A 72089-nucleotide genomic window follows, 5' to 3' on the forward strand; every position below is an offset into this window, starting at 1 on the left:
AGTGAGATACTGTGCAGTGTCTGACAATCCCAGTGAGTGAGATACTGTGCAGTGTGTGACAATCCCAGTGAGTGAGGTACTGTGCAGTGTCAGACAATCCCAGTGAGTGAGATACTGTGCAATGTCTGACAATCCCAGTGAGTGAGATACTGTGCAGTGTCTGACATTCCCAGTGAGTGAGATACTGTGCACTGTCTGACAATCCCAGTGAGTGTGATACTGTGCAGTGTCTGACAATCCCAGTGAGTGTGATACTGTGCAGTGTCTGACAATCCCTGTGTGTGAGATACTTTGCATTGTCAAATAATCCCATTGAGTGAGACACTGTGCAGTGACTGTAAATCTCACTGAGTGCGATACTGTGCAGTGTCTTACAATCCCAGTGAGTGTGATAGTGTGCAGTCATACATTCCCCGTGAGTGAGATACTGTGCAGTTTCAGACCATCTCAGTGAGAGATACTGAGCAGTGTCTGACAATCCCAGTGAGTGTGATACTCTGCAATGTCTGACAATCCCAGTGAGTGAGATACTGCGCAGTCAGACAATCCCAGTGAGTGAGATACTGTGCAGTGTCAGATGATCCCAGTGAGTGAGACACTGTGCAGTGCCTGACAATCCCAGTGAGAGATACTGTGCAGTGTCTGACCATCCCAATGAGTGAGATACTGTGCAGTGTGTCACAATCCCAGTGACTGTGAAACTGTGCAGTGTCAGATGATCCCAGTGACTGAGAAACTGCAGTGATAGACCATCTCAATGACTAAGATTCTGTACAGTATTAGGCAATCCCAGTCAGTGAGATACTGTGCAGTGTCAGATGATCCCAGTCAGTGAGAAGCTGCAGTGATTGACCATCCCAGTGACTGAGATTCAGTGCAGTGTCTGACCATTCCAGTGAGTGAGATTTTGTGCAGTCAGTGTAATCCCAATGAGTGAGATTCTGTGCATTGTCTGACAATCCCAGTGTGTATGATACTGTGCAGTGTCTGACAATCCCAATGAGTGCGATACTGCATAGTCAGACAATCCCAGTGAGTGAGATACTGTGCTTAGTTAGATGATCCCAGTGAATGAGAAGCTGCAGTGATAGACCATCCAAGTGACTGAGATTCAGTGCAGTGTTAGACAACCCCAGTGAGTGAGATACTGTGCAGTGTCTGACCATTCCAGTGAGTGAGATACTGCGTTGTCTGACGGTCACAATGAGTGAGATACTGTGCAGTGTCTGACAATCCCAGTGAGTGAGATACTGTGCAGTGTCTGACAATCCGAGTGAGTGAGATACTGTGCAGTGTCTGACAATCCCAGTGAGTGAGAAACTGCAGTGTCTGACAATCCCAGTGAGTGTGATACTGTGCAGTGTCTGACAATCCCAGTGAGTGTGATACTGTGCAGTGTCTGACAATCCCAGTGAGTGAGATACTGTGCAGTGTCTGAAAATCCCAGTGAGTGAGAAACTGTGCAGTGTCTGACAATCCCAGTGAGTGTGATACTGTGCAGTGTCAGACAATTCCCGTGAGTGAGACACTGTCCAGTGTCTGTCAATCCCAGTGAGTGAGATACTGCGCAGTGTCTGACCTTCCCAGTGAGTGAGACACTGTGCAGTGTCTGACAATCCCAGTGAGTGAGATACTGTGCAGTGTCTGGCCTTCCCAGTGAGTGAAATTCTGTGCAGTGTCAGACAATCCCAGTGAGTAAGATACTATGCAGTGTCTTACCATCCCAGTGAGTGAAATACTGCGTTGTCTGACGGTCACAATGAGTGAGATACTGTGCAGTGTCTGACAATCCGTGTGAGTGAGATACTGAGCAGTGTCTGACAATCACAGTGAGTGAGAAACTGTGCAGTGTCTGATAATCCCAGTGAGTGAGATACTGCGCAGTGTCTGACCTTCCCAGTGAGTGAGATACTGCGTTGTCTGACGTTCACAATAGTGAGATACTGTGCAGTGTCTGACAATCCCAGTGAGTGAGATACTGTGCAGTGTCTGACAATCCGAGTGAGTGAGATACTGTGCAGTGTCTGACAGTCCCAGGGAATGAGATACTGTGCACTGTCTGACAATCCCAGTGAGTGAGATACTGTGCACTGACTGACAATCCCAGTGAGTGAGATACTGTGCAGTGTCTGACAATCCCAGTGAGTGAGATACTGTGCAGTGTCAGACAATCCCAGTGAGTGAGATACTCTGCAATGTCTGACAATCCCAGTGAGTGAGATACTGTGCAGTGTCTGACATTCCCAGTGAGTGAGATACTGTGCACTGTCTGACAATCCCAGTGAGTGTGATACTGTGCAGTGTCTGACAATCCCAGTGAGTGTGATACTGTGCAGTGTCTGACAATCCATGTGTGTGAGATACTTTGCATTGTCAAATAATCCCATTGAGTGAGACACTGTGCAGTGACTGTAAATCTCACTGAGTGCGATACTGTGCAGTGTCTTACAATCCCAGTGAGTGTGATAGTGTGCAGTCATACATTCCCCGTGAGTGAGATACTGTGCAGTTTCAGACCATCTCAGTGAGAGATACTGTGCAGTGTCTGACAATCCCTGTGTGTGAGATACTTTGCATTGTCAAATAATCCCAGTGAGTGAGACACTGTGCAGTGACTGTAAATCTCACTGAGTGCGATACTGTGCAGTGTTTTACAATCCCAGTGAGTGAGATACTGTGCAGTTTCAGACAATCCCAGTGAGTGAGATACTGAGCAGTGTCTGACAATCCCAGTGAGTGAGATACTGTGCAGTGTGTGACAATCCCAGTGAGTGTGATACTCTGCAATGTCTGACAATCCCAGTGAGTGAGATACTGTGCAGTGTCTGACAATTCCAGTGAGTGAGATACTGTGCAGTGTCTGACATTCCCAGTGAGTGAGATACTGTGCAGTGTCTGACAATCCCAGTGAGTGAGATACTGTGCACTGTCTGACAATCCCAGTGAGTGTGATACTGTGCAGTGACTGACAATCTGAGTGAGTGAGATACCGTGCAGTGTCTGACAATCCCAGTGAGTGAGACACTGTGCAGTGACTGACAATCCCAGTGAGTGAGATTCTGTGCAGGGTCAGACAATCCCAGTGAGAGATACAGTGCAGTGTCAGGGAATCCAAGTGAGTGAGATACTGTGCAGTGTCAGACAATCCCCGTGTGTGAGACTGTCCAGTGTCAGATGATCTCAGTGGGTGAGATGCTGCGCAGTGTCTGACCTTCCCAGTGAGTGAGACACTGTGCAGTGTCTGACAATCCCAGTGAGTGAGATACTGTGCAGTGTCTGACCATCCCAGTGAGTGAGATACTGTGCAGTGACTGACAATCCCAGTGAGTGAGATACTTTGCAGTGTCTGACCATCCCAGTGAGTGTGATACTGTGCAGTGTCTGACAATCCCAGTGAGTGAGACACTGTGCAGTGACTGACAATCCCAGTGAGTGTGATACTGTGCAGTGTCTGACAATCCTAGTGAGTGAGACACTGTACAGTGTCTGACAATCCCAGTGAGTGAGATACTGTGCAGTGACTGACAATCTGAGTGAGTGAGATACCGTGCAGTGTCTGACAATCCCAGTGAGTGAGACACTGTGCAGTGACTGACAATCCCGTGAGTGAGATACTGTGCAGTGTCAGACAATCCCAGTGAGTGAGATACTGTGCAGTGTCCGGTAATCCCAGTGAGTGTGATACTGTGCAGTGTCTGACAATCCCAGTGAGTGAGATATTGTGCAGTGTCAGTCAAACCCAGTCAGTGAGATTCTGTGCAGTGTCTGACCATCCTCGTGATTGAGATAATGTGCAGTGTGTGACAATCCCAGTGAGTGAGCTACTTTGCAGTGTCAGACAATCCCAGTGAGTGAGATACTGTGCAGTATCTGACAATCCCAGTGAGTGGGACACTGTGCAGTGTCTTACCATCCCAGTGAGTGTGATACTGTGCGGTGTCTGACAATCCTAGTGAGTGAGATACTGTGCAGTGTCTTACCATCCCAGTGAGTGAGATACTGTGCAGTGTCAGACAATCCCAGTGAGTGAGATACTGTGCAGTGTCTGACCATCCTCGTGATTGAGATAATGTGCAGTGTGTGACAATCCCAGTGAGTGAGACAGTGTGCAGTGTCAAACAATCCCAGTGAGTGAGATACTGTGCATTGTCTGTCAATCCCAGTGAGTGAGACACTGTGCAGTGTCTGACAATCCCAGTGAGTGAGACACTGTGCAGTGTCTGAAAATCCCAGTGAGTGAGATACTGTGTAGTGTCAGACAATCCGAGTGAGTGAGATGCTGTGCAGTGTCAGACAATCCCAGTGAGTGAGACACTGTGCAGTGTCTGACAATCCCAGTGTGTGAGATACTGTGTAGTGTCAGACAATCCGAGTGAGTGAGACGCTGTGCAGTGTCTGACAATCCCAGTGAGTGAGATACTGTGCAGTGTCTGACAATCCCAGTGAGTGAGATACTGTGCAGTGTCTGTCAATCCCAATGAGTGAGACACAGTGTAGTGTCTGACAATCCCAGTGAGTGAGACACTGTGCAGTGACTGACAATCACAGTGAGTGAGATACTGTGCACTGTCTGCCAATCCCAGTGAGTGAGATACTGTGCAGTGTCTGACAATCCCAGTGAGTGAGACACTGTGCAGTGTCAGACAATCCCAGTTAGTGAGATACTGTGCAGTGTCTGACAATCCCAGTGAGTGAGATACTGTGCAGTGTCAGACAATCCCAGTGAGTGAGATACTGTGCAGTGTCAGACAATCCCAGTGAGTGAGATACTGTGCAGTGTCTGACAATCCCAGTGAGTGAGATACTGTGCAGTGTCAGACAATCTCTGTGAGTGAGATACTGTGCAGTGTCTGACAATCCCAATGAGTGCGATACTGTGCAGTGTCTGACAATCCCAGTGAGTGAGTTACTGTGCAGTGTCAGACAATCCCAGTGAGTGAGATACTGTGCATTGTCAGACAATCCCAGTGAGTGAGATACTGTGCAGTGTCTGACAATCCCAGTGAGTGAGATACTGTGCAGTGTCTGACAATCCCAGTGAGTGAGGTACAGTGCAGTGTCTGACCATCCTCGTGATTGAGATAGTGTGCTGTGTCTGACAATCCCAGTGAGTGAGATACTGTGCAGTGTCTGTCAATCCCAGTGAGTGAGACACTGTGCAGTGTCTGACAATCCCAGTGAGTCAGACACTGTGCAGTGTCTGACAATCCGAGTGAGTGAGATGCTGTGCAGTGTCAGACAATCCCAGTGAGTGAGACACTGTGCAGTGTCTGACAATCCCAGTGGGTGAGATACTGTGCAGTGTCTTACCATCCCAGTGAGTGAGATACTGTGCAGTGTCAGACAATCCCAGTGAGTGAGATACTGTGCAGTGTCTGACCATCCTCGTGATTGAGATAATGTGCAGTGTGTGACAATCCCAGTGAGTGAGACAGTGTGCAGTGTCAAACAATCCCAGTGAGTGAGATACTGTGCAGTGTCTGTCAATCCCAGTGAGTGAGACACTGTGCAGTGTCTGACAATCCCAGTGAGTGAGATACTGTGCAGTGTCTGACAATCCCAGTGAGTGAGATACTGTGCAGTGTCAGACAATCCCAGTGAGTGAGATACTGTGCAGTGTCTGACCATCCTCGTGATTGAGATAGTGTGCAGTGTCTGACAATCCCAGTGAGTGAGATACTGTGCAGTGTCTGACAATCCCAGTGAGTGAGATACTGTGCAGTGTCTGTCAATCCCAGTGAGTGAGACACTGTAGTGTCTGACAATCCCAGTGAGTGAGACACTGAGCAGTGACTGACAATCACAGTGAGTGTGATACTGTGCACTGTCTGCCAATCCCAGTGAGTGAGATACTGTGCAGTGTCTGACAATCCCAGTGAGTGAGACACTGTACAGTGTCTGACAATCCCAGTGAGTGAGATACTGTGCAGTGTCTGACAATCCCAGTGAGTGAGATACTGTGCAGTGTCAGACAATCCCAGTGAGTGAGATACTGTGCAGTGTCAGACAATCCCAGTGAGTGAGATACTGTGCAGTGTCTGACAATCCCAGTGAGTGAGATACTGTGCAGTGTCAGACAATCCCATGAGTGAGATACTGTGCAGTGTCAGACAATTCCAGTGAGTGAGATACTGTGCAGTGTCTGACAATCCCAATGAGTGCGATACTGTGCAGGGTCAGATTATCCCAGTGAGTGAGAAACTGTGCAGTGTCTGATCATCCTCGTGATTGAGATAATGTGCAGTGTGTGACAATCCCATTGAGTGAGACACTGTGCAGTGTCTGCAAATCCCAGTGAGTGAGATACTGTGCAGTGTCTGGAAATCACAGTGAGTGAGATACTGTGCAGTGTCAGACATTCCCAGTGACTGAGATACTGTGCAGTGACTGACAATCCCAGTGAGTGAGATACTGTGCAGTGTCTGACAATCCCAGTGTGTGTGATACTGTGCATTGCCTGACAATCCCAGTGAGAGATACTGTGCAATGTCAGGCAATCGCAGTGAGTGATATACTGCGCAGTCAGACAATCCCAGTGAGTGAGATTCTGTGCAGTGTCAGGTAATCCCAGTTAGTGAGATACTGTGCAGTGTCTGACAATCCCAGTGATTGAGATACTGTGCAGTGTCAGACAATCCCAGTGAGTGAGATACTGTGCAGTGTCAGACAATCCCAGTGAGTGAGATACTGTGCAGTGTCTGACAATCCCAATGAGTGCGATACTGTGCAGGGTCAGATGATCCCAGTGAGTGAGATACTGTGCAGTGTCTGATCATCCTCGTGATTGAGATAATGTGCAGTGTGTGACAATCTCAGTGAGTGAGACACTGTGCAGTGTCTGCAAATCCCAGTGAGTGAGATACTGTGCAGTGTCTGGAAATCCCAGTGAGTGAGATACTGTGCAGTGACAGACGGTCCCAGTGAGTGAGATACTGTGCAGTGTCAGACATTCCCAGTGAGTGAGATACTGTGCAGTGACAGACGGTCCCAGTGAGTGAGATACTGTTCAGTGTCTGACAATCCCTGAGAGTGAGATACTGCGCAGTGTCTGACCTTCCCAGTGAGTGAGACACTGTGCAGTGACTGACAATCCAAGTGAGTGAGTTACTGTGTAGTGTCTGACAATCCCAGTGAATGAGATACTGTGTAGTGTCTGACCATCCAAGTGAGTGAGATATTGTGCAGTCAGACAATCCCAGTGAGTGAGATACTGTGCAGTGTCAGGTAATCCCAGTGCGTGAGATTCTGTGCAGTGTCTGACAATCCCAGTGAGTGATATATTGTGCAGTCAGACAATCCCAGTGAGAGATACAGTGCAGTGTCAGGCAATCCAAGTGAGTGAGATACTGTGCAGTGTCAGACAATCCCCGTGTGTGTGACACTGTCCAGTGTCTGACAATCCCAGTGAGTGAGATACTGCGCAGTGTCTGACAATCCCAGTGAGTGAGATACTGTGCAGTGTCTGTCAATCCCAGTGAGTGAGACGCTGTGTAGTGTCTGACAATCCCAGTGAGTGAGATACTGTGCAGTGTCTGACAATCACAGTGAGTGAGATACTGTGCAGTGTCTGTCAATCCCAGTGAGTGAGACGCTGTGTAGTGTCTGACAATCCCAGTGAGTGAGACACTGTGCAGTGACTGACAATCACAGTGAGTGTGATACTGTGCACTGTCTGCCAATCCCAGTGAGTGAGATACTGTGCAGTGTCTGACAATCCCAGTGAGTGAGACACTGTGCAGTGTCTGTCAATCCCAGTGAGTGAGATACTGTGCAGTGTCTGACAATCCCAGTGAGTGAGATACTGTGCAGTGTCAGACAATCCCAGTGAGTGAGATACTGTGCAGTGTCAGACAATCCCAGTGAGTAAGATACTGTGCAGTGTCTGACAATCCCAGTGAGTGAGATACTGTGCAGTGTCAGACAATCCCAGTGAGTGAGATACTGTGCAGTGTCAGACAATCCCAGTGAGTGAGATACTGTGCAGTGTCTGACAATCCCAATGAGTGCGATACTGTGCAGTGTCTGACAATCCCTGAGAGTGAGATACTGTGCAGTGTCTGACAATCCCAGTGAGTGAGATACTGTGCAGTGTCTGACAATCCCAGTGTGTGTGATACTGTGCATTGCCTGACAATCCCAGTGAGAGATACTGTGCAATGTCAGGCAATCGCAGTGAGTGATATACTGCGCAGTCAGACAATCCCAGTGAGTGAGATTCTGTGCAGTGTCAGGTAATCCCAGTGAGTGAGATACTGTGCAGTGTCTGACAATCCCAGTGAGTGAGATACTGTGCAGTGTCAGACAATCCCAGTGAGTGAGATACTGTGCAGTGTCAGACAATCCCAGTGAGTGAGATACTGTGCAGTGTCTGACAATCCCAATGAGTGCGATACTGTGCAGGGTCAGATGATCCCAGTGAGTGAGATACTGTGCAGTGTCTGATCATCCTCGTGATTGAGATAATGTGCAGTGTGTGACAATCTCAGTGAGTGAGACACTGTGCAGTGTCTGCAAATCCCAGTGAGTGAGATACTGTGCAGTGTCAGACATTCCCAGTGAGTGAGATACTGTGCAGTGACAGACGGTCCCAGTGAGTGAGATACTGTTCAGTGTCTGACAATCCCTGAGAGTGAGATACTGCGCAGTGTCTGACCTTCCCAGTGAGTGAGACACTGTGCAGTGACTGACAATCCCAGTGAGTGAGTTACTGTGTAGTGTCTGACAATCCCAGTGAATGAGATACTGTGTAGTGTCTGACCATCCCAGTGAGTGAGATATTGTGCAGTCAGACAATCCCAGTGAGTGAGATACTGTGCAGTGTCAGGTAATCCCAGTGCGTGAGATTCTGTGCAGTGTCTGACAATCCCAGTGAGTGAGATATTGTGCAGTCAGACAATCCCAGTGAGAGATACAGTGCAGTGTCAGGCAATCCAAGTGAGTGAGATACTGTCCAGTGTCAGACAATCCCCGTGTGTGTGACACTGTCCAGTGTCTGACAATCCCAGTGAGTGAGATACTGCGCAGTGTCTCACCTTCCCACTGAGTGAGACACTGTGCAGTGTCTGACAATCCCAGTGAGTGAGATACTGCGCAGTGTCTGACAATCCCAGTGAGTGAGATACTGTGCAGTGTCTGTCAATCCCAGTGAGTGAGACGCTGTGTAGTGTCTGACAATCCCAGTGAGTGAGATACTGTGCAGTGTCTGACAATCCCAGTGAGTGAGATACTGTGCAGTGTCTGTCAATCCCAGTGAGTGAGACGCTGTGTAGTGTCTGACAATCCCAGTGAGTGAGACACTGTGCACTGACTGACAATCACAGTGAGTGTGATACTGTGCACTGTCTGCCAATCCCAGTGAGTGAAATACTGTGCAGTGTCTGACAATCCCAGTGAGTGAGACACTGTGCAGTGTCTGACAATCCCAGTGAGTGAGACACTGTACAGTGTCTGACAATCCCAATGAGTGAGATACTGTGCAGTGTCTGACAATCCCAGTGAGTGAGATACTGTGCAGTGTCAGACAATCCCAGTGAGTGAGATACTGTGCAGTTTCAGACAATCCCAGTGAGTGAGATACTGTGCAGTGTCTGACAATCCCAGTGAGTGAGATACTGTGCAGTGTCGGTCAATCCCATGAGTGAGATACTGTGCAGTGTCAGACAATTCCTGTGAGTGAGATACTGTGCAGTGTCTGACAATCCCAATGAGTGCGATACTGTGCAGGGTCTGACAATCCCTGAGAGTGAGATACTGTGCAGTGTCTGACAATCCCAGTGAGTGAGATACTGTGCAGTGTCAGATGATCCCAGTGAGTGAGACACTGTGCATTGCCTGACAATCCCAGTGAGAGATACTGTGCAATGTCAGGCAATCGCAGTGAGTGATATACTGCGCAGTCAGACAATCCCAGTGAGTGAGATTCTGTGCAGTGTCAGGTAATCCCAGTTAGTGAGATACTGTGCAGTGTCTGACAATCCCAGTGATTGAGATACTGTGCAGTGTCAGACAATCCCAGTGAGTGAGATACTGTGCAGTGTCAGACAATCCCAGTGAGTGAGATACTGTGCAGTGTCTGACAATCCCAATGAGTGCGATACTGTGCAGGGTCAGATGATCCCAGTGAGTGAGATACTGTGCAGTGTCTGATCATCCTCGTGATTGAGATAATGTGCAGTGTGTGACAATCTCAGTGAGTGAGACACTGTGCAGTGTCTGCAAATCCCAGTGAGTGAGATACTGTGCAGTGTCTGGAAATCACAGTGAGTGAGATACTGTGCCGTGTCAGACATTCCCAGTGAGTGAGATACTGTGCAGTGACAGACGGTCCCAGTGAGTGAGATACTGTTCAGTGTCTGACAATCCCTGAGAGTGAGATACTGCGCAGTGTCTGACCTTCCCAGTGAGTGAGACACTGTGCAGTGACTGACAATCCCAGTGAGTGAGTTACTGTGTAGTGTCTGACAATCCCAGTGAATGAGATACTGTGTAGTGTCTGACCATCCCAGTGAGTGAGATATTGTGCAGTCAGACAATCCCAGTGAGTGAGATACTGTGCAGTGTCAGGTAATCCCAGTGCGTGAGATTCTGTGCAGTGTCTGACAATCCCAGTGAGTGAGATATTGTGCAGTGAGACAATCCCAGTGAGAGATACAGTGCAGTGTCAGGCAATCCAAGTGAGTGAGATACTGTCCAGTGTCAGACAATCCCCGTGTGTGTGACACTGTCCAGTGTCTGACAATCCCAGTGAGTGAGATACTGCACAGTGTCTCACCTTCCCACTGAGTGAGACACTGTGCAGTGTCTGACAATCCCAGTGAGTGAGATACTGTGCAGTGTCTGACCTTCGCAGTGAGTGAGTTACTGTGCAGTGTCTGACAATCCCAGTGAGTGAGATTCTGAGCAGTGTCTGACAATCCCAGTGAGTGAGATACTGTGCAGTGTCTGTAATTCCCAGTGAGTGAGATACTGTGCAGTGTCTGACAATCCCAGTGAGTGAGACGCTGTGTAGTTTCTGACAATCCCAGTGAGTGAGACACTGTGCAGTGACTGACAATCACAGTGAGTGTGATACTGTGCACTGTCTGCCAATCCCAGTGAGTGAGATACTGTGCAGTGTCTGACAATCCCAGTGAGTGAGACACTGCGCAGTGTCTGACAATCCCAGTGAGTGAGATACTGTGCAGTGTCTGACAATCCCAGTGAGTGAGATACTGTGCAGTGTCTGACAATCCCAATGAGTGCGATACTGTGCAGTGTCAGACATTCCCAGTGAGTGAGATACTGTGCAGTGTCAGACAATCCCAGTGAGTGAGATACTGTGCAGTGTCTGACAATCCCAGTGAGTGAGATACTGTGCAGTGTCTGACAATCCCAGTGAGTGAGGTACAGTGCAGTGTCTGACCATCCTCGTGATTGAGATACTGTGCAGTGTCTGACAATCCCAGTGAGTGAGATACTGTGCAGTATCTGACAATCGCAGTGAGTGGGACACTGTGCAGTGTCTTACCATCCCAGTGAGTGTGATACTGTGCGGTGTCTGACAATGCCAGTGAGTGAGATACTGTGCAGTGTCTTAGCATCCCAGTGAGTGAGATACTGTGCAGTGTCAGACAATCCCAGTGAGTGAGACACTGTGCAGTGTCTGACAATCCGAGTGAGTGAGATGCTGTGCAGTGTCAGACAATCCCAGTGAGTGAGACACTGTGCAGTGTCTGACAATCCCAGTGAGTGAGATACTGTGTAGTGTCAGACAATCCGAGTGAGTGAGACGCTGTGCAGTGTCTGACAATCCCAGTGAGTGAGATACTGTGCAGTGTCTGACAATCCCAGTGAGTGAGATACTGTGCAGTGTCTGTCAATCCCAGTGAGTGAGACGCTGTGTAGTGTCTGACAATCCCAGTGAGTGTGACACTGTGCAGTGACTGACAATCACAGTGAGTGTGATACTGTGCACTGTCTGCCAATCCCAGTGAGTGAGATACTGTGCAGTGTCTGACAATCCCAGTGAGTGAGACACTGTGCAGTGTCAGACAATCCCAGTGAGTGAGATACTGTGCAGTGTCTGACCATCCTCGTGATTGAGATAATGTGCAGTGTGTGACAATCCCAGTGAGTGAGACAGTGTGCAGTGTCAAACAATCCCAGTGAGTGAGATACTGTGCAGTGTCTGTCAATCCCAGTGAGTGAGACACTGTGCAGTGTCTGACAATCCCAGTGAGTCAGACACTGTGCAGTGTCTGACAATCCGAGTGAGTGAGATGCTGTGCAGTGTCAGACAATCCCAGTGAGTGAGACACTGTGCAGTGTCTGACAATCCCAGTGAGTGAGATACTGTGTAGTGTCAGACAATCCGAGTGAGGGAGACGCTGTGCAGTGTCTGACAATCCCAGTGAGTGAGATACTGTGCAGTGTCTGACAATCCCAGTGAGTGAGATACTGTGCAGTGTCTGTCAATCCCAGTGAGTGAGACGCTGTGTAGTGTCTGACAATCCCAGTGAGTGAGACACTGTGCAGTGACTGACAATTACAGTGAGTGTGATACTGTGCACTGTCTGCCAATCCCAGTGAGTGCGATACTGTGCAGTGTCTGACAATCCCAGTGAGTGAGACACTGTACAGTGTCTGCCAATCCCAGTGAGTGAGATACTGTGCAGTGTCTGACAATCCCAGTGAGTGAGACACTGTGCAGTGTCTGACAATCCCAGTGAGTGAGACACTGTACAGTGTCTGACAATCCCAATGAGTGAGATACTGTGCAGTGTCAGACAATCCCAGTGAGTGAGATACTGTGCAGTGTCAGACAATCCCAGTGAGTGAGATACTGTGCAGTGTCAGACAATCCCAGTGAGTGAGATACTGTGCAGTGTCTGACAATCCCAGTGAGTGAGATACTGTGCAGTGTCGGTCAATCCCATGAGTGAGATACTGTGCAGTGTCAGACAATTCCTGTGAGTGAGATACTGTGCAGTGTCTGACAATCCCAATGAGTGCGATACTGTGCAGGGTCAGATGATCCCAGTGAGTGAGATACTGTGCAGTGTCTGATCATCCTCATGATTGAGATAATGTGCAGTGTGTGACAATCCCAGTGAGTGAGACACTGTGCAGTGTCTGCAAATCCCAGTGAGTGAGATACTGTGCAGTGTCTGGAAATCACAGTGAGTGAGATACTGTGCAGTGTCAGACATTCCCAGTGAGTGAGATACTGTGCAGTGACAGACGGTCCCAGTGAGTGAGATACTGTTCAGTGTCTGACAATCCCTGAGAGTGAGATACTGTGCAGTGTCTGACAATCCCAGTGAGTGAGATACTGTGCAGTGTCTGACAATCCCAGTGTGTGTGATACTGTGCATTGCCTGACAATCCCAGTGAGAGATACTGTGCAATGTCAGGCAATCGCAGTGAGTGATATACTGCGCAGTCAGACAATCCCAGTGAGTGAGATTCTGTGCAGTGTCAGGTAATCCCAGTTAGTGAGATACTGTGCAGTGTCTGACAATCCCAGTGAGTGAGATACTGTGCAGTGTCAGACAATCCCAGTGAGTGAGATACTGTGCAGTGTCAGACAATCCCAGTGAGTGAGATACTGTGCAGTGTCTGACAATCCCAATGAGTGCGATACTGTGCAGGGTCAGATGATCCCAGTGAGTGAGATACTGTGCAGTGTCTGATCATCCTCGTGATTGAGATAATGTGCAGTGTGTGACAATCTCAGTGAGTGAGACACTGTGCAGTGTCTGCAAATCCCAGTGAGTGAGATACTGTGCAGTGTCTGGAAATCACAGTGAGTGAGATACTGTGCCGTGTCAGACATTCCCAGTGAGTGAGATACTGTGCAGTGACAGACGGTCCCAGTGAGTGAGATACTGTTCAGTGTCTGACAATCCCTGAGAGTGAGATACTGCGCAGTGTCTGACCTTCCCAGTGAGTGAGACACTGTGCAGTGACTGACAATCCCAGTGAGTGAGTTACTGTGTAGTGTCTGACAATCCCAGTGAATGAGATACTGTGTAGTGTCTGACCATCCCAGTGAGTGAGATATTGTGCAGTCAGACAATCCCAGTGAGTGAGATACTGTGCAGTGTCAGGTAATCCCAGTGCGTGAGATTCTGTGCAGTGTCTGACAATCCCAGTGAGTGAGATATTGTGCAGTGAGACAATCCCAGTGAGAGATACAGTGCAGTGTCAGGCAATCCAAGTGAGTGAGATACTGTCCAGTGTCAGACAATCCCCGTGTGTGTGACACTGTCCAGTGTCTGACAATCCCAGTGAGTGAGATACTGCGCAGTGTCTCACCTTCCCACTGAGTGAGACACTGTGCAGTGTCTGACAATCCCAGTGAGTGAGATACTGTGCAGTGTCTGACCTTCCCAGTGAGTGAGTTACTGTGCAGTGTCTGACAATCCCAGTGAGTGAGATTCTGAGCAGTGTCTGACAATCCCAGTGAGTGAGATACTGTGCAGTGTCTGTAATTCCCAGTGAGTGAGATACTGTGCAGTGTCTGACAATCCCAGTGAGTGAGACGCTGTGTAGTGTCTGACAATCCCAGTGAGTGAGACACTGTGCAGTGACTGACAATCACAGTGAGTGTGATACTGTGCACTGTCTGCCAATCCCAGTGAGTGAGATACTGTGCAGTGTCTGACAATCCCAGTGAGTGAGACACTGTGCAGTGTCTGACAATCCCAGTGAGTGAGATACTGTGCAGTGTCTGACAATCCCAGTGAGTGAGATACTGTGCAGTGTCAAACAAACCCAGTGAGTGAGATACTGTGCAGTGTCAGACAATCCCAGTGAGTGAGATACTGTGCAGTGTCTGACAATCCCAGTGAGTGAGATACTGTGCAGTGTCAGACAATCTCTGTGAGTGAGATACTGTGCAGTGTCTGACAATCCCAATGAGTGCGATACTGTGCAGTGTCTGACAATCCCAATGAGTGAGATACTGTGCAGTGTCAGACAATCCCAGTGAGTGAGATACTGTGCAGTGTCTGACAATCCCAGTGAGTGAGATACTGTGCAGTGTCTGACAATCCCAGTGAGTGAGGTAGAGTGCAGTGTCTGACCATCCTCGTGATTGAGATACTGTGCAGTGTCTGACAATCCCAGTGAGTGAGATACTGTGCAGTATCTGACAATCGCAGTGAGTGGGACACTGTGCAGTGTCTTACCATCCCAGTGAGTGTGATACTGTGCGGTGTCTGACAATCCCAGTGAGTGAGATACTGTGCAGTGTCTTACCATCCCAGTGAGTGAGATACTGTGCAGTGTCAGACAATCCCAGTGAGTGAGACACTGTGCAGTGTCTGACAATCCGAGTGAGTGAGATGCTGTGCAGTGTCAGACAATCCCAGTGAGTGAGACACTGTGCAGTGTCTGACAATCCCAGTGAGTGAGATACTGTGTAGTGTCAGACAATCCGAGTGAGTGAGACGCTGTGCAGTGTCTGACAATCCCAGTGAGTGAGATACTGTGCAGTGTCTGACAATCCCAGTGAGTGAGATACTGTGCAGTGTCTGTCAATCCCAGTGAGTGAGACGCTGTGTAGTGTCTGACAATCCCAGTGAGTGTGACACTGTGCAGTGACTGACAATCACAGTGAGTGTGATACTGTGCACTGTCTGCCAATCCCAGTGAGTGAGATACTGTGCAGTGTCTGACAATCCCAGTGAGTGAGACACTGTGCAGTGTCAGACAATCCCAGTGAGTGAGATACTGTGCAGTGTCTGACCATCCTCGTGATTGAGATAATGTGCAGTGTGTGACAATCCCAGTGAGTGAGACAGTGTGCAGTGTCAAACAATCCCAGTGAGTGAGATACTGTGCAGTGTCTGTCAATCCCAGTGAGTGAGACACTGTGCAGTGTCTGACAATCCCAGTGAGTCAGACACTGTGCAGTGTCTGACAATCCGAGTGAGTGAGATGCTGTGCAGTGTCAGACAATCCCAGTGAGTGAGACACTGTGCAGTGTCTGACAATCCCAGTGAGTGAGATACTGTGTAGTGTCAGACAATCCGAGTGAGGGAGACGCTGTGCAGTGTCTGACAATCCCAGTGAGTGAGATACTGTGCAGTGTCTGACAATCCCAGTGAGTGAGATACTGTGCAGTGTCTGTCAATCCCAGTGAGTGAGACGCTGTGTAGTGTCTGACAATCCCAGTGAGTGAGACACTGTGCAGTGACTGACAATTACAGTGAGTGTGATACTGTGCACTGTCTGCCAATCCCAGTGAGTGCGATACTGTGCAGTGTTTGACAATCCCAGTGAGTGAGACACTGTACAGTGTCTGCCAATCCCAGTGAGTGAGATACTGTGCAGTGTCTGACAATCCCAGTGAGTGAGACACTGTGCAGTGTCTGACAATCCCAGTGAGTGAGATACTGTGCAGTGTCTGACAATCCCAGTGAGTGAGATACTGTGCAGTGTCAGACAATGCCAGTGAGTGAGATACTGTGCAGTGTCAGGTAATCCCAGTGCGTGAGATTCTGTGCAGTGTCTGACAATCCCAGTGAGTGAGATATTGTGCAGTGAGACAATCCCAGTGAGAGATACAGTGCAGTGTCAGGCAATCCAAGTGAGTGAGATACTGTCCAGTGTCAGACAATCCCCGTGTGTGTGACACTGTCCAGTGTCTGACAATCCCAGTGAGTGAGATACTGCGCAGTGTCTCACCTTCCCACTGAGTGAGACACTGTGCAGTGTCTGACAATCCCAGTGAGTGAGATACTGTGCAGTGTCTGACCTTCCCAGTGAGTGAGTTACTGTGCAGTGTCTGACAATCCCAGTGAGTGAGATTCTGAGCAGTGTCTGACAATCCCAGTGAGTGAGATACTGTGCAGTGTCTGTAATTCCCAGTGAGTGAGATACTGTGCAGTGTCTGACAATCCCAGTGAGTGAGACGCTGTGTAGTGTCTGACAATCCCAGTGAGTGAGACACTGTGCAGTGACTGACAATCACAGTGAGTGTGATACTGTGCACTGTCTGCCAATCCCAGTGAGTGAGATACTGTGCAGTGTCTGACAATCCCAGTGAGTGAGACACTGTGCAGTGTCTGACAATCCCAGTGAGTGAGATACTGTGCAGTGTCTGACAATCCCAGTGAGTGAGATACTGTGCAGTGTCAGACAATCCCAGTGAGTGAGATACTGTGCAGTGTCAGACAATCCCAGTGAGTGAGATACTGTGCAGTGTCTGACAATCCCAGTGAGTGAGATACTGTGCAGTGTCAGACAATCTCTGTGAGTGAGATACTGTGCAGTGTCTGACAATCCCAATGAGTGCGATACTGTGCAGTGTCTGACAATCCCAATGAGTGTGATACTGTGCACTGTCTGCCAATCCCAGTGAGTGAGATACTGTGCAGTGTCTGACAATCCCAGTGAGTGAGACACTGTGCAGTGTCAGACAATCCCAGTGAGTGAGATACTGTGCAGTGTCTGACCATCCTCGTGATTGAGATAATGTGCAGTGTGTGACAATCCCAGTGAGTGAGACAGTGTGCAGTGTCAAACAATCCCAGTGAGTGAGATACTGTGCAGTGTCTGTCAATCCCAGTGAGTGAGATACTGTGCAGTGTCTGACAATCCCAGTGAGTCAGACACTGTGCAGTGTCTGACAATCCGAGTGAGTGAGATACTGTGCAGTGTCAGACAATCCCAGTGAGTGAGACACTGTGCAGTGTCTGACAATCCCAGTGAGTGAGATGCTGTGCAGTGTCAGACAATCCCAGTGAGTGAGACGCTGTGCAGTGTCTGACAATCCCAGTGAGTGAGATACTGTGCAGTGTCTGACAATCCGAGTGAGTGAGACGCTGTGCAGTGTCTGACAATCCCAGTGAGTGAGATACTGTGCAGTGTCTGACAATCCCAGTGAGTGAGATACTGTGCAGTGTCTGTCAATCCCAGTGAGTGAGACGCTGTGTAGTGTCTGACAATCCCAGTGAGTGTGACACTGTGCAGTGACTGACAATCACAGTGAGTGAGACACTGTACAGTGTCTGCCAATCCCAGTGAGTGAGATACTGTGCAGTGTCTGACAATCCCAGTGAGTGAGACACTGTGCAGTGTCAGACAATCCCAGTGAGTGAGATACTGTGCAGTGTCTGACCATCCTCGTGATTGAGATAATGTGCAGTGTGTGACAATCCCAGTGAGTGAGACAGTGTGCAGTGTCAAACAATCCCAGTGAGTGAGATACTGTGCAGTGTCTGTCAATCCCAGTGAGTGAGACACTGTGCAGTGTCTGACAATCCCAGTGAGTCAGACACTGTGCAGTGTCTGACAATCCGAGTGAGTGAGATGCTGTGCAGTGTCAGACAATCCCAGTGAGTGAGACACTGTGCAGTGTCTGACAATCCCAGTGAGTGAGATACTGTGTAGTGTCAGACAATCCGAGTGAGGGAGACGCTGTGCAGTGTCTGACAATCCCAGTGAGTGAGATACTGTGCAGTGTCTGACAATCCCAGTGAGTGAGATACTGTGCAGTGTCTGTCAATCCCAGTGAGTGAGACGCTGTGTAGTGTCTGACAATCTCAGTGAGTGAGACACTGTGCAGTGACTGACAATTACAGTGAGTGTGATACTGTGCACTGTCTGCCAATCCCAGTGAGTGCGATACTGTGCAGTGTCTGACAATCCCAGTGAGTGAGACACTGTACAGTGTCTGCCAATCCCAGTGAGTGAGATACTGTGCAGTGTCTGACAATCCCAGTGAGTGAGACACTGTGCAGTGTCTGACAATCCCAGTGAGTGAGATACTGTGCAGTGTCTGACAATCCCAGTGAGTGAGATACTGTGCAGTGTCAGACAATGCCAGTGAGTGAGATACTGTGCAGTGTCTGACAATCCCTGAGAGTGAGATACTGCGCAGTGTCTGACCTTCCCAGTGAGTGAGACACTGTGCAGTGACTGACAATCCCAGTGAGTGAGTTACTGTGTAGTGTCTGACAATCCCAGTGAATGAGATACTGTGTAATGTCTGACCATCCCAGTGAGTGAGATATTGTGCAGTCAGACAATCCCAGTGAGTGAGATACTGTGCAGTGTCAGGTAATCCCAGTGCGTGAGATTCTGTGCAGTGTCTGACAATCCCAGTGAGTGAGATATTGTGCAGTCAGACAATCCCAGTGAGAGATACAGTACAGTGTCACGCAATCCAAGTGAGTGAGATACTGTGCAGTGTCAGACAATCCCCGTGTGTGTGACACTGTCCAGTGTCTGACAATCCCAGTGAGTGAGATACTGCGCAGTGTCTCACCTTCCTACTGAGTGAGACACTGTGCAGTGTCTGACAATCCCAGTGAGTGAGATACTGCGCAGTGTCTGACAATCCCAGTGAGTGAGATACTGTGCAGTGTCTGTCAATCCCAGTGAGTGAGACGCTGTGTAGTGTCTGACAATCCCAGTGAGTGAGATACTGTGCAGTGTCTGACAATCCCAGTGAGTGAGATACTGTGCAGTGTCTGTCAATCCCAGTGAGTGAGACGCTGTGTAGTGTCTGACAATCCCAGTGAGTGAGACACTGTGCAGTGACTGACAATCACAGTGAGTGTGATATTGTGCACTGTCTGCCAATCCCAGTGAGTGAGATACTGTGCAGTGTCTGACAATCCCAGTGAGTGAGACACTGTGCAGTGTCTGACAATCCCAGTGAGTGAGATACTGTGCAGTGTCTGACAATCCCAGTGTGTGAGATACTGTGCAGTGTCAGACAATCCCAGTGAGGGAGATACTGTGCAGTGTCTGACCATCCTCGTGATTGAAATAGTGTGCAGTGTCTGACAATCCCAGTGAGTGAGATACTGTGCAGTGTCTGTCAATCCCAGTGAGTGAGACACTGTAGTGTCTGACAATCCCAGTGAGTGAGACACTGAGCAGTGACTGACAATCACAGTGAGTGTGATACTGTGCACTGTCTGCCAATCCCAGTGAGTGAGATACTGTGCAGTGTCTGACAATCCCAGTGAGTGATACACTGTACAGTGTCTGACAATCCCAGTGAGTGAGATACTGTGCAGTGTCTGACAATCCCAGTGAGTGAGATACTGTGCAGTGTCTGACAATCCCAGTGAGTGAGATACTGTGCAGTGTCTGACAATCCCAGTGAGTGAGATACTGTGCAGTGTCAGACAATCCCATGAGTGAGATACTGTGCAGTGTCAGACAATTCCAGTGAGTGAGATACTGTGCAGTGTCTGACAATCCCAATGAGTGCGATACTGTGCAGGGTCAGATGATCCCAGTGAGTGAGATACTGTGCAGTGTCTGATCATCCTCGTGATTGAGATAATGTGCAGTGTGTGACAATCCCAGTGAGTGAGATTCTGTGCAGTGTCAGGTAATCCCAGTTAGTGAGATACTGTGCAGTGTCTGACAATCCCAGTGAGTGAGATACTGTGCAGTGTCAGACAATCCCATTGAGTGAGATACTGTGCAGTGTCAGAAATTCCCAGTGAGTGAGATACTGTGCAGTGTCTGCAAATCCCAGTGAGTGAGATACTGTGCAGTGTCTGGAAATCACAGTGAGTGAGATACTGTGCAGTGTCAGACATTCCCAGTGACTGAGATACTGTGCAGTGACAGACGGTCCCAGTGAGTGAGATACTGTTCAGTGTCTGACAATCCCTGAGAGTGAGATACTGCGCAGTGTCTGACCTTCCCAGTGAGTGAGACACTGTGCAGTGACTGACAATCCCAGTGAGTGAGTTACTGTGCAGTGTCTGACAATCCCAGTGAGTGAGATACTGTGCAGTGTCTGACAATCCCAGTGTGTGTGATACTGTGCATTGCCTGACAATCCCAGTGAGAGATACTGTGCAGTGTCAGATAATCCCAGTTAGTGAGATACTGTGCAGTGTCTGACAATCCCAGTGAGTGAGATACTGTGCAGTGTCAGACAATCCCAGTGAGTGAGATAATGTGCAGTGTCAGACAATCCCAGTGAGTGAGATACTGTGCAGTGACAGACGGTCCCAGTGAGTGAGATACTGTTCAGTGTCTGACAATCCCTGAGAGTGAGATACTGCGCAGTGTCTGACCTTCCCAGTGAGTGAGACACTGTGCAGTGACTGACAATCCCAGTGAGTGAGTTACTGTGTAGTGTCTGACAATCCCAGTGAATGAGATACTGTGTAGTGTCTGACCATCCCAGTGAGTGAGCTATTGTGCAGTCAGACAATCCCAGTGAGTGAGATACTGTGCAGTGTCAGGTAATCCCAGTGCGTGAGATTCTGTGCAGTGTCTGACAATCCCAGTGAGTGAGATATTGTGCAGTGAGACAATCCCAGTGAGAGATACAGTGCAGTGTCAGGCAATCCAAGTGAGTGAGATACTGTCCAGTGTCAGACAATCCCCGTGTGTGTGACACTGTCCAGTGTCTGACAATCCCAGTGAGTGAGATACTGCGCAGTGTCTCACCTTCCCACTGAGTGAGACACTGTGCAGTGTCTGACAATCCCAGTGAGTGAGATACTGTGCAGTGTCTGACCTTCCCAGTGAGTGAGTTACTGTGCAGTGTCTGACAATCCCAGTGAGTGAGATTCTGAGCAGTGTCTGACAATCCCAGTGAGTGAGATACTGTGCAGTGTCTGTAATTCCCAGTGAGTGAGATACTGTGCAGTGTCTGACAATCCCAGTGAGTGAGACGCTGTGTAGTGTCTGACAATCCCAGTGAGTGAGACACTGTGCAGTGACTGACAATCACAGTGAGTGTGAGACTGTGCACTGTCTGCCAATCCCAGTGAGTGAGATACTGTGCAGTGTCTGACAATCCCAGTGAGTGAGACACTGTGCAGTGTCTGACAATCCCAGTGAGTGAGATACTGTGCAGTGTCTGACAATCCCAGTGAGTGAGATACTGTGCAGTGTCAGACAATCCCAGTGAGTGAGATACTGTGCAGTGTCAGACAATCCCAGTGAGTGAGATACTGTGCAGTGTCTGACAATCCCAGTGAGTGAGATACTGTGCAGTGTCAGACAATCTCTGTGAGTGAGATACTGTGCAGTGTCTGACAATCCCAATGAGTGCGATACTGTGCAGTGTCTGACAATCCCAATGAGTGAGATACTGTGCAGTGTCAGACAATCCCAGTGAGTGAGATACTGTGCAGTGTCTGACAATCCCAGTGAGTGAGATACTGTGCAGTGTCTGACAATCCCAGTGAGTGAGGTACAGTGCAGTGTCTGACCATCCTCGTGATTGAGATACTGTGCAGTGTCTGACAATCCCAGTGAGTGAGATACTGTGCAGTATCTGACAATCGCAGTGAGTGGGACACTGTGCAGTGTCTTACCATCCCAGTGAGTGTGATACTGTGCGGTGTCTGACAATCCCAGTGAGTGAGATACTGTGCAGTGTCTTACCATCCCAGTGAGTGAGATACTGTGCAGTGTCAGACAATCCCAGTGAGTGAGACACTGTGCAGTGACTGACAATCACAGTGAGTGTGATACTGTGCACTGTCTGCCAATCCCAGTGAGTGAGATACTGTGCAGTGTCTGACAATCCCAGTGAGTGAGACACTGTGCAGTGTCAGACAATCCCAGTGAGTGAGATACTGTGCAGTGTCTGACCATCCTCGTGATTGAGATAATGTGCAGTGTGTGACAATCCCAGTGAGTGAGACAGTGTGCAGTGTCAAACAATCCCAGTGAGTGAGATACTGTGCAGTGTCTGTCAATCCCAGTGAGTGAGACACTGTGCAGTGTCTGACAATCCCAGTGAGTCAGACACTGTGCAGTGTCTGACAATCCCAGTGAGTGAGATACTGTGCAGTGTCTGACAATCCCAGTGAGTGAGATACTGTGCAGTGTCTGTCAATCCCAGTGAGTGAGACGCTGTGTAGTGTCTGACAATCCCAGTGAGTGAGACACTGTGCAGTGACTGACAATTACAGTGAGTGTGATACTGTGCACTGTCTGCCAATCCCAGTGAGTGCGATACTGTGCAGTGTCTGACAATCCCAGTGAGTGAGACACTGTGCAGTGTCTGCCAATCCCAGTGAGTGAGATACTGTGCAGTGTCTGACAATCCCAGTGAGTGAGACACTGTGCAGTGTCTGACAATCCCAGTGAGTGAGATACTGTGCAGTGTCTGACAATCCCAGTGAGTGAGACACTGTACAGTGTCTGCCAATCCCAGTGAGTGAGATACTGTGCAGTGTCTGACAATCCCAGTGAGTGAGACACTGTGCAGTGTCTGACAATCCCAGTGAGTGAGATACTGTGCAGTGTCTGACAATCCCAGTGAGTGAGATACTGTGCAGTGTCAGACAATGCCAGTGAGTGAGATACTGTGCAGTGTCTGACAATCCCTGAGAGTGAGATACTGCGCAGTGTCTGACCTTCCCCGTGAGTGAGACACTGTGCAGTGACTGACAATCCCAGTGAGTGAGTTACTGTGTAGTGTCTGACAATCCCAGTGAATGAGATACTGTGTAATGTCTGACCATCCCAGTGAGTGAGATATTGTGCAGTCAGACAATCCCAGTGAGTGAGATACTGTGCAGTGTCAGGTAATCCCAGTGCGTGAGATTCTGTGCAGTGTCTGACAATCCCAGTGAGTGAGATATTGTGCAGTCAGACAATCCCAGTGAGAGATACAGTACAGTGTCACGCAATCCAAGTGAGTGAGATACTGTGCAGTGTCAGACAATCCCCGTGTGTGTGACACTGTCCAGTGTCTGACAATCCCAGTGAGTGAGATACTGCGCAGTGTCTCACCTTCCCAGTGAGTGAGACACTGTGCAGTGTCTGACAATCCCAGTGAGTGAGATACTGCGCAGTGTCTGACAATCCCAGTGAGTGAGATACTGTGCAGTGTCTGTCAATCCCAGTGAGTGAGACGCTGTGTAGTGTCTGACAATCCCAGTGAGTGAGATACTGTGCAGTGTCTGACAATCCCAGTGAGTGAGATACTGTGCAGTGTCTGTCAATCCCAGTGAGTGAGACGCTGTGTAGTGTCTGACAATCCCAGTGAGTGAGACACTGTGCAGTGACTGACAATCACAGTGAGTGTGATATTGTGCACTGTCTGCCAATCCCAGTGAGTGAGATACTGTGCAGTGTCTGACAATCCCAGTGAGTGAGACACTGTGCAGTGTCTGACAATCCCAGTGAGTGAGATACTGTGCAGTGTCTGACAATCCCAGTGTGTGAGATACTGTGCAGTGTCAGACAATCCCAGTGAGGGAGATACTGTGCAGTGTCTGACCATCCTCGTGATTGAAATAGTGTGCAGTGTCTGACAATCCCAGTGAGTGAGATACTGTGCAGTGTCTGTCAATCCCAGTGAGTGAGACACTGTAGTGTCTGACAATCCCAGTGAGTGAGACACTGAGCAGTGACTGACAATCACAGTGAGTGTGATACTGTGCACTGTCTGCCAATCCCAGTGAGTGAGATACTGTGCAGTGTCTGACAATCCCAGTGAGTGAGATACTGTGCAGTGTCTGACAATCCCAGTGAGTGAGATACTGTGCAGTGTCTGACAATCCCAGTGAGTGAGATACTGTGCAGAGTCAGACAATCCCATGAGTGAGATACTGTGCAGTGTCAGACAATTCCAGTGAGTGAGATACTGTGCAGTGTCTGACAATCCCAATGAGTGCGATACTGTGCAGGGTCAGATGATCCCAGTGAGTGAGATACTGTGCAGTGTCTGATCATCCTCGTGATTGAGATAATGTGCAGTGTGTGACAATCCCAGTGAGTGAGATTCTGTGCAGTGTCAGGTAATCCCAGTTAGTGAGATACTGTGCAGTGTCTGACAATCCCAGTGAGTGAGATACTGTGCAGTGTCAGACAATCCCATTGAGTGAGATACTGTGCAGTGTCAGACAATCCCAGTGAGTGAGATACTGTGCAGTGTCTGCAAATCCCAGTGAGTGAGATACTGTGCAGTGTCTGGAAATCACAGTGAGTGAGATACTGTGCAGTGTCAGACATTCCCAGTGACTGAGATACTGTGCAGTGACAGACGGTCCCAGTGAGTGAGATACTGTTCAGTGTCTGACAATCCCTGAGAGTGAGATACTGTGCAGTGTCTGACAATCCCAGTGAGTGAGATACTGTGCAGTGTCTGACAATCCCAGTGTGTGTGATACTGTGCATTGCCTGACAATCCCAGTGAGAGATACTGTGCAATGTCAGGCAATCGCAGTGAGTGATATACTGCGCAGTCAGACAATCCCAGTGAGTGAGATTCTGTGCAGTGTCAGATAATCCCAGTTAGTGAGATACTGTGCAGTGTCTGACAATCCCAGTGAGTGAGATACTGTGCAGTGTCAGACAATCCCAGTGAGTGAGATAATGTGCAGTGTCAGACAATCCCAGTGAGTGAGATACTGTGCAGTGACAGACGGTCCCAGTGAGTGAGATACTGTTCAGTGTCTGACAATCCCTGAGAGTGAGATACTGCGCAGTGTCTGACCTTCCCAGTGAGTGAGACACTGTGCAGTGACTGACAATCCCAGTGAGTGAGTTACTGTGTAGTGTCTGACAATCCCAGTGAATGAGATACTGTGTAGTGTCTGACCATCCCAGTGAGTGAGATATTGTGCAGTCAGACAATCCCAGTGAGTGAGATACTGTGCAGTGTCAGGTAATCCCAGTGCGTGAGATTCTGTGCAGTGTCTGACAATCCCAGTGAGTGAGATATTGTGCAGTGAGACAATCCCAGTGAGAGATACAGTGCAGTGTCAGGCAATCCAAGTGAGTGAGATACTGTCCAGTGTCAGACAATCCCCGTGTGTGTGACACTGTCCAGTGTCTGACAATCCCAGTGAGTGAGATACTGCGCAGTGTCTCACCTTCCCACTGAGTGAGACACTGTGCAGTGTCTGACAATCCCAGTGAGTGAGATACTGTGCAGTGTCTGACCTTCCCAGTGAGTGAGTTACTGTGCAGTGTCTGACAATCCCAGTGAGTGAGATTCTGAGCAGTGTCTGACAATCCCAGTGAGTGAGATACTGTGCAGTGTCTGTAATTCCCAGTGAGTGAGATACTGTGCAGTGTCTGACAATCCCAGTGAGTGAGACGCTGTGTAGTGTCTGACAATCCCAGTGAGTGAGACACTGTGCAGTGACTGACAATCACAGTGAGTGTGATACTGTGCACTGTCTGCCAATCCCAGTGAGTGAGATACTGTGCAGTGTCTGACAATCCCAGTGAGTGAGACACTGTGCAGTGTCTGACAATCCCAGTGAGTGAGATACTGTGCAGTGTCTGACAATCCCAGTGAGTGGGATACTGTGCAGTGTCAGACAATCCCAGTGAGTGAGATACTGTGCAGTGTCAGACAATCCCAGTGAGTGAGATACTGTGCAGTGTCTGACAATCCCAGTGAGTGAGATACTGTGCAGTGTCAGACAATCTCTGTGAGTGAGATACTGTGCAGTGTCTGACAATCCCAATGAGTGCGATACTGTGCAGTGTCTGACAATCCCAATGAGTGAGATACTGTGCAGTGTCAGACAATCCCAGTGAGTGAGATACTGTGCAGTGTCTGACAATCCCAGTGAGTGAGATACTGTGCAGTGTCTGACAATCCCAGTGAGTGAGGTAGAGTGCAGTGTCTGACCATCCTCGTGATTGAGATACTGTGCAGTGTCTGACAATCCCAGTGAGTGAGATACTGTGCAGTATCTGACAATCGCAGTGAGTGGGACACTGTGCAGTGTCTTACCATCCCAGTGAGTGTGATACTGTGCGGTGTCTGACAATCCCAGTGAGTGAGATACTGTGCAGTGTCTTACCATCCCAGTGAGTGAGATACTGTGCAGTGTCAGACAATCCCAGTGAGTGAGACACTGTGCAGTGTCTGACAATCCGAGTGAGTGAGATGCTGTGCAGTGTCAGACAATCCCAGTGAGTGAGACACTGTGCAGTGTCTGACAATCCCAGTGAGTGAGATACTGTGTCGTGTCAGACAATCCGAGTGAGTGAGACGCTGTGCAGTGTCTGACAATCCCAGTGAGTGAGATACTGTGCAGTGTCTGACAATCCCAGTGAGTGAGATACTGTGCAGTGTCTGTCAATCCCAGTGAGTGAGACGCTGTGTAGTGTCTGACAGTCCCAGTGAGTGAGACACTGTGCAGTGACTGACAATCACAGTGAGTGTGATACTGTGCACTGTCTGCCAATCCCAGTGAGTGAGATACTGTGCAGTGTCTGACAATCCCAGTGAGTGAGACACTGTGCAGTGTCAGGCAATCCCAGTGAGTGAGATACTGTGCAGTGTCTGACCATCCTCGTGATTGAGATAATGTGCAGTGTGTGACAATCCCAGTGAGTGAGACAGTGTGCAGTGTCAAACAATCCCAGTGAGTGAGATACTGTGCAGTGTCTGTCAATCCCAGTGAGTGAGACACTGTGCAGTGTCTGACAATCCCAGTGAGTCAGACACTGTGCAGTGTCTGACAATCCCAGTGAGTGAGATACTGTGCAGTGTCTGACAATCCCAGTGAGTGAGATACTGTGCAGTGTCTGTCAATCCCAGTGAGTGAGACGCTGTGTAGTGTCTGACAATCCCAGTGAGTGAGACACTGTGCAGTGACTGACAATTACAGTGAGTGTGATACTGTGCACTGTCTGCCAATCCCAGTGAGTGCGATACTGTGCAGTGTCTGACAATCCCAGTGAGTGAGACACTGTGCAGTGTCTGCCAATCCCAGTGAGTGAGATACTGTGCAGTGTCTGACAATCCCAGTGAGTGAGACACTGTGCAGTGTCTGACAATCCCAGTGAGTGAGATACTGTGCAGTGTCTGACAATCCCAGTGAGTGAGATACTGTGCAGTGTCAGACAATGCCAGTGAGTGAGATACTGTGCAGTGTCTGACAATCCCTGAGAGTGAGATACTGCGCAGTGTCTGACCTTCCCAGTGAGTGAGACACTGTGCAGTGACTGACAATCCCAGTGAGTGAGTTACTGTGTAGTGTCTGACAATCCCAGTGAATGAGATACTGTGTAATGTCTGACCATCCCAGTGAGTGAGATATTGTGCAGTCAGACAATCCCAGTGAGTGAGATACTGTGCAGTGTCAGGTAATCCCAGTGCGTGAGATTCTGTGCAGTGTCTGACAATCCCAGTGAGTGAGATATTGTGCAGTCAGACAATCCCAGTGAGAGATACAGTACAGTGTCACGCAATCCAAGTGAGTGAGATACTGTGCAGTGTCTCACCTTCCCACTGAGTGAGACACTGTGCAGTGTCTGACAATCCCAGTGAGTGAGATACTGCGCAGTGTCTGACAATCCCAGTGAGTGAGATACTGTGCAGTGTCTGTCAATCCCAGTGAGTGAGATGCTGTGTAGTGTCTGACAATCCCAGTGAGTGAGATACTGTGCAGTGTCTGACAATCCCAGTGAGTGAGATACTGTGCAGTGTCTGTCAATCCCAGTGAGTGAGACGCTGTGTAGTGTCTGACAATCCCAGTGAGTGAGACACTGTGCAGTGACTGACAATCACAGTGAGTGTGATATTGTGCACTGTCTGCCAATCCCAGTGAGTGAGATACCGTGCAGTGTCTGACAATCCCAGTGAGTGAGACACTGTGCAGTGTCTGACAATCCCAGTGAGTGAGATACTGTGCAGTGTCTGACAATCCCAGTGTGTGAGATACTGTGCAGTGTCAGACAATCCCAGTGAGGGAGATACTGTGCAGTGTCTGACCATCCTCGTGATTGAAATAGTGTGCAGTGTCTGACAATCCCAGTGAGTGAGATACTGTGCAGTGTCTGTCAATCCCAGTGAGTGAGACACTGTAGTGTCTGACAATCCCAGTGAGTGAGACACTGAGCAGTGACTGACAATCACAGTGAGTGTGATACTGTGCACTGTCTGCCAATCCCAGTGAGTGAGATACTGTGCAGTGTCTGACAATCCCAGTGAGTGAGACACTGTACAGTGTCTGACAATCCCAGTGAGTGAGATACTGTGCAGTGTCTGACAATCCCAGTGAGTGAGATACTGTGCAGTGTCTGACAATCCCAGTGAGTGAGATACTGTGCAGTGTCTGACAATCCCAGTGAGTGAGATACTGTGCAGTGTCAGACAATCCCATGAGTGAGATACTGTGCAGTGTCAGACAATTCCAGTGAGTGAGATACTGTGCAGTGTCTGACAATCCCAATGAGTGCGATACTGTGCAGGGTCAGATGATCCCAGTGAGTGAGATACTGTGCAGTGTCTGATCATCCTCGTGATTGAGATAATGTGCAGTGTGTGACAATCCCAGTGAGTGAGATTCTGTGCAGTGTCAGGTAATCCCAGTGAGTGAGATACTGTGCAGTGTCTGACAATCCCAGTGAGTGAGATACTGTGCAGTGTCAGACAATCCCATTGAGTGAGATACTGTGCAGTGTCAGACAATCCCAGTGAGTGAGATACTGTGCAGTGTCTGCAAATCCCAGTGAGTGAGATACTGTGCAGTGTCTGGAAATCACAGTGAGTGAGATACTGTGCAGTGTCAGACATTCCCAGTGACTGAGATACTGTGCAGTGACAGACGGTCCCAGTGAGTGAGATACTGTTCAGTGTCTGACAATCCCTGAGAGTGAGATACTGTGCAGTGTCTGACAATCCCAGTGAGTGAGATACTGTGCAGTGTCTGACAATCCCAGTGTGTGTGATACTGTGCATTGCCTGACAATCCCAGTGAGAGATACTGTGCAATGTCAGGCAATCGCAGTGAGTGATATACTGCGCAGTCAGACAATCCCAGTGAGTGAGATTCTGTGCAGTGTCAGATAATCCCAGTTAGTGAGATACTGTGCAGTGTCTGACAATCCCAGTGAGTGAGATACTGTGCAGTGTCAGACAATCCCAGTGAGTGAGATACTGTGCAGTGTCAGACAATCCCAGTGAGTGAGATACTGTGCAGTGTCTGACCATCCTCGTGATTGAGATAATGTGCAGTGTGTGACAATCCCAGTGAGTGAGACAGTGTGCAGTGTCAAACAATCCCAGTGAGTGAGATACTGTGCAGTGTCTGACAATCCCAGTGAGTGAGATACTGCGCAGTGTCTCACCTTCCCACTCAGTGAGACAATGTGCAGTGTCTGACAATCCCAGTGAGTGAGATACTGTGCAGTGTCTGACAATCCCAGTGAGTGAGATTCTGAGCAGTGTCTGACAATCCCAGTGAGTGAGATCCTGTGCAGTGTCTGTAATTCCCAGTGAGTGAGATACTGTGCAGTGTCTGACAATCCCAGTGAGTGAGACGCTGTGTAGTGTCTGACAATCCCAGTGAGTGAGACACTGTGCAGTGACTGACAATCACAGTGAGTGTGATACTGTGCACTGTCTGCCAATCCCAGTGAGTGAGATACTGTGCAGTGTCTGACAATCCCAGTGAGTGAGACACTGTGCAGTGTCTGACAATCCCAGTGAGTGAGATACTGTGCAGTGTCAGACAATCCCAGTGAGTGAGATACTGTGCAGTGTCTGACAATCCCAGTGAGTGAGATACTGTGCAGTGTCTGACAATCCCAGTGAGTGAGGTACAGTGCAGTGTCTGACCATCCTCGTGATTGAGATACTGTGCAGTGTCTGACAATCCCAGTGAGTGAGATACTGTGCAGTATCTGACAATCGCAGTGAGTGGGACACTGTGCAATGTCTTACCATCCCAGTGAGTGTGATACTGTGCGGTGTCTGACAATCCCAGTGAGTGAGATACTGTGCAGTGTCTTACCATCCCAGTGAGTGAGATACTGTGCAGTGTCTGACCATCCTCGTGATTGAGATTATGTGCAGTGTGTGACAATCCCAGTGAGTGAGACAGTGTGCAGTGTCAAACAATCCCAGTGAGTGAGATACTGTGCAGTGTCTGTCAATCCCAGTGAGTGAGACACTGTGCAGTGTCTGACAATCCCAGTGAGTCAGACACTGTGCAGTGTCTGACAATCCGAGTGAGTGAGATGCTGTGCAGTGTCAGACAATCCCAGTGAGTGAGACACTGTGCAGTGTCTGACAATCCCAGTGAGTGAGATACTGTGTAGTGTCAGACAATCCGAGTGAGTGAGACGCTGTGCAGTGTCTGACAATCCCAGTGAGTGAGATACTGTGCAGTGTCTGACAATCCCAGTGAGTGAGATACTGTGCAGTGTCTGTCAATCCCAGTGAGTGAGACGCTGTGTCGTGTCTGACAATCCCAGTGAGTGAGACACTGTGCAGTGACTGACAATCACAGTGAGTGTGATACTGTGCACTGTCTGCCAATCCCAGTGAGTGAGATACTGTGCAGTGTCTGACAATCCCAGTGAGTGAGACACTGTGCAGTGTCAGACAATCCCAGTGAGTGAGATACTGTGCAGTGTCTGACCATCCTCGTGATTGAGATAATGTGCAGTGTGTGACAATCCCAGTGAGTGAGACAGTGTGCAGTGTCAAACAATCCCAGTGAGTGAGATACTGTGCAGTGTCTGTCAATCCCAGTGAGTGAGACACTGTGCAGTGTCTGACAATCCCAGTGAGTCAGACACTGTGCAGTGTCTGACAATCCGAGTGAGTGAGATGCTGTGCAGTGTCAGACAATCCCAGTGAGTAAGACACTGTGCAGTGTCTGACAATCCCAGTGAGTGAGATACTGTGTAGTGTCAGACAATCCGAGTGAGTGAGACGCTGTGCAGTGTCAGACAATCCCAGTGAGTAAGACACTGTGCAGTGTCTGACAATCCCAGTGAGTGAGATACTGTGCAGTGTCAGACAATCCCAGTGAGTGAGATACTGTGCAGTGTCTGACAATCCCAGTGAGTGAGATACTGTGCAGTGTCTGACAATCCCAGTGAGTGAGATACTGTGCAGTGTCTGACAATCCCAGTGAGTGAGATACTGTGCAGTGTCTGTCAATCCCAGTGAGTGAGACGCTGTGTAGTGTCTGACAATCCTAGTGAGTGAGACACTGTGCAGTGACTGACAATCACAGTGAGTGTGATACTGTGCACTGTCTGCCAATCCCAGTGAGTGAGATACTGTGCAGTGTCTGACAATCCCAGTGAGTGAGACACTGTGCAGTGTCTGCCAATCCCAGTGAGTGAGACACTGTGCAGTGTCTGCCAATCCCAGTGAGTGAGATACTGTGCAGTGTCTGACAATCCCAGTGAGTGAGACACTGTGCAGTGTCTGACAATCCCAGTGAGTGAGATACTGTGCAGTGTCTGACAATCCCAGTGAGTGAGATACTGTGCAGTGTCTGACAATCCCTGAGAGTGAGATACTGCGCAGTGTCTGACCTTCCCAGTGAGTGAGACACTGTGCAGTGACTGACAATCCCAGTGAGTGAGTTACTTTGTAGTGTCAGACAATCCCAGTGAGTGAGATACTGTGCAGTGTCAGACAATCCCAGTGAGTGAGATACTGTGCAGTGTCTGACAATCCCAGTGAGTGAGATACTGTGCAGTGTCAGACAATCCCATGAGTGAGATACTGTGCAGTGTCAGACAATTCCAGTGAGTGAGATACTGTGCAGTGTCTGACAATCCCAATGAGTGCGATACTGTGCAGGGTCAGATGATCCCAGTGAGTGAGATACTGTGCAGTGTCTGATCATCCTCGTGATTGAGATAATGTGCAGTGTGTGACAATCCCAGTGAGTGAGACACTGTGCAGTGTCTGCAAATCCCAGTGAGTGAGATACTGTGCAGTGTCTGGAAATCACAGTGAGTGAGATACTGTGCAGTGTCAGACATTCCCAGTGACTGAGATACTGTGCAGTGACAGACGGTCCCAGTGAGTGAGATACTGTTCAGTGTCTGACAATCCCTGAGAGTGAGATACTGTGCAGTGTCTGACAATCCCAGTGAGTGAGATACTGTGCAGTGTCTGACAATCCCAGTGTGTGTGATACTGTGCATTGCCTGATAATCCCAGTGAGAGATAGTGTGCAATGTCAGGCAATCGCAGTGAGTGATATACTGCGCAGTCAGACAATCCCAGTGAGTGAGATTCTGTGCAGTGTCAGATAATCCCATTTAGTGAGATACTGTGCAGTGTCTGACAATCCCAGTGAGTGAGATACTGTGCAGTGTCAGACAATCCCAGTGAGTGAGATACTGTGCAGTGTCTGACAATCCCAGTGTGTGTGATACTGTGCATTGCCTGACAATCCCAGTGAGAGATAGTGTGCAATGTCAGGCAATCGCAGTGAGTGATATACTGCGCAGTCAGACAATCCCAGTGAGTGAGATTCTGTGCAGTGTCAGATAATCCCATTTAGTGAGATACTGTGCAGTGTCTGACAATCCCAGTGAGTGAGATACTGTGCAGTGTCAGACAATCCCAGTGAGTGAGATACTGTGCAGTGTCAGACAATCCCAGTGAGTGAGATACTGTGCAGTGTCTGACAATCCCAGTGAGTGCGATACTGTGCAGGGTCAGATGATCCCAGTGAGTGAGATACTGTGCAGTGTCTGATCATCCTTGTGATTGAGATAATGTGCAGTGTGTGACAATCTCAGTGAGTGAGACACTGTGCAGTGTCTGCAAATCCCAGTGAGTGAGATACTGTGCAGTGTCTGGAAATCACAGTGAGTGAGATACTGTGCCGTGTCAGACATTCCCAGTGAGTGAGATACTGTGCAGTGACAGACGGTCCCTGAGAGTGAGATACTGCGCAGTGTCTGACCTTCCCAGTGAGTGAGACACTGTGCAGTGACTGACAATCCCAGTGAGTGAGTTACTGTGTAGTGTCTGACCATCCCAGTGAGTGAGTTACTGTGCAGTCAGACAATCCCAGTGAGTGAGATACTGTGCAGTGTCAGGTAATCCCAGTGCGTGAGATTCTGTGCAGTGTCTGACAATCCCAGTGAGTGAGATATTGTGCAGTCAGACAATCCCAGTGAGAGATACAGTGCAGTGTCAGGCAATCCAAGTGAGTGAGATACTGTGCAGTGTCAGACAATCCCCGTGTGTGTGATACTGTCCAGTGTCTGACAATCCCAGTGAGTGAGATACTGCGCAGTGTCTCACCTTCCCACTGAGTGAGACACTGTGCAGTGTCTGACAATCCCAGTGAGTGAGATACTGTGCAGTGTCTGACCTTCCCAGTGAGTGAGTTACTGTGCAGTGTCTGACAATCCCAATGAGTGAGATTCTGAGCAGTGTCTGACAATCCCAGTGAGTGAGATACTGTGCAGTGTCTGTAATTCCCAGTGAGTGAGATACTGTGCAGTGTCTGACAATCCCAGTGAGTGAGACGCTGTGTAGTGTCTGACAATCCCAGTGAGTGAGACACTGTGCAGTGACTGACAATCACAGTGAGTGTGATAGTGTGCACTGTCTGCCAATCCCAGTGAGTGAGATACTGTGCAGTGTCTGACAATCCCAGTGAGTGAGACACTGTGCAGTGTCTGACAATCCCAGTGAGTGTGATACTGTGCAGTGTCTGACAATCCCAGTGAGTGAGATACTGTGCAGTGTCAAACAATCCCAGTGAGTGAGATACTGTGCAGTGTCAAACAATCCCAGTGAGTGAGATACTGTGCAGTGTCTGACAATCCCAGTGAGTGAGATACTGTGCAGTGTCTGACAATCCCAGTGAGTGAGGTACAGTGCAGTGTCTGACCATCCTCGTGATTGAGATACTGTGCAGTGTCTGACAATCCCAGTGAGTGAGATACTGTGCAGTATCTGACAATCGCAGTGAGTGGGACACTGTGCAGTGTCTTACCATCCCAGTGAGTGTGATACTGTGCGGTGTCTGACAATCCCAGTGAGTGAGATACTGTGCAGTGTCTTACCATCCCAGTGAGTGAGATACTGTGCAGTGTCAGGCAATCCCAGTGAGTGAGATACTGTGCAGTGTCTGACCATCCTCGTGATTGAGATAATGTGCAGTGTGTGACAATCCCAGTGAGTGAGACAGTGTGCAGTGTCAAACAATCCCAGTGAGTGAGATACTGTGCAGTGTCTGTCAATCCCAGTGAGTGAGACACTGTGCAGTGTCTGACAATCCCAGTGAGTCAGACACTGTGCAGTGTCTGACAATCCGAGTGAGTGAGATGCTGTGCAGTGTCAGACAATCCCAGTGAGTGAGACACTGTGCAGAGTCTGACAATCCCAGTGAGTGAGATACTGTGTAGTGTCAGACAATCCGAGTGAGTGAGACGCTGCGCAGTGTCTGACAATCCCAGTGAGTGTGGTACTGTGCACTGTCTGCCAATCCCAGTGAGTGAGATACTGTGCAGTGTCTGACAATCCCAGTGAGTGAGACACTGTACAGTGTCTGACAATCCCAGTGAGTGAGATACTGTGCAGTGTCTGACAATCCCAGTGGGTGAGATACTGTGCAGTGTCAGACAATCCCAGTGAGTGCGATACTGTGCAGTGTCAGACAATCCCAGTGAGTGAGATAATGTGCAGTGTCTGACAATCCCAATGAGTGCGATACTGTGCAGTGTCTGAAAATCCCAGTGAGTGAGATAATGTGCAGTGTCAGACAATCCCAGTGAGTGAGATACTGTGCAGTGTCTGACAATCCCAGTGAGTGAGATACTGTGCAGTGTCTGACAATCCCAGTGAGTGAGATACTGTGCAGTGTCTGTCAATCCCAGTGAGTGAGATGCTGTGTAGTGTCTGACAATTCCAGTGAGTGAGACACTGTGCAGTGACTGACAATCACAGTGAGTGTGATATTGTGCACTGTCTGCCAATCCCATTGAGAGAGATACTGTGCAGTGTCTGACAATCCCAGTGAGTGAGATACTGTGCACTGTCTGCCAATCCCAGTGAGTGAGATACTGTGCACTGTCTGCCAATCCCAGTGAGCGAGATACTGTGCAGTGTCTGACAATCCCAGTGAGTGAGATACTGTGCAGTGTCTGTCAATCCCAGTGAGTGAGATGCTGTGTAGTGTCTGACAATTCCAGTGAGTGAGACACTGTGCAGTGACTGACAATCACAGTGAGTGTGATATTGTGCACTGTCTGCCAATCCCAGTGAGTGAGATACTGTGCAGTGTCTGACAATCCCAGTGAGTGAGACACTGTGCAGTGTCTGACAATCCCAGTGAGTGAGATACTGTGCAGTGTCTGACAATCCCAGTGAGTGAGATACTGTGCAGTGTCAGACAATGCCAGTGAGTGAGATACTGTGCAGTGTCTGACAATCCCAGTGAGTGAGATACTGTGCAGTGTCAGACAATCTCTGTGAGTGAGATAATGTGAAGTGTCTGACAATCCCAATGAGTGCGATACTGTGCAGTGTCTGAAAATCCCAGTGAGTGAGATACTGTGCAGTGTCAGACAATCCCAGTGAGTGAGATACTGTGCAGTGTCTGACAATCCCAGTGAGTGAGATACTGTGCAGTGTCTGACAATCCCAGTGAGTGAGATACTGTGCAGTGTCTGACAATCCCAGTGAGTGAGGTACAGTGCAGTGTCTGACCATCCTCGTGATTGAGCTACTGTGCAGTGTCTAACAATCCCAGTGAGTGAGATACTGTGCAGTGTCTGACAATCCCAGTGAGTGAGATACTGTGCAGTGTCTGTCAATCCCAGTGAGTGAGACACTGTAGTGTCTGACAATCCCAGTGAGTGAGACACTGAGCAGTGACTGACAATCACAGTGAGTGTGATACTGTGCACTGTCTGCCAATCCCAGTGAGTGAGATACTGTGCAGTGTCTGACAATCCCAGTGAGTGAGATACTGTGCAGTGTCAGACAATCCCAGTGAGTGAGATACTGTGCAGTGTCAGACAATCCCAGTGAGTGAGATACTGTGCAGTGTCTGACAATCCCAGTGAGTGAGATACTGTGCAGTGTCAGACAATCCCATGAGTGAGATACTGTGCAGTGTCAGACAATTCCAGTGAGTGAGATACTGTGCAGTGTCTGACAATCCCAATGAGTGCGATACTGTGCAGGGACAGATGATCCCAGTGAGTGAGATACTGTGCAGTGTCTGATCATCCTCGTGATTGAGATAATGTGCAGTGTGTGACAATCCCAGTGAGTGAGACACTGTGCAGTGTCTGCAAATCCCAGTGAGTGAGATACTGTGCAGTGTCTGGAAATCACAGTGAGTGAGATACTGTGCAGTGTCAGACATTCCCAGTGACTGAGATACTGTGCAGTGACAGGCGGTCCCAGTGAGTGAGATACTGTTCAGTGTCTGACAATCCCTGAGAGTGAGATACTGTGCAGTGTCTGACAATCCCAGTGAGTGAGATACTGTGCAGTGTCTGACAATCCCAGTGTGTGTGATACTGTGCATTGCCTGACAATCCCAGTGAGAGATACTGTGCAGTGTCAGGTAATCCCAGTTAGTGAGATACTGTGCAGTGTCTGACAATCCCAGTGAGTGAGATACTGTGCAGTGTCAGACAATCCCATTGAGTGAGATACTGTGCAGTGTCAGACAATCCCAGTGAGTGAGATACTGTGCAGTGTCTGGAAATCACAGTGAGTGAGATACTGTGCAGTGTCAGACATTCCCAGTGACTGAGATACTGTGCAGTGACAGACGGTCCCAGTGAGTGAGATACTGTTCAGTGTCTGACAATCCCTGAGAGTGAGATACTGTGCAGTGTCTGACAATCCCAGTGAGTGAGATACTGTGCAGTGTCAGACAATCCCAGTGAGTGAGATACTGTGCAGTGTCTGACAATCCCAATGAGTGCGATACTGTGCAGGGTCAGATGATCCCAGTGAGTGAGATACTGTGCAGTGTCTGATCAACTCGTGATTGAGATAATGTGCAGTGTGTGACAATCTCAGTGAGTGAGACACTGTGCAGTGTCTGCAAATCCCAGTGAGTGAGACACTGTGCAGTGACTGACAATCCCAGTGAGAGATACAGTGCAGTGTCAGGCAATCCAAGTGAGTGAGATACTGTGCAGTGTCAGACAATCCCCGTGTGTGTGATACTGTCCAGTGTCTGACAATCCCAGTGAGTGAGATACTGCGCAGTGTCTCACCTTCCCACTGAGTGAGACACTGTGCAGTGTCTGACAATCCCAGTGAGTGAGATACTGTGCAGTGTCTGACCTTCCCAGTGAGTGAGTTACTGTGCAGTGTCTGACAATCCCAGTGAGTGAGATTCTGAGCAGTGTCTGACAATCCCAGTGAGTGAGATACTGTGCAGTGTCTGTAATTCCCAGTGAGTGAGATACTGTGCAGTGTCTGACAATCCCAGTGAGTGAGACGCTGTGTAGTGTCTGACAATCCCAGTGAGTGAGACACTGTGCAGTGACTGACAATCACAGTGAGTGTGATAGTGTGCACTGTCTGCCAATCCCAGTGAGTGAGATACTGTGCAGTGTCTGACAATCCCAGTGAGTGAGACACTGTGCAGTGTCTGACAATCCCAGTGAGTGAGATACTGTGCAGTGTCTGACAATCCCAGTGAGTGAGATACTGTGCAGTGTCAGACAATCCCAGTGAGTGAGATACTGTGCAGTGTCAAACAATCCCAGTGAGTGAGATACTGTGCAGTGTCTGACAATCCCAGTGAGTGAGATACTGTGCAGTGTCTGACAATCCCAGTGAGTGAGGTACAGTGCAGTGTCTGACCATCCTCGTGATTGAGATACTGTGCAGTGTCTGACAATCCCAGTGAGTGAGATACTGTGCAGTATCTGACAATCGCAGTGAGTGGGACACTGTGCAGTGTCTTACCATCCCAGTGAGTGTGATACTGTGCGGTGTCTGACAATCCCAGTGAGTGAGATACTGTGCAGTGTCTTACCATCCCAGTGAGTGAGATACTGTGCAGTGTCAGGCAATCCCAGTGAGTGAGATACTGTGCAGTGTCTGACCATCCTCGTGATTGAGATAATGTGCAGTGTGTGACAATCCCAGTGAGTGAGACAGTGTGCAGTGTCAAACAATCCCAGTGAGTGAGATACTGTGCAGTGTCTGTCAATCCCAGTGAGTGAGACACTGTGCAGTGTCTGACAATCCCAGTGAGTCAGACACTGTGCAGTGTCTGACAATCCGAGTGAGTGAGATGCTGTGCAGTGTCAGACAATCCGAGTGAGTGAGACGCTGCGCAGTGTCTGACAATCCCAGTGAGTGTGGTACTGTGCACTGTCTGCCAATCCCAGTGAGTGAGATACTGTGCAGTGTCTGACAATCCCAGTGAGTGAGACACTGTACAGTGTCTGACAATCCCAGTGAGTGAGATACTGTGCAGTGTCTGACAATCCCAGTGGGTGAGATACTGTGCAGTGTCAGACAATCCCAGTGAGTGCGATACTGTGCAGTGTCAGACAATCCCAGTGAGTGAGATAAAGTGCAGTGTCTGACAATCCCAATGAGTGCGATACTGTGCAGTGTCTGAAAATCCCAGTGAGTGAGATAATGTGCAGTGTCAGACAATCCCAGTGAGTGAGATACTGTGCAGTGTCTGACAATCCCAGTGAGTGAGATACTGTGCAGTGTCTGACAATCCCAGTGAGTGAGATACTGTGCAGTGTCTGTCAATCCCAGTGAGTGAGATGCTGTGTAGTGTCTGACAATTCCAGTGAGTGAGACACTGTGCAGTGACTGACAATCACAGTGAGTGTGATATTGTGCACTGTCTGCCAATCCCAGTGAGCGAGATACTGTGCAGTGTCTGACAATCCCAGTGAGTGAGATACTGTGCACTGTCTGCCAATCCCAGTGAGTGAGATACTGTGCACTGTCTGCCAATCCCAGTGAGCGAGATACTGTGCAGTGTCTGACAATCCCAGTGAGTGAGATACTGTGCAGTGTCTGTCAATCCCAGTGAGTGAGATGCTGTGTAGTGTCTGACAATTCCAGTGAGTGAGACACTGTGCAGTGACTGACAATCACAGTGAGTGTGATATTGTGCACTGTCTGCCAATCCCAGTGAGTGAGATACTGTGCAGTGTCTGACAATCCCAGTGAGTGAGACACTGTGCAGTGTCTGACAATCCCAGTGAGTGAGATACTGTGCAGTGTCTGACAATCCCAGTGAGTGAGATACTGTGCAGTGTCAGACAATGCCAGTGAGTGAGATACTGTGCAGTGTCTGACAATCCCAGTGAGTGAGATACTGTGCAGTGTCAGACAATCTCTGTGAGTGAGATAATGTGAAGTGTCTGACAATCCCAATGAGTGCGATACTGTGCAGTGTCTGAAAATCCCAGTGAGTGAGATACTGTGCAGTGTCAGACAATCCCAGTGAGTGAGATACTGTGCAGTGTCTGACAATCCCAGTGAGTGAGATACTGTGCAGTGTCTGACAATCCCAGTGAGTGAGATACTGTGCAGTGTCTGACAATCCCAGTGAGTGAGGTACAGTGCAGTGTCTGACCATCCTCGTGATTGAGCTACTGTGCAGTGTCTGACAATCCCAGTGAGTGAGATACTGTGCAGTGTCTGACAATCCCAGTGAGTGAGATACTGTGCAGTGTCTGTCAATCCCAGTGAGTGAGACACTGTAGTGTCTGACAATCCCAGTGAGTGAGACACTGAGCAGTGACTGACAATCACAGTGAGTGTGATACTGTGCACTGTCTGCCAATCCCAGTGAGTGAGATACTGTGCAGTGTCTGACAATCCCAGTGAGTGAGATACTGTGCAGTGTCAGACAATCCCAGTGAGTGAGATACTGTGCAGTGTCAGACAATCCCAGTGAGTGAGATACTGTGCAGTGTCTGACAATCCCAGTGAGTGAGATACTGTGCAGTGTCAGACAATCCCATGAGTGAGATACTGTGCAGTGTCAGACAATTCCAGTGAGTGAGATACTGTGCAGTGTCTGACAATCCCAATGAGTGCGATACTGTGCAGGGACAGATGATCCCAGTGAGTGAGATACTGTGCAGTGTCTGATCATCCTCGTGATTGAGATAATGTGCAGTGTGTGACAATCCCAGTGAGTGAGACACTGTGCAGTGTCTGCAAATCCCAGTGAGTGAGATACTGTGCAGTGTCTGGAAATCACAGTGAGTGAGATACTGTGCAGTGTCAGACATTCCCAGTGACTGAGATACTGTGCAGTGACAGACGGTCCCAGTGAGTGAGATACTGTTCAGTGTCTGACAATCCCTGAGAGTGAGATACTGTGCAGTGTCTGACAATCCCAGTGAGTGAGATACTGTGCAGTGTCAGACAATCCCAGTGAGTGAGATACTGTGCAGTGTCTGACAATCCCAATGAGTGCGATACTGTGCAGGGTCAGATGATCCCAGTGAGTGAGATACTGTGCAGTGTCTGATCAACTCGTGATTGAGATAATGTGCAGTGTGTGACAATCTCAGTGAGTGAGACACTGTGCAGTGTCTGCAAATCCCAGTGAGTGAGACACTGTGCAGTGACTGACAATCCCAGTGAGAGATACAGTGCAGTGTCAGGCAATCCAAGTGAGTGAGATACTGTGCAGTGTCAGACAATCCCCGTGTGTGTGATACTGTCCAGTGTCTGACAATCCCAGTGAGTGAGATACTGCGCAGTGTCTCACCTTCCCACTGAGTGAGACACTGTGCAGTGTCTGACAATCCCAGTGAGTGAGATACTGTGCAGTGTCTGACCTTCCCAGTGAGTGAGTTACTGTGCAGTGTCTGACAATCCCAGTGAGTGAGATTCTGAGCAGTGTCTGACAATCCCAGTGAGTGAGATACTGTGCAGTGTCTGTAATTCCCAGTGAGTGAGATACTGTGCAGTGTCTGACAATCCCAGTGAGTGAGACGCTGTGTAGTGTCTGACAATCCCAGTGAGTGAGACACTGTGCAGTGACTGACAATCACAGTGAGTGTGATAGTGTGCACTGTCTGCCAATCCCAGTGAGTGAGATACTGTGCAGTGTCTGACAATCCCAGTGAGTGAGACACTGTGCAGTGTCTGACAATCCCAGTGAGTGAGATACTGTGCAGTGTCTGACAATCCCAGTGAGTGAGATACTGTGCAGTGTCAGACAATCCCAGTGAGTGAGATACTGTGCAGTGTCAAACAATCCCAGTGAGTGAGATACTGTGCAGTGTCTGACAATCCCAGTGAGTGAGATACTGTGCAGTGTCTGACAATCCCAGTGAGTGAGGTACAGTGCAGTGTCTGACCATCCTCGTGATTGAGATACTGTGCAGTGTCTGACAATCCCAGTGAGTGAGATACTGTGCAGTATCTGACAATCGCAGTGAGTGGGACACTGTGCAGTGTCTTACCATCCCAGTGAGTGTGATACTGTGCGGTGTCTGACAATCCCAGTGAGTGAGATACTGTGCAGTGTCTTACCATCCCAGTGAGTGAGATACTGTGCAGTGTCAGGCAATCCCAGTGAGTGAGATACTGTGCAGTGTCTGACCATCCTCGTGATTGAGATAATGTGCAGTGTGTGACAATCCCAGTGAGTGAGACAGTGTGCAGTGTCAAACAATCCCAGTGAGTGAGATACTGTGCAGTGTCTGTCAATCCCAGTGAGTGAGACACTGTGCAGTGTCTGACAATCCCAGTGAGTCAGACACTGTGCAGTGTCTGACAATCCGAGTGAGTGAGATGCTGTGCAGTGTCAGACAATCCCAGTGAGTGAGACACTGTGCAGAGTCTGACAATCCCAGTGAGTGAGATACTGTGTAGTGTCAGACAATCCGAATGAGTGAGACGCTGCGCAGTGTCTGACAATCCCAGTGAGTGTGGTACTGTGCACTGTCTGCCAATCCCAGTGAGTGAGATACTGTGCAGTGTCTGACAATCCCAGTGAGTGAGACACTGTACAGTGTCTGACAATCCCAGTGAGTGAGATACTGTGCAGTGTCTGACAATCCCAGTGGGTGAGATACTGTGCAGTGTCAGACAATCCCAGTGAGTGCGATACTGTGCAGTGTCAGACAATCCCAGTGAGTGAGATAATGTGCAGTGTCTGACAATCCCAATGAGTGCGATACTGTGCAGTGTCTGAAAATCCCAGTGAGTGAGATAATGTGCAGTGTCAGACAATCCCAGTGAGTGAGATACTGTGCAGTGTCTGACAATCCCAGTGAGTGAGATACTGTGCAGTGTCTGACAATCCCAGTGAGTGAGATACTGTGCAGTGTCTGTCAATCCCAGTGAGTGAGATGCTGTGTAGTGTCTGACAATTCCAGTGAGTGAGACACTGTGCAGTGACTGACAATCACAGTGAGTGTGATATTGTGCACTGTCTGCCAATCCCAGTGAGCGAGATACTGTGCAGTGTCTGACAATCCCAGTGAGTGAGATACTGTGCACTGTCTGCCAATCCCAGTGAGTGAGATACTGTGCACTGTCTGCCAATCCCAGTGAGCGAGATACTGTGCAGTGTCTGACAATCCCAGTGAGTGAGATACTGTGCAGTGTCTGTCAATCCCAGTGAGTGAGATGCTGTGTAGTGTCTGACAATTCCAGTGAGTGAGACACTGTGCAGTGACTGACAATCACAGTGAGTGTGATATTGTGCACTGTCTGCCAATCCCAGTGAGTGAGATACTGTGCAGTGTCTGACAATCCCAGTGAGTGAGACACTGTGCAGTGTCTGACAATCCCAGTGAGTGAGATACTGTGCAGTGTCTGACAATCCCAGTGAGTGAGATACTGTGCAGTGTCAGACAATGCCAGTGAGTGAGATACTGTGCAGTGTCTGACAATCCCAGTGAGTGAGATACTGTGCAGTGTCAGACAATCTCTGTGAGTGAGATAATGTGAAGTGTCTGACAATCCCAATGAGTGCGATACTGTGCAGTGTCTGAAAATCCCAGTGAGTGAGATACTGTGCAGTGTCAGACAATCCCAGTGAGTGAGATACTGTGCAGTGTCTGACAATCCCAGTGAGTGAGATACTGTGCAGTGTCTGACAATCCCAGTGAGTGAGATACTGTGCAGTGTCTGACAATCCCAGTGAGTGAGGTACAGTGCAGTGTCTGACCATCCTCGTGATTGAGCTACTGTGCAGTGTCTGACAATCCCAGTGAGTGAGATACTGTGCAGTGTCTGACAATCCCAGTGAGTGAGATACTGTGCAGTGTCTGTCAATCCCAGTGAGTGAGACACTGTAGTGTCTGACAATCCCAGTGAGTGAGACACTGAGCAGTGACTGACAATCACAGTGAGTGTGATACTGTGCACTGTCTGCCAATCCCAGTGAGTGAGATACTGTGCAGTGTCTGACAATCCCAGTGAGTGAGATACTGTGCAGTGTCAGACAATCCCAGTGAGTGAGATACTGTGCAGTGTCAGACAATCCCAGTGAGTGAGATACTGTGCAGTGTCTGACAATCCCAGTGAGTGAGATACTGTGCAGTGTCAGACAATCCCATGAGTGAGATACTGTGCAGTGTCAGACAATTCCAGTGAGTGAGATACTGTGCAGTGTCTGACAATCCCAATGAGTGCGATACTGTGCAGGGACAGATGATCCCAGTGAGTGAGATACTGTGCAGTGTCTGATCATCCTCGTGATTGAGATAATGTGCAGTGTGTGACAATCTCAGTGAGTGAGACACTGTGCAGTGTCTGCAAAACCCATGTGAGTGAGATACTGTGCAGTGTCTGGAAATCACAGTGAGTGAGATACTGTGCAGTGTCAGACATTCCCAGTGACTGAGATACTGTGCAGTGACAGACGGTCCCAGTGAGTGAGATACTGTTCAGTGTCTGACAATCCCAGTGTGTGTGATACTGTGCATTGCCTGACAATCCCAGTGAGAGATACTGTGCAGTGTCAGGTAATCCCAGTTAGTGAGATACTGTGCAGTGTCTGACAATCCCAGTGAGTGAGATACTGTGCAGTGTCAGACAATCCCATTGAGTGAGATACTGTGCAGTGTCAGACAATCCCAGTGAGTGAGATACTGTGCAGTGTCTGGAAATCACAGTGAGTGAGATACTGTGCAGTGTCAGACATTCCCAGTGACTGAGATACTGTGCAGTGACAGACGGTCCCAGTGAGTGAGATACTGTTCAGTGTCTGACAATCCCTGAGAGTGAGATACTGTGCAGTGTCTGACAATCCCAGTGAGTGAGATACTGTGCAGTGTCTGACAATCCCAGTGAGTGAGATACTGTGCAGTGTCTGACAATCCCAATGAGTGCGATACTGTGCAGGGTCAGATGATCCCAGTGAGTGAGATACTGTGCAGTGTCTGATCAACTCGTGATTGAGATAATGTGCAGTGTGTGACAATCTCAGTGAGTGAGACACTGTGCAGTGTCTGCAAATCCCAGTGAGTGAGACACTGTGCAGTGACTGACAATCCCAGTGAGTGAGTTACTGTTTAGTGTCTGACAATCCCAGTGAATGAGATACTGTGTAGTGTCTGACCATCCCAGTGAGTGAGATATTGTGCAGTCAGACAATCCCAGTGAGTGAGATACTGTGCAGTGTCAGGTAATCCCAGTGCGTGAGATTCTGTGCAGTGTCTGACAATCCCAGTGAGTGAGATATTGTGCAGTCAGACAATCCCAGTGAGAGATACAGTGCAGTGTCAGGCAATCCAAGTGAGTGAGATACTGTGCAGTGTCAGACAATCCCCGTGTGTGTGACACTTTCCAGTTTCTGACAATCCCAGTGAGTGAGATACTGCGCAGTGTCTCACCTTCCCACTGAGTGAGACACTGTGCAGTGTCTGACAATCCCAGTGAGTGACATACTGTGCAGTGTCTCACCTTCCCAGTGAGTGAGTTACTGTGCAGTGTCTGACAATCCCAGTGAGTGAGATTCTGAGCAGTGTCTGACAATCCCAGTGAGTGAGAAACTGTGCAGTGTCTAACAATCCCAGTGATTGAGATACTGTGCAGTGTCTGACAATCCCTGAGAGTGAGATACTGCGCAGTGTCTGACCTTCCCAGTGAGTGAGTTACTGTGCAGTGTCTGACAATCCCATTGAGTGAGATACTGTGTAGTGTCTGACCATCCCAGTGAGTGAGATATTGTGCAGTCAGACAATCCCAGTGAGTGAGATACTGTGCAGTGTCTGACAATCCCAGTGAGTGAGATATTGTGCAGTCAGACAATCCCAGTGAGAGATACAGTGCAGTGTCTGGCAATCCAAGTGAGTGAGATACTGTGCAGTGTCAGACAATCCCCGTGTGTGTGACACTGTCCAGTGTCTGACAATCCCAGTGAGTGAGATACTGCGCAGTGTCTCACCTTCCCAGTGAGTGAGACACTGTGCAGTGTCTGACAATCCCAGTGAGTGACATACTGTGCAGTGTCTGACAATCCGAATGAGTGAGATACTGTGCAGTGTCAGACAATCTCTGTGAGTGAGATAATGTGAAGTGTCTGACAATCCCAATGAGTGCGATACTGTGCAGTGTCTGAAAATCCCAGTGAGTGAGATACTGTGCAGTGTCAGACAATCCCAGTGAGTGAGATACTGTGCAGTGTCTGACAATCCCAGTGTGTGAGATACTGTGCAGTGTCTGACAATCCCAGTGAGTGAGATACTGTGCAGTGTCTGACAATCCCAGTGAGTGAGGTACAGTGCAGTGTCTGACCATCCTCGTGATTGAGCTACTGTGCAGTGTCTGACAATCCCAGTGAGTGAGATACTGTGCAGTGTCTGACAATCCCAGTGAGTGAGATACTGTGCAGTGTCTGTCAATCCCAGTGAGTGAGACACTGTAGTGTCTGACAATCCCAGTGAGTGAGACACTGAGCAGTGACTGACAATCACAGTGAGTGTGATACTGTGCACTGTCTGCCAATCCCAGTGAGTGAGATACTGTGCAGTGTCTGACAATCCCAGTGAGTGAGATACTGTGCAGTGTCAGACAATCCCAGTGAGTGAGATACTGTGCAGTGTCAGACAATCCCAGTGAGTGAGATACTGTGCAGTGTCTGACAATCCCAGTGAGTGAGATACTGTGCAGTGTCAGACAATCCCATGAGTGAGATACTGTGCAGTGTCAGACAATTCCAGTGAGTGAGATACTGTGCAGTGTCTGACAATCCCAATGAGTGCGATACTGTGCAGGGACAGATGATCCCAGTGAGTGAGATACTGTGCAGTGTCTGATCATCCTCGTGATTGAGATAATGTGCAGTGTGTGACAATCCCAGTGAGTGAGACACTGTGCAGTGTCTGCAAATCCCAGTGAGTGAGATACTGTGCAGTGTCTGGAAATCACAGTGAGTGAGATACTGTGCAGTGTCAGACATTCCCAGTGACTGAGATACTGTGCAGTGACAGGCGGTCCCAGTGAGTGAGATACTGTTCAGTGTCTGACAATCCCTGAGAGTGAGATACTGTGCAGTGTCTGACAATCCCAGTGAGTGAGATACTGTGCAGTGTCTGACAATCCCAGTGTGTGTGATACTGTGCATTGCCTGACAATCCCAGTGAGAGATACTGTGCAGTGTCAGGTAATCCCAGTTAGTGAGATACTGTGCAGTGTCTGACAATCCCAGTGAGTGAGATACTGTGCAGTGTCAGACAATCCCATTGAGTGAGATACTGTGCAGTGTCAGACAATCCCAGTGAGTGAGATACTGTGCAGTGTCTGGAAATCACAGTGAGTGAGATACTGTGCAGTGTCAGACATTCCCAGTGACTGAGATACTGTGCAGTGACAGACGGTCCCAGTGAGTGAGATACTGTTCAGTGTCTGACAATCCCTGAGAGTGAGATAATGTGCAGTGTCTGACAATCCCAGTGAGTGAGATACTGTGCAGTGTCAGACAATCCCAGTGAGTGAGATACTGTGCAGTGTCTGACAATCCCAATGAGTGCGATACTGTGCAGGGTCAGATGATCCCAGTGAGTGAGATACTGTGCAGTGTCTGATCAACTCGTGATTGAGATAATGTGCAGTGTGTGACAATCTCAGTGAGTGAGACACTGTGCAGTATCTGCAAATCCCAGTGAGTGAGACACTGTGCAGTGACTGACAATCCCAGTGAGTGAGTTACTGTGTAGTGTCTGACAATCCCAGTGAATGAGATACTGTGTAGTGTCTGACCATCCCAGTGATTGAGATATTGTGCAGTCAGACAATCCCAGTGAGTGAGATACTGTGCAGTGTCAGGTAATCCCAGTGCGTGAGATTCTGTGCAGTGTCTGACAATCCCAGTGAGTGAGATATTGTGCAGTCAGACAATCCCAGTGAGAGATACAGTGCAGTGTCAGGCAATCCAAGTGAGTGAGATACTGTGCAGTGTCAGACAATCCCCGTGTGTGTGACACTTTCCAGTGTCTGACAATCCCAGTGAGTGAGATACTGCGCAGTGTCTCACCTTCCCACTGAGTGAGACACTGTGCAGTGTCTGACAATCCCAGTGAGTGACATACTGTGCAGTGTCTCACCTTCCCAGTGAGTGAGTTACTGTGCAGTGTCTGACAATCCCAGTGAGTGAGATTCTGAGCAGTGTCTGACAATCCCAGTGAGTGAGAAACTGTGCAGTGTCTAACAATCCCAGTGATTGAGATACTGTGCAGTGTCTGACAATCCCTGAGAGTGAGATACTGCGCAGTGTCTGACCTTCCCAGTGAGTGAGTTACTGTGCAGTGTCTGACAATCCCATTGAGTGAGATACTGTGTAGTGTCTGACCATCCCAGTGAGTGAGATATTGTGCAGTCAGACAATCCCAGTGAGTGAGATACTGTGCAGTGTCTGACAATCCCAGTGAGTGAGATACTGCGCAGTGTCTGACAATCCCTGAGAGTGAGATACTGTGCAGTGTCTGACAATCCCAGTGAGTGAGATACTGTGCAGTGTCTGACAATCCGAATGAGTGAGATACTGTGCAGTGTCTGACAATCCCAGTGAGTGAGATACTGTGCAGTGTCAGACAATCTCTGTGAGTGAGATACTGTGCAGTGTCTGACAATCCCAATGAGTGCGATACTGTGCAGTGTCAGACAATCCCAGTGAGTGAGATACTGTGCAGTGTCTGACAATCCCAGTGAGTGAGATACTGTGCAGTGTCTGACAATCCCAGTGAGTGAGATACTGTGCAGTGTCTGACAATCCCAGTGAGTGAGATACTGTGCAGTGTCAGACAATCCCAGTGAGTGAGATACTGTGCAGTGTCTGACAATCCCAGTGAGTGAGATACTGTGCAGTGTCTGACAATCCCAGTGAGTGAGGTACAGTGCAGTGTCTGACCATCCTCGTGATTGAGATACTGTGCAGTGTCTGACAATCCCAGTGAGTGAGATACTGTGCAGTATCTGACAATCCAAGTGAGTGGGACACTGTGCAGTGTCTGACCATCCCAGTGAGTGTGATACTGTGCGGTGTCTGACAATCCCTGTGAGTGAGATACTGTGCAGTGTCTGTCAATCCCAATGAGTGCGATACTGTGCAGGGTCAGATGATCCCAGTGAGTGAGATACTGTGCAGTGTCTGATCATCCTCGTGATTGAGATAATGTGCAGTGTGTGACAATCTCAGTGAGTGAGACACTGTGCAGTGTCTGCAAATCCCAGTGAGTGAGATACTGTGCAGTGTCTGGAAATCACAGTGAGTGAGATACTGTGCAGTGTCAGACATTCCCAGTGAGTGAGATACTGTGCAGTGACAGACGGTCCCAGTGAGTGAGATACTGTTCAGTGTCTGACAATCCCTGAGAGTGAGATACTGCGCAGTGTCTGACCTTCCCAGTGAGTGAGACACTGTGCAGTGACTGACAATCCCAGTGAGTGAGTTACTGTGTAGTGTCTGACAATCCCAGTGAATGAGATACTGTGTAGTGTCTGACCATCCCAGTGACTGAGATATTGTGCAGTCAGACAATCCCAGTGAGTGAGATACTGTGCAGTGTCAGGTAATCCCAGTGCGTGAGATTCTGTGCAGTGTCTGACAATCCCAGTGAGTGAGATATTGTGCAGTCAGACAATCCCAGTGAGAGATACAGTGCAGTGTCAGGCAATCCAAGTGAGTGAGATACTGTGCAGTGTCAGACAATCCCCGTGTGTGTGACACTGTCCAGTGTCTGACAATCCCAGTGAGTGAGATACTGCGCAGTGTCTCACCTTCCCACTGAGTGAGACACTGTGCAGTGTCTGACAATCCCAGTGAGTGACATACTGTGCAGTGTCTGACCTTCCCAGTGAGTGAGTTACTGTGCAGTGTCTGACAATCCCAGTGAGTGAGATTCTGAGCAGTGTCTGACAATCCCAGTGAGTGAGAAACTGTGCAGTGTCTAACAATCCCAGTGATTGAGATACTGTGCAGTGTCTGACAATCCCTGAGAGTGAGATACTGCACAGTGTCTGACCTTCCCAGTGAGTGAGTTACTGTGCAGTGTCTGACAATCCCAGTGAGTGAGATACTGTGTAGTGTCTGACCATCCCAGTGAGTGAGATATTGTGCAGTCAGACAATCCCAGTGAGTGAGATACTGTGCAGTGTCTGACAATCCCAGTGAGTGAGATATTGTGCAGTCAGACAATCCCAGTGAGAGATACAGTGCAGTGTCAGGCAATCCAAGTGAGTGAGATACTGTGCAGTGTCAGACAATCCCCGTGTGTGTGACACTGTCCAGTGTCTGACAATCCCAGTGAGTGAGATACTGCGCAGTGTCTCACCTTCCCAGTGAGTGAGACACTGTGCAGTGTCTGACAATCCCAGTGAGTGACATACTGTGCAGTGTCTGACAATCCTAATGAGTGAGATACTGTGCAGTGTCTGACAATCCCAGTGAGTGAGATACTGTGCAGTGACAGACAATCTCTGTGAGTGAGATACTGTGCAGTGTCTGACAATCCCAATGAGTGCGATACTGTGCAGTGTCAGACAATCCCAGTGAGTGAGATACTGTGCAGTGTCTGATAATCCCAGTGAGTGAGATACTGTGCAGTGTCTGACAATCCCAGTGAGTGAGATACTGTGCAGTGTCAGACAATCCCAGTGAGTGAGATACTGTGCAGTGTCTGACAATGCCAGTGAGTGAGATACTGTGCAGTGTCTGACAATCCCAGTGAGTGAGATACTGTGCAGTATCTGACAATCCAAGTGAGTGGGACACTGTGCAGTGTCTTACCATCCCAGTGAGTGTGATACTGTGCGGTGTCTGACAATCCCAGTGAGTGAGATACTGTGCAGTGTCAGACAATCCCAGTGAGTGAGATACTGTGCAGTGTCAGACAATCCCAGTGAGTGAGATACTGTGCAGTGTCAGACAATCCCACTGAGTGAGATACTGTGCAGTGTCTTACCATCCCAGTGAGTGAGATACTGTGCAGTGTCAGACAATCCCAGTGAGTGAGACAATGTGCAGTATCTGACAATCCCAGTGAGTGAGATACTGTGCAGTGTCTGACAATCCCAGTGAGTGTGATACTGTGCGGTGTCTGACAATCCCAGTGAGTGAGATACTGTGCAGTGTCAGTCAATCCCAGTGAGTGAGATACTGTGCAGTGTCTGACCATCCTCGTGATTGAGATAATGTGCAATGTGTGACAATCCCAGTGAGTGAGACAGTGCGCAGTGTCAAACAATCCCAGTGAGTGAGATACTGTGCAGTGTCTGTCAATCCCAGTGAGTGAGACACTGTGCAGTGTCTGACAATCCGAGTGAGTGAGACGCTGTGCAGTGTCTGACAATCCCAGTGAGTGAGATACTGTGCAGTGTCTGACAATCCCAGTGAGTGAGATACTGTGCAGTGTCTGACAGTCCCAGTGAGTGAGATACTGTGCAGTGTCTGACCATCCTCGTGATTGAGATAATGTGCAATGTGTGACAATCCCAGTGAGTGAGACACTGTGCAGTGTCTGACAATCCCAGTGAGTCAGACACTGTGCAGTGTCTGACAATCCGAGTGAGTGAGATGCTGTGCAGTGTCAGACAATCCCAGTGAGTGAGACACTGTGCAGTGTCTGACAATCCCAGTGAGTGAGATACTGTGTAGTGTCAGACAATCCGAGTGAGTGAGACGCTGTGCGGTGTCTGACAATCCCAGTGAGTGAGATACTGTGCAGTGTCTGACAATCCCAGTGAGTGAGACACTGTGCAGTGTCTGTCAATCCCAGTGAGTGAGACGCTGTGTAGTGTCTGACAATCCCAGTGAGTGAGACACTGTGCAGTGACTGACAATCACAGTGAGTGTGATACTGTGCACTGTCTGCCAATCCCAGTGAGTGATATACTGTGCAGTGTCTGACAATCCCAGTGAGTGAGACACTGTGCAGTGTCAGACAATCCCAGTGAGTGAGATACTGTGCAGTGTCTGACAATCCCAATGAGTGCGATACTGTGCAGTGTCTGACAATCCCAGTGAGTGAGATACTGTGCAGTGTCAGACAATCCCAGTGAGTGAGATACTGTGCAGGGTCAGTCAATCCCAGTGAGTGAGATACTGTGCAGTGTCTGATCATCCTCGTGATTGAGATAATGTGCAGTGTGTGACAATCTCAGTGAGTGAGACACTGTGCAGTGTTTGCAAATCCCAGTGAGTGAGATACTGTGCAGTGTCTGGAAATCACAGTGAGTGAGATACTATGCAGTGTCAGACATTCCCAGTGAGTGAGATACTGTGCAGTGACAGACGGTCCCAGTGAGTGAGATACTGTTCAGTGTCTGACAATCCCAGTGAGTGAGATACTGTGCAGTGTCTGACCATCCTCGTGAATGAGATTCTGTGCAGTGTCTGACAATCCCAGTGAGTGTGATACTGTGCAGTGTCTGACAATACCCGTCAGTAAGATACTGTGCAGTGTCTGACAATCCCAGTGAGTGAGATACAGTGCAATGTCAGGCAATCCCAGTGAGTGAGATACTGTCCATTGTCTGACCATCCCAATGAGTGAGATACCGTGCAGTGTGACACAATCCCAGTGAGTGAGATTCTGTGCAGTGTCTGACAATCCCAGTGAGTGAGATACTGTGTAGTGTCTGACCATCCTCGTGATTGAGATACTGTGCAGTGTCTGACAATCCGAGTGAGTGAGATACTGTGCAGTGTCAGACAAACCCAGTGAGTGAGACACTGTGCAGTGTCTGACAATCCCAGTGAGTGAGATACTGTGTAGTGTCAGACAATCCGAGTGAGTGAGACGCTGTGCAGTGTCTGACAATCCCAGTGAGTGAGATACTGTGCAGTGTCTGACAATCCCAGTGAGTGAGACACTGTAGTGTCTGACAATCCCAGTGAGTGAGACACTGAGCAGTGACTGACAATCACAGTGAGTGTGTTACTGTGCACTGTCTGCCAATCCCAGTGAGTGAGATACTGTGCAGTGTCTGACAATCCCAGTGAGTGAGACACTGTGCAGTGTCAGACAATCCCAGTGAGTGAGATACTGTGCACTGTCTGCCAATCCCAGTGAGTGAGATACTGTGCAGTGTCTGACAATCCCAGTGAGTGAGACACTGTGCAGTGTCAAACAATCCCAGTGAGTGAGATACTGTGCAGTGTCTGACAATCCCAGTGAGTGAGATACTGTGCAGTGTCAGACAATCCCAGTGAGTGAGATACTGTGCAGTGTCAGACAATCCCAGTGAGTGAGATACTGTGCAGTGTCTGACAATCCCAGTGAGTGAGATACTGTGCAGTGTCAGACAATCCCATGAGTGAGATACTGTGCAGTGTCAGACAATTCCAGTGAGTGAGATACTGTGCAGTGTCTGACAATCCCAATGAGTGCGATACTGTGCAGGGTCAGATGATCCCAGTGAGTGAGATACTGTGCAGTGTCTGATCATCCTCGTGATTGAGATAATGTGCAGTGTGTGACAATCTCAGTGAGTGAGACACTGTGCAGTGTCTGCAAATCCCAGTGAGTGAGATACTGTGCAGTGTCTGGAAATCACAGTGAGTGAGATACTGTGCAGTGTCAGACATTCCCAGTGAGTGAGATACTGTGCAGTGACAGACGGTCCCAGTGAGTGAGATACTGTTCAGTGTCTGACAATCTCTGAGAGTGAGATACTGTGCAGTGTCTGACAATCCCAGTGAGTGAGATACTGTGCAGTGTCTGACAATCCCAGTGTGTGTGATACTGTGCATTGCCTGACAATCCCAGTGAGAGATACTGTGCAATGTCAGGCAATCGCAGTGAGTGATATACTGCGCAGTCAGACAATCCCAGTGAGTGAGATTCTGTGCAGTGTCAGGTAATCCCAGTTAGTGAGATACTGTGCAGTATCTGACAATCCCAGTGAGTGAGATACTGTGCAGTGTCAGACAATCCCAGTGAGTGAGATACTGTGCAGTGTCAGACAATCCCAGTGAGTGAGATACTGTGCAGTGTCTGACAATCCCAATGAGTGCGATACTGTGCAGGGTCAGATGATCCCAGTGAGTGAGATACTGTGCAGTGTCTGATCATCCTCGTGATTGAGATAATGTGCAGTGTGTGACAATCTCAGTGAGTGAGACACTGTGCAGTGTCTGCAAATCCCAGTGAGTGAGATACTGTGCAGTGTCTGGAAGTCACAGTGAGTGAGATACTGTGCCGTGTCAGACATTCCCAGTGAGTGAGATACTGTGCAGTGACAGACGGTCCCAGTGAGTGAGATACTGTTCAGTGTCTGACAATCCCTGAGAGTGAGATACTGCGCAGTGTCTGACCTTCCCAGTGAGTGAGATACTGTGCAGTGACTGACAATCCCAGTGAGTGAGTTACTGTGGAGTGTCTGACAATCCCAGTGAGTGAGACACTGTGCAGTGACTGACAATCCCAGTGAGTGAGTTACTGTGTAGTGTCTGACAATCCCAGTGAGTGAGATACTGTGTAGTGTCTGACCATCCCAGTGAGTGAGATATTGTGCAGTCAGACAATCCCAGTGAGTGAGATACTGTGCAGTGTCAGGTAATCCCAGTGCGTGAGATTCTGTGCAGTGTCTGACAATCCCAGTGAGTGAGATATTGTGCAGTCAGACAATCCCAGTGAGAGATACAGTGCAGTGTCAGGCAATCCAAGTGAGTGAGATACTGTGCAGTGTCAGACAATCCCCGTGTGTGTGACACTGTCCAGTGTCTGACAATCCCAGTGAGTGAGATACTGCGCAGTGTCTCACCTTCCCAGTGAGTGAGATTCTGAGCAGTGTCTGACAATCCCAGTGAGTGAGATACTGTGCAGTGTCTGATCATCCTCGTGATTGAGATAATGTGCAGTGTGTGACAATCCCAGTGAGTGAGACACTGTGCAGTGTCTGCAAATCCCAGTGAGTGAGATACTGTGCAGTGTCTGGAAATCACAGTGAGTGAGATACTGTGCAGTGTCAGACATTCCCAGTGACTGAGATACTGTGCAGTGACAGACGGTCCCAGTGAGTGAGATACTGTTCAGTGTCTGACAAACCCTGAGAGTGAGATACTGTGCAGTGTCTGACAATCCCAGTGAGTGAGATACTGTGCAGTGTCTGACAATCTCAGTGAGTGAGACACTGTGCAGTGTCTGCAAATCCCAGTGAGTGAGATACTGTGCAGTGTCTCGAAATCACAGTGAGTGAGATACTGTGCAGTGTCAGACATTCCCAGTGACTGAGATACTGTGCAGTGACAGACGGTCCCAGTGAGTGAGATACTGTTCAGTGTCTGACAATCCCTGAGAGTGAGATACTGTGCAGTGTCTGACAATCCCAGTGTGTGTGATACTGTGCATTGCCTGACAATCCCAGTGAGAGATACTGTGCCTTGTCAGGCAATCCCAGTGAGTGATATACTGCGCAGTCAGACAATCCCAGTGAGTGAGATTCTGTGCAGTGTCAGGTAATCCCAATTAGTGAGATACTGTGCAGTGTCTGACAATCCCAGTGAGTGACATACTGTGCAGTGTCTGACAATCCTAATGAGTGAGATACTGTGCAGTGTCTGACAATCCCAGTGAGTGAGATACTGTGCAGTGTCAGACAATCTCTGTGAGTGAGATACTGTGCAGTGTCTGACAATCCCAATGAGTGCGATACTGTGCAGTGTCAGACAATCCCAGTGAGTGAGATACTGTGCAGTGTCTGACAATCCCAGTGAGTGAGATACTGTGCAGTGTCTGACAATCCCAGTGAGTGAGATACTGTGCAGTGTCAGACAATCCCAGTGAGTGAGATACTGTGCAGTGTCTGACAATGCCAGTGAGTGAGATACTGTGCAGTGTCTGACAATCCCAGTGAGTGAGATACTGTGCAGTATCTGACAATCCAAGTGAGTGGGACACTGTGCAGTGTCTTACCATCCCAGTGAGTGTGATACTGTGCGGTGTCTGACAATCCCAGTGAGTGAGATACTGTGCAGTGTCAGACAATCCCAGTGAGTGAGATACTGTGCAGTGTCAGACAATCCCAGTGAGTGAGATACTGTGCAGTGTCAGACAATCCCACTGAGTGAGATACTGTGCAGTGTCTTACCATCCCAGTGAGTGAGATACTGTGCAGTGTCAGACAATCCCAGTGAGTGAGACAATGTGCAGTATCTGACAATCCCAGTGAGTGAGATACTGTGCAGTGTCTGACAATCCCAGTGAGTGTGATACTGTGCGGTGTCTGACAATCCCAGTGAGTGAGATACTGTGCAGTGTCAGTCAATCCCAGTGAGTGAGATACTGTGCAGTGTCTGACCATCCTCGTGATTGAGATAATGTGCAATGTGTGACAATCCCAGTGAGTGAGACAGTGCGCAGTGTCAAACAATCCCAGTGAGTGAGATACTGTGCAGTGTCTGTCAATCCCAGTGAGTGAGACACTGTGCAGTGTGTGACAATCCGAGTGAGTGAGACGCTGTGCAGTGTCTGACAATCCCAGTGAGTGAGATACTGTGCAGTGTCTGACAATCCCAGTGAGTGAGATACTGTGCAGTGTCTGACAGTCCCAGTGAGTGAGATACTGTGCAGTGTCTGACCATCCTCGTGATTGAGATAATGTGCAATGTGTGACAATCCCAGTGAGTGAGACACTGTGCAGTGTCTGACAATCCCAGTGAGTCAGACACTGTGCAGTGTCTGACAATCCGAGTGAGTGAGATGCTGTGCAGTGTCAGACAATCCCAGTGAGTGAGACACTGTGCAGTGTCTGACAATCCCAGTGAGTGAGATACTGTGTAGTGTCAGACAATCCGAGTGAGTGAGACGCTGTGCGGTGTCTGACAATCCCAGTGAGTGAGATACTGTGCAGTGTCTGACAATCCCAGTGAGTGAGATACTGTGCAGTGTCTGTCAATCCCAGTGAGTGAGACGCTGTGTAGTGTCTGACAATCCCAGTGAGTGAGACACTGTGCAGTGACTGACAATCACAGTGAGTGTGATACTGTGCACTGTCTGCCAATCCCAGTGAGTGAGATACTGTGCAGTGTCTGACAATCCCAGTGAGTGAGACACTGTGCAGTGTCTGACAATCCCAGTGAGTGAGATACTGTGCAGTGTCTGACAATCCCAGTGAGTGAGATACTGTGCAGTGTCAGACAATCCCAGTGAGTGAGATACTGTGCAGTGTCAGACAATCCCAGTGAGTGAGATACTGTGCAGTGTCTGACAATCCCAGTGAGTGAGATACTGTGCAGTGTCTGACAATCCCAGTGAGTGACATACTGTGCAGTGTCAGACAATCCCAGTGAGTGAGATACTGTGCAGTGTCTGACAATCCCAATGAGTGCGATACTGTGCAGTGTCTGACAATCCCAGTGAGTGAGATACTGTGCAGTGTCAGACAATCCCAGTGAGTGAGATACTGTGCAGGGTCAGTCAATCCCAGTGAGTGAGATACTGTGCAGTGTCTGATCATCCTCGTGATTGAGATAATGTGCAGTGTGTGACAATCTCAGTGAGTGAGACACTGTGCAGTGTTTGCAAATCCCAGTGAGTGAGATACTGTGCAGTGTCTGGAAATCACAGTGAGTGAGATACTATGCAGTGTCAGAAATTCCCAGTGAGTGAGATACTGTGCAGTGACAGACGGTCCCAGTGAGTGAGATACTGTTCAGTGTCTGACAATCCCAGTGAGTGAGATACTGTGCAGTGTCTGACCATCCTCGTGATTGAGATTCTGTGCAGTGTCTGACAATCCCAGTGAGTGTGATACTGTGCAGTGTCTGACAATACCCGTCAGTAAGATACTGTGCAGTGTCTGACAATCCCAGTGAGTGAGATACAGTGCAATGTCAGGCAATCCCAGTGAGTGAGATACTGTCCATTGTCTGACCATCCCAATGAGTGAGATACAGTGCAGTGTGACACAATCCCAGTGAGTGAGATTCTGTGCAGTGTCTGACAATCCCAGTGAGTGAGATACTGTGTAGTGTCTGACCATCCTCGTGATTGAGATACTGCGCAGTGTCTGACAATCCGAGTGAGTGAGATACTGTGCAGTGTCAGACAAACCCAGTGAGTGAGACACTGTGCAGTGTCTGACAATCCCAGTGAGTGAGATACTGTGTAGTGTCAGACAATCCGAGTGAGTGAGACGCTGTGCAGTGTCTGACAATCCCAGTGAGTGAGATACTGTGCAGTGTCTGACAATCCCAGTGAGTGAGATACTGTGCAGTGTCTGTCAATCCCAGTGAGTGAGACACTGTAGTGTCTGACAATCCCAGTGAGTGAGACACTGAGCAGTGACTGACAATCACAGTGAGTGTGTTACTGTGCACTGTCTGCCAATCCCAGTGAGTGAGATACTGTGCAGTGTCTGACAATCCCAGTGAGTGAGACACTGTGCAGTGTCAGACAATCCCAGTGAGTGAGATACTGTGCACTGTCTGCCAATCCCAGTGAGTGAGATACTGTGCAGTGTCTGACAATCCCAGTGAGTGAGACACTGTGCAGTGTCAAACAATCCCAGTGAGTGAGATACTGTGCAGTGTCTGACAATCCCAGTGAGTGAGATACTGTGCAGTGTCAGACAATCCCAGTGAGTGAGATACTGTGCAGTGTCAGACAATCCCAGTGAGTGAGATACTGTGCAGTGTCTGACAATCCCAGTGAGTGAGATACTGTGCAGTGTCAGACAATCCCATGAGTGAGATACTGTGCAGTGTCAGACAATTCCAGTGAGTGAGATACTGTGCAGTGTCTGACAATCCCAATGAGTGCGATACTGTGCAGGGTCAGATGATCCCAGTGAGTGAGATACTGTGCAGTGTCTGATCATCCTCGTGATTGAGATAATGTGCAGTGTGTGACAATCTCAGTGAGTGAGACACTGTGCAGTGTCTGCAAATCCCAGTGAGTGAGATACTGTGCAGTGTCTGGAAATCACAGTGAGTGAGATACTGTGCAGTGTCAGACATTCCCAGTGAGTGAGATACTGTGCAGTGACAGACGGTCCCAGTGAGTGAGATACTGTTCAGTGTCTGACAATCTCTGAGAGTGAGATACTGTGCAGTGTCTGACAATCCCAGTGAGTGAGATACTGTGCAGTGTCTGACAATCCCAGTGTGTGTGATACTGTGCATTGCCTGACAATCCCAGTGAGAGATACTGTGCAATGTCAGGCAATCGCAGTGAGTGATATACTGCGCAGTCAGACAATCCCAGTGAGTGAGATTCTGTGCAGTGTCAGGTAATCCCAGTTAGTGAGATACTGTGCAGTATCTGACAATCCCAGTGAGTGAGATACTGTGCAGTGTCAGACAATCCCAGTGAGTGAGATACTGTGCAGTGTCAGACAATCCCAGTGAGTGAGATACTGTGCAGTGTCTGACAATCCCAATGAGTGCGATACTGTGCAGGGTCAGATGATCCCAGTGAGTGAGATACTGTGCAGTGTCTGATCATCCTCGTGATTGAGATAATGTGCAGTGTGTGACAATCTCAGTGAGTGAGACACTGTGCAGTGTCTGCAAATCCCAGTGAGTGAGATACTGTGCAGTGTCTGGAAGTCACAGTGAGTGAGATACTGTGCCGTGTCAGACATTCCCAGTGAGTGAGATACTGTGCAGTGACAGACGGTCCCAGTGAGTGAGATACTGTTCAGTGTCTGACAATCCCTGAGAGTGAGATACTGCGCAGTGTCTGACCTTCCCAGTGAGTGAGATACTGTGCAGTGACTGACAATCCCAGTGAGTGAGTTACTGTGGAGTGTCTGACAATCCCAGTGAGTGAGACACTGTGCAGTGACTGACAATCCCAGTGAGTGAGTTACTGTGTAGTGTCTGACAATCCCAGTGAGTGAGATACTGTGTAGTGTCTGACCATCCCAGTGAGTGAGATATTGTGCAGTCAGACAATCCCAGTGAGTGAGATACTGTGCAGTGTCAGGTAATCCCAGTGCGTGAGATTCTGTGCAGTGTCTGACAATCCCAGTGAGTGAGATATTGTGCAGTCAGACAATCCCAGTGAGAGATACAGTGCAGTGTCAGGCAATCCAAGTGAGTGAGATACTGTGCAGTGTCAGACAATCCCCGTGTGTGTGACACTGTCCAGTGTCTGACAATCCCAGTGAGTGAGATACTGCGCAGTGTCTCACCTTCCCAGTGAGTGAGATTCTGAGCAGTGTCTGACAATCCCAGTGAGTGAGATACTGTGCAGTGTCTGATCATCCTCGTGATTGAGATAATGTGCAGTGTGTGACAATCTCAGTGAGTGAGACACTGTGCAGTGTCTGCAAATCCCAGTGAGTGAGATACTGTGCAGTGTCTGGAAATCACAGTGAGTGAGATACTGTGCAGTGTCAGACATTCCCAGTGACTGAGATACTGTGCAGTGACAGACGGTCCCAGTGAGTGAGATACTGTTCAGTGTCTGACAAACCCTGAGAGTGAGATACTGTGCAGTGTCTGACAATCCCAGTGAGTGAGATACTGTGCAGTGTCTGACAATCTCAGTGAGTGAGACACTGTGCAGTGTCTGCAAATCCCAGTGAGTGAGATACTGTGCAGTGTCTCGAAATCACAGTGAGTGAGATACTGTGCAGTGTCAGACATTCCCAGTGACTGAGATACTGTGCAGTGACAGACGGTCCCAGTGAGTGAGATACTGTTCAGTGTCTGACAATCCCTGAGAGTGAGATACTGTGCAGTGTCTGACAATCCCAGTGTGTGTGATACTGTGCATTGCCTGACAATCCCAGTGAGAGATACTGTGCCTTGTCAGGCAATCCCAGTGAGTGATATACTGCGCAGTCAGACAATCCCAGTGAGTGAGATTCTGTGCAGTGTCAGGTAATCCCAATTAGTGAGATACTGTGCAGTGTCTGACAATCCCAGTGAGTGAGATACTGTGCAGTGTCAGACAATCCCAGTGAGTGAGATACTGTGCAGTGTCAGAAAATCCCAGTGAGTGCGATACTGTGCAGGGTCAGATGATCCCAGTGAGTGAGATGCTGTGCAGTGTCTGATCATCCTCGTGATTGAGATAATGTGCAGTGTGTGACAATCTCAGTGAGTGAGACACTGTGCAGTGTCTGCAAATCCCAGTGAGTGAGATACTGTGCAGTGTCTGGAAATCACAGTGAGTGAGATACTGTGCAGTGTCAGACATTCCCAGTGAGTGAGATACTGTGCAGTGTCTGACAATCCCAGTGAGTGAGATACTGTGCAGTGTCAGACAATCCCAGTGAGTGAGATACTGTGCAGTGTCAGACAATCCCAGTGAGTGAGATACTGTGCAGTGTCTGACAATCCCAGTGAGTGAGATACTGTGCAGTGTCTGACAATCCCAGTGAGTGAGATACTGTGCAGTGTCTGACAATCCCAGTGAGTGAGATACTGTGCAGTGTCAGACAATCCCAGTGAGTGAGATACTGTGCAGTGTCAGACAATCCCAGTGAGTGAGATATACTGTGCAGTGTCAGACAATCCCAGTGAGTGAGATACTGGGCAGTGTCTGACAATCACAGTGAGTGAGATACTGTGCAGTGTCTGACAATCCCAGTGAGTGAGACACTGTGCAGTGTCTGACAATCCCAGTGAGTGAGATACTGTGCAGTATTAGACAATCGCAGTGAGTGAGATACTGTGCAGTGTCTGATAATCCCAGTGAGTGAGACACTGTGCAGTGTCTGACAATCCCAGTGAGTGAGATACTGTGCAGTATTAGACAATCGCAGTGAGTGAGATACTGTGCAATGTCTGACAATCCCAGTGAGTGAGATACTGTGCAGTGTCTGACAATCCGAGTGAGTGAGATACTGTGCAGTATTAGACAATCGCAGTGAGTGAGATACTGTGCAATGTCTGACAATCCCAGTGAGTGAGATACTGTGCAGTGTCTGACAATCCGAGTGAGTGAGATACTGTGCAGTGTCTGACAATCCCAGTGAGTGAGATACTGTGCAGTGTCTGACAATCCCAGTGAGTGTGATACTGCGCAGTGTCTGACAATCCCAGTGTTTGAGATACTGTATAGTGTCAGACAATCCCAGTGAGTGAGATACTGTGCAGTGTCAGACAATCCCAGTGAGTGAGATACTGTGCAGTGTCAGACAATCCCTGTGAGTGAGATACTGTGCAGTGTCAGACAATCCCAGTGAGTGAGATACTGTGCAGTATCTGACAATCCCAGTGAGTGAGATACTGTGCAGTATCTGACAATCCCAGTGAGTGAGATACTGTGCAGTGTCTGACAATCCGAGTGAGATATTGTGCAGTGTCTTAAAATCCCAGTGAGTGAGATTCTGTGCAGTGTCAGACAATCCCAGTGAGTGAGATACTGTACAGTGTCTGACAATCCCAGTCAGTGAGATACTGTGCACTGTCTGACAATCACAGTGTGATACTTTGCAATCTCTGACAATACCAGTGAGTGAGATACTGTGCAGTGCCTGACAATCCCAGTGAGTGAGATACTGTGCAGTGCCTGACAATCCCAGTGAGTGAGATACTGTGCAGTATGTGACAATCCCAGTGGGTGAGATACTGTGCAATGTCAGACAATCCCAGTGAGTAAGATACTGTGCAGTGTCAGACAATCCCAGTGAGTGAGATACTGTGCGGTACCTGACATTCCCAGTGAGTGAGATACTGTGCAGTATCTGACAATCCCAGTGAGTGAGATACTGTGCAGTGTGTGACAAGCCCAGTGAGTGTGATACTGTGCAGTGTGTGACAATCCCAGTGAGTGTGATACTGTGCGGTATCTGACATTCCCAGTGAGTGAGATACTGTGCAGTATCTGACAATCCCAGTGAGTGTGATACTGCACAGTGTCTGACAATCCCAGTGTTTGAGATACTGTATAGTGTCAGACAATCCCAGTCAGTGAGATACTGTGCAGTGTCTGACAATCCCAGTGAGTGAGATACTGTGCAGTATTAGACAATCGCAGTGAGTGAGATACTGGGCAGTGTCTGACAATCGCAGTGAGTGAGATACTGTGCAGTGTCTGACAATCCCAGTGAGTGAGATACTGTGCAGTGTCAGACACTCCCAGTGAGTGAGATACTGTGCACTGTCTGACAATCCCAGTGAGTGAGATACCGTGCACTGTCTGACAATCGCAATGAGTGAGACACTGTGCAGTGTCTCCAATCCCAGTGAGTGAGATACTGTGCAGTGTCTGACAATCCCAGTGAGTGAGATACTGTGCAGTATTAGACAATCGCAGTGAGTGAGATACTGGGCAGTGTCTGACAATCCGAGTGAGTGAGATACTGTGCAGTGTCTGACAATCCCAGTGAGTGAGATACTGTGCAGTGTCAGACACTCCCAGTGAGTGAGATACTGTGCACTGTCTGACAATCCCAGTGAGTGAGATACCGTGCACTGTCTGACAATCGCAGTGAGTGAGACACTGTGCAGTGTCTACAATCCCAGTGAGTGAGATACTGTGCAGTGTCTGACAATCCCAGTGAGTGAGATACTGTGCAGTGTCTGACAATCCCAGTGAGTGAGATACTGTGCAGTGTCAGACAATCCCAGGGTGTGAGATAAGACCATAAGACATAGGAGTGGAAGTAAGGCCATTCGGCCCATCGAGTCCACTCCGCCATTCAATCATGGCTGATGCGCATTTCAGCTCCACTTACCAGCGTTCTCCCCGTAGCCCTTAATTCCTCGAGACAACAAGAATCTATCAATCTCGGCCTTGAAGACATTTAGCGTCCCGGCTTCCACTGCACTCCGTGGCAATGAATTCCACAGGCCCACCACTCTCTGGCTGAAGAAATGTCTCCGCATTTCTGTTCTGAAATGACCCCCTCTAATTCTAAGGCTGTGTCCACGGGTCCTAGTCTCCTCGTTTAACTGAAACAATTTCCTAGCATCCACCTTTTCCAAGCCATGTATTATTTTGTACGTCTCTATTAAGTCTCTCCTTAATCTTCTAAACTCCAACGAATACAATCCCAGTATCCTCAGCCATTCCTCATATGTTAGACCTGTCATTCCAGGGATCATCCGTGTGAATCTCCGCTGGACACGTTCCAGTGCCAGTATGTCCTTCCTGAGGTGTGGGGACCAAAACTGGACACAGTACTCCAAATGGGGCCTAACCAGAGCTTTATAAAGTCTTAGTAGTACATCTCTGCTTTTATATTCCAACCCTCTTGAGATAAGAGACAACATTGCATTCGCTTTCTTAATCACGGACTCAACCTGCATGTTTACCTTTAGAGAATCCTCAACTAGCACTCCCAGATCCCTTTGTGCTTTGGCTTTATTAATTTTCTCACCATTTAGAAAGTAGTCTATGCTTTTATTCTTTTTGCCAAAGTGCAAGACCTCGCACTTGCTCACGTTAAATTCCATCAGCCATATCCTGGACCACTCTCCCAACCTGTCGAGATCCTTCTGTAGCCTCCCCACTTCCTCAGTACTACCTGCCTGTCCACCTAACTTCGTATCATCGGCAAACTTCGCTAGAATGCCCCCGGTTTCCTCATCCAAATCCTTAATATATAATGCAAACAGCTGTGGCCCCAGCACCGAACCCTGCGGGACACCGCTCGTCACCGGCTGCCATTCTGAAAAAGAACCTTTTATCCCAACTCTCTGCCTTCTGTTTATCAGCCAATCCTCAATCCATCCCAGCAGCTCACCTCAACCAACCTCAGCAGATCTCAACCAATGCCTCTGCTATTTCCTCAGCCACCTCTCTCAGAACTCTAGGGTGTATCCCATCGGGGCCAGGAGATTTATCAATTTTAAGACTTTTTAACTTTTCTAGCACTATCTCTTTCGTAATGGCAACCATACTCAACTCAGCCCCGTGACACCCTTTAATTTTTGGGATATTACTCATGTCTTCCACTGTGAAGACTGACGCAAAGTACTTGTTAAGTTCTCCTGCTATTTCCTTATCTCCCATCACTAGGCTTCCTGCATCAGTTTGAAGTGGCCCAATGTCTACTTTTGCCTGTTGTTTGTTTCTTATGTACTGAAAGAAGCTTTTACTATTATTTCTAATATTACTGGCTAGCCTACCTTCATATTTGATCCTCTCCTTTCTTATTACACTCTTTGTTATCCTCTGTTTGCTTTTGTATCCTTCCCAATCTTCTGATTTCCACTGTTCTTAGCCACTTTATAGGATCTCTCTTTTTCTTTAATACATTTCTTGACTTCCTTTGTCAGCCAAGGTTGTCTAATCCCTCCCCGGTTAATCTTTCTTTTCTTGGGAATGAACCTCTGTACAGTGTCCTCAATTATACCTACAAACTCCTGCCATTTTTGCTCTACTGTCTTCCCAGTTAGCCTCTGCTTCCAGTCTATTTTAGTCAGTTCCTCTCTCATGCCCTCATAATTACCTTTATTCAACTGTAACACCATTACATCCGATTTTGCCTTCTCCCTTTCAAACTCCAGACTGAACTCTATCATATTATGATCGCTACTTCCTAAGGGTTCCCTTACTTTAAGATCTTTTATAGAATCTGGTTCATTGCAAAGCAGAATAGCCTGCTCTCTTGTGGGCTCCATGACAAGCTGTTCCAAAAAGCCATCCTGTAAGCATTCCATGAATTCCCTTTCTTTAGATCCACTAACAACATTATTTACCCAGTCCACCTGCATATTGAAGTCTTCCATGATCACTGTGACCTTGCCTTTCTGACATGCCTTCTCTATTTCCCGGTACATGTTGCGTCCCTGGTCCTGACCACTGTTAGGAGGTCTGTACATAACTCCCATTATGTTTTTTTTGCCTTTGTGGTTCCTCAATTCCACCCACACAGACTCCACATCATCCGACGCTATGTCATTCAATACCATAGATTTAATTTTGTTCTTAACTAACAAGGCAACCCCACCCCCTCTGCCCACCTCTCTGTCTTTTCGATAAGTTGAAAAACCATGGAGGTTTAACTGCCAGTCCTGACCCCCCTGTAACCAAGTCTCTGTGATGCCTACTACATCATAATCATTCACTATTATCTGTGCCATTAGTTCATCGGCTTTGTTATGTATGCTACGAGCATTCAGGTAAAGTGCCTTAATGCTAACTTCCTTATCATTAGAGATGTTGGAAGTCATATGTCCTAATTTATCCTTGCTTTTTACTGCATTCTCAGTCTGCCTCAATTTTAAATCCGCCTGGAAACATGCTATCCTGCTGCTTATCTTGCCATTTACCTCCATACTCTCGGTCGCTTTCACTTTCCCTTCCCCCCCACTCAGAAGTTTAAAGTCCTACTGACCACCCTATTTATCCTCTTCGCTAGAACATTGGTACCTGATCGGTTCAGGTGGAGACCGTCCCAACGGTACAGATCCCCCCTGTTCCAAAACTGATGCCAATGCCCCATGAAGTGGAATCCCTCTTTCCCACACCAATCCCTTAGCCACGTGTTTACTTGCCTAATTTTCTTGTCCCTATGCCAATTGGCACGTGGCTCGGGCAGTAATCCGGAGATTATGACCCTTGAGGACCTGTGCTTCAATTTCCTGCCTACTGCTTCGTAATGCCCCAACAGGTCCTCCACCCTAGTCTTGCCTATGTTGTTGGTACCAACGTGGACCACAACAACTGGATCCTCCCCCTCCCGCTCCAATATCCTTTCAAGACGGTCGGAGATGTCTCGCACCCTGGCACCGGGCAGGCAACACACCATGCGAGACTCCCGATCCGGCTTGCAAAGGATACTATCTGTCCCCCTAATTATAGAATCCCCTATAACCATTACTTGTCTATTAGCTCCCCCCTCTTGAATGGCCTTCTGCACCATGGTGCCTTGGTCAGCTGGCTCATCCTGTCCAGAGCCCTTTTCCTCATCCGAACAGGGAGCAAGAATCTCATACCTGTTGGACAAGGTCAAGGGCTGAGGCTCCTCCACTCCTGAACTCCGGTTCCCCCTACCTGCCTCACTTACAGTCACACTCTTTTGTGCCTGATCACTAGCTGAATGTGAATTACTTAATCTCCCAGGTGTGACTGCCTCCTGAAACAAAGCATCCAGGTAACTCTCCCCCTCCCGGATGTGCCGCAGTGTTTGAAGCTCAGATTCCAGATCATCAACTCTGATCCGGAGTTCTTCCAGCAACCAACACTTGCTGCAGATGTGGTCACTGCCGTTCACAATGGGATCAGCCAGCTCCCACATCATACAGCAACAGCACATCACCTGCCCAGCCATCTCTGCTTAGTTAGTTAATTAGTTACTTTGTACAAGTATGAATTAGAATACCTTCTGATACCTCTCTGCTATAGTTTTTTTTACCCTAAATAAGGACTTGATGTATACACACAAAAAAAACCAAAGTAAATTTTTAACTAGTCCCTGGTAAAGAAATAAAAATCCTGACCTTAAAAGAAAAAGCAGAGGAGTTAAGAAGGTTAGAGGAGGAGGGTGGGTGGGAGATACTACAGGTGTAGAATCTCAGGTTTAGCCGCCTTCCTGACTTATATACTCACTTTTCCTTCCCGGCTGCCCCTCTGCTTGCCGTCACTTCCTCTGCTGCTCCCGCACTTTCTGTGGAGAGAGAGTAAAAAGACACACCGCTGCCCGCTACAGGTAAGCAATTTTAAAACAAACTGTCTTACCTTTGCTGTAGTCTCCCGGGTTCGCTTTTACTTCGACGCTGCTCCCACTCAAAATCAAGATACTGTGCACTGTCTGACAATCCCAGTGAGTAAGATACTGTGCAGTGTCTGACAATCCCAGTGAGTGAGACACTGTGCAGTGTCTGACAATCCCAGTGAGTGAGATACTGTGCAGTATTAGACAATCGCAGTGAGTGAGATACTGTGCAGTGTCTGACAATCCGAGTGAGTGAGATACTGTGCAGTGTCTGACAATCCCAGTGAGTGAGATACTGTGCAGTGTCAGACACTCCCAGTGAGTGAGATACTGTGCAGTGTCTGACAATCCCAGTGAGTGAGATACTGTGCAGTGTCAGACACTCCCAGTGAGTGAGATACTGTGCACTGTCTGACAATCCCAGTGAGTGAGATACTGTGCAGTGTCAGACAATCCCAGTGAGTGAGATACTGTGCAGTGCCTGACAATCCCAGTGAGTGAGATGCTGTGCAGTGTCTGACAATCGCAGTGAGTGAGATACTGTGCAATGTCAGACAATCCCAGTGAGTGAGATACTGTACAGTGTCGGACAATCCCAGTCATTGAGATACTGTGCAGTGTCTGACAATCACAGTGTGATACTGTGCAATGTCTGACAATCCCAGTGAGTGAGATTCTGTGCAGTGTCTGACCATCCTCGTGATTGAGATAATGTGCAGTGTGTGACAATCCCAGTGAGTGAGATACTGTGCAGTATCTGACAATCCCAGTGAGTGAGATACTGTGCAGTGTCTGACAATCCGAGTGAGTGAGATATTGTGCAGTGTCTTAAAATCCCAGTGAGTGAGAATCTGTGCAGTGTCAGACAATCCCAGTGAGTGAGATACTGTACAGTGTCAGACAATCCCAGTCAGTGAGATACTGTGCACTGTCTGACAATCACAGTGTGATACTGTGCAATCTCTGACAATACCAGTGAGTGAGATACTGTGCAGTGCCTGACAATCCCAGTGAGTGAGATACTTGCAGTGCCTGACAATCCCAGTGAGTGAGATACTGTGCAGTATGTGACAATCCCAGTGGGTGAGATACTGTGCAATGTCAGACAATCCCAGTGAGTAAGATACTGTGCAGTGTCAGACAATCCCAGTGAGTGAGATACTGTGCAGTATCTGACAATCCCAGTGAGTGTGATACTGTGCAGTGTGTGACAAGCCCAGTGAGTGAGATACTGTGCAGTGTCTGACAATCCCAGTGAGTGAGATACTATGCAGTGTCAGACAATTCCAGTGAGTGAGATACTGTGCAGTGTGTGACAATCCCAGTGAGTGAGATACTGTGCGGTATCCGACATTCCCAGTGAGTGAGATACTGTGCAGTATCTGACAATCCCAGTGAGTGTGATACTGTGCAGTGTGTGACAAGCCCAGTGAGTGAGATACTCTGCAGTGTCTGACAATCCCAGTGAGTGAGATACTGTGCAGTGTCTGACCATCCTCGTGATTGAGATAATGTGCAGTGTGTGACAATCCCAGTGAGTGAGATACTGTGCGGTATCTGACATTCCCAGTGAGTGAGATACTGTGCAGTGTCTGACAATCCCAGTGATTGAGATACTGTATAGTGTCAGACAATCCCAATCAGTGAGATACTGTGCAGTGTCAGACAATCCCAGTCTGTGAGATTCTGTGCCGTGTCTGACAATCCGAGTGAGTGTGACACTGTGCAGTGTCTGACAATCCCAGTGAGTGAGATACTGTGCAGTGTCTGACAATCCCAGTGAGTGAGATACTGGGCAGTGTCTGACAATCACAGTGAGTGAGATACTGTGCAGTGTCTGACAATCCTAGTGAGTGAGATACTAGGCAGTGTCTGACAATCACAGTGAGTGAGATACTGTGCATTGTCTGACAATCCCAGTGAGTGAGATACTGTGCAGTATTAGACAATTGCAGTGAGTGAGATACTGGGCAGTGTCTGACAATCCGAGTGAGTGAGATACTGCGCAGTGTCTGACAATCCGAGTGAGTGACATACCGTGCAGTGTCTGACAATCACAGTGAGTGAGACACTGTGCAGTGTCTGACAATCCCAGTGAGTGAGATACTGTGCAGTATTAGACAATTGCAGTGAGTGAGATACTGTGCAGTGTCTGACAATCCGTGTGAGTGAGATACTGTGCAGTGTCTGACCATCCCAGTGAGTGACACACTGTGCAGTGTCAGACACTCCCAGTGAGTGAGATACTGCGCACTGTCTGACAATCCCAGTGAGTGAGATACTGTGCAGTGTCAGACACTCCCAGTGAGTGAGATACTGTGCACTGTCTGACAATCCCAGTGAGTGAGATACCGTGCACTGTCTGACAATCGCAGTGAGTGAGACACTGTGCAGTGTCTACAATCCCAGTGAGTGAGATACTGTGCAGTGTCTGACAATCCCAGTGAGTGAGATACTGTGCAGTGTCAGACAATCCCAGTGAGTGAGATACTGTGCAGTGTCAGACAATCCCAGTGAGTGAGATACTGAGCACTGTCTGACAATCCCAGTGAGTGAGATACCGTGCACAGTCAGACAATCCCAGTGAGTGAGATACTGTGCAGTATTAGACAATCCCAGTGAGTGAGATACTGTGCAATGTCAGACAATCCCAGTGAGTGAGATACTGTACAGTATCAGACAATCCCAGTGAGTGAGATACTGTGCAGTGTCTGACAATCCCAGTGAGTGAGACACTGTGCAGTGTCTGACAATCCCAGTGAGTGAGATACTGTGCAGTATTAGACAATCGCAGTGAGTGAGATACTGTGCAGTGTCTGACAATCCGAGTGAGTGAGATACTGTGCAGTGTCAGACAATCCTAGTGAGTGAGATACTGTGCAGTATTAGACAATCGCAGTGAGTGAGATACTGTGCAGTGTCAGACACTCCCAGTGAGTGAGATACTGTGCACTGTCTGACAATCCCAGTGAGTGAGATACTGTGCAGTGTCAGACAATCCCAGTGAGTGAGATACTGTGCAGTGCCTGACAATCCCAGTGAGTGAGATGCTGTGCAGTCTCTGACAATCCCAGTGAGTGAGATACTGTGCAATGTCAGACAATCCCAGTGAGTGAGATACTGTACAGTGTCGGACAATCCCAGTCATTGAGATATTGTGCAGTGTCTGACAATCACAATGTGATACTGTGCAATGTCTGACAATCCCAGTGAGTGAGATACTGTGCAGTGTCTGACAATCCGAGTGAGTGAGATACTGTGCAGTGTCTGACCATCCTCGTGATTGAGATAATGTGCAGTGTGTGACAATCCCAGTGAGTGAGATACTGTGCAGTATCTGACAATCCCAGTGAGTGAGATTCTGTGCAGTGTCAGACAATCCCAGTGAGTGAGATACTGTACAGTGTCAGACAATCCCAGTCAGTGAGATACTGTGCACTGTCTGACAATCACAGTGTGATACTGTGCAATCTCTGACAATACCAGTGAGTGAGATACTGTGCTGTGCCTGACAATCCCAGTGAGTGAGATACTGTGCAGTGCCTGACAATCCCAGTGAGTGAGATACTGTGCAGTATGTGACAATCCCAGTGGGTGAGATTCTGTGCAATGTCAGACAATCCCAGTGAGTAAGATACTGTGCAGTGTCAGACAATCCCAGTGAGTGTGATACTGTACAGTGTCAGACAGTCCCAGTGAGTGAGATACTGTGCAGTATCTGACAATCCCAGTGAGTGTGATACTGTGCAGTGTGTGACAAGCCCAGTGAGTGAGATACTCTGCAGTGTCTGACAATCCCAGTGAGTGAGATACTGTGCAGTGTCTGACCATCCTCGTGATTGAGATAATGTGCAGTGTCTGACAATCCCAGTGATTGAGATACTGTGCGGTATCTGACATTCCCAGTGAGTGAGATACTGTGCAGTATCTGACAATCCCAGTGAGTGTGATACTGCGCAGTGTCTGACAATCCCAGTGATTGAGATACTGTGCAGTGTCAGACAATCCCAATCAGTGAGATACTGTGCAGTGTCAGACAATCCCAATCAGTGAGATACTGTGCAGTGTCAGACAATCCCAGTCTGTGAGATTCTGTGCCGTGTCTGACAATCCGAGTGAGTGTGACACTGTGCAGTGTCTGACAATCCCAGTGAGTGAGATACTGGGCAGTGTCTGACAATCCCAGTGAGTGAGATACTGTGCAGTGTCTGACAATCCCAGTGAGTGAGATACTAGGCAGTGTCTGACAATCACAGTGAGTGAGATACTGTGCATTGTCTGACAATCCCAGTGAGTGAGATACTGTGCAGTATTAGACAATTGCAGTGAGTGAGATACTGGGCAGTGTCTGACAATCCGAGTGAGTGACATACCGTGCAGTGTCTGACAATCACAGTGAGTGAGACACTGTGCAGTGTCTGACAATCCC

The sequence above is a fragment of the Chiloscyllium plagiosum genome, unplaced genomic scaffold (genome assembly GCF_037043375.1).
Source record: "Chiloscyllium plagiosum isolate Xiang-an unplaced genomic scaffold, Cpla_swu_hap1 HiC_scaffold_45, whole genome shotgun sequence".
NCBI lineage: Eukaryota > Metazoa > Chordata > Chondrichthyes > Orectolobiformes > Hemiscylliidae > Chiloscyllium > Chiloscyllium plagiosum.